A 72,089-nucleotide genomic window follows, 5' to 3' on the forward strand; every position below is an offset into this window, starting at 1 on the left:
AAAGAGATCAGCAGAAAACTCAGCAACAATATATCTTTTAGTCAAAAGTTTATTATTCCTGCCAACGTTTTGATATATTAAGAACAAGCTGATTATTCTGAGAGGAATTGGATAGACTTGCTGAATAACAGAGGATTTAATAAAATATTTAGTGTGAGGCAGTTCTGAGTTCTCTAAATTTAAGTCTGGTAGCATAGGCAATGTGGACTGTTACTATTACTGCCTTTCAAATGGGTTAATTACTTTCAGATAATGTGTACCAGACATTTTAAGTCCAATTTTCCTTACTTAATAGGTAATGTCAGTATCAGATATAAAAGTCTGTTTAATGTAGATAGTATTATTAATTTATTTATTTTGTGTTTGTAATTCATTTATATCGAGGCTAAGGAAATTTATAGAAGGCCTAAGTGATAGACGTATCAATAGCTGTCACCAGACGAGCGGAAACAGCAGAATTGAAATCACATCAAAGAGAAGTTCGGTTACAGAAACGTTAGAAAATGTGAAGGTAACTGTCGTAGCAGTGAATACCATAATAGTTGGTATGTTAGAGTGAGATTAACAGTTTGAAAAGGATAAGGAAAATAATTTGACTTCTCAAAGGGTGTTCTAAAGTAATTGAACCCTCCTGTGTGGACTTTGACACAAGGCAGATGATTATTGGATGTTCAAGATACAACTGCAGTAACTCAAGTGACAGCATAATTGAATTATACACGAATACTATTGACGGATTATACACGGTTATATTTTACACACTATATTCAAGGGTACAACACAGAATTATCTAGTTATTTTCAAATGACAGTGTTGATAAAAACTTTATTATACATAAAGAAACCCAAGACATCCATGGTAATTAACTTAAGTCGTCACTAAATCTACACATTTCCGAACACTTCCTTAAACCAAAACAGGCATTCCCTTAATGTTCCTGTCATTGTATTCTTATAAGCACTGATAAAGAGAGTGTGGTTTTGACATTTTCAGTGAGTTGTGCCATAAAAACACTTACTTGTAAAGTTGACTTGCCCATTAAACTATGCGAGACATACAGTACAAATTCATCGATTTCTTGGTAGTGTCGTAATTGTTTTTTAGCATCGTGTCCTGAATCCTGTAAAACGTAAATTTAGATGATTTTGTCAGTTTTGCTATGATGACGAATTAGAAATAAGACGTTTAAAATATTTGATTGATGTATATAACAAAGCTTCACAATGGAATGGCTGTACTTTGCCAACCACAAGTATCGAAACCCGAATTTTAGCCTGCAGACTTGCCTCTTAACTGCTGTGATGGCTTTAGTTCGAAAGGCTACTAACAACATGCAATCATAAAAATTTAGTCTTTATGTGCAGTCAAACACATTGTAAAACCACGTATATATAAATAAAATTTACAAAATTAAGTCATCGACCGTCAATATTTAATGAAATTTCTACGTGTTTACAAAACTTTGGTATTAAATTTATATCATAATTTTTGCCTCAATTAAGTTTTAGTGATTCGTACCACCAGAAATAAAGTACATTCTATTATGTAAAATAAATTTGTGTGTTTGTGTGTTTTTCATATAGCAAAGCCACAAAGGGCTATCTGCTCAGCCCACCGAGGGAAATCGAACCCCTGATTTTAGCGTTGTAAATCCGGAGACATACCGCTGTACTAGGGGGGCCAAAATAAATTTAATGGCACAGATTTTGAAATTATAATAAGTAGTAGTTTTTATTTTTTTAAACAACAAAGATATAATTAATATGCCATTTTCTTCCTGTATATTTCTGTTTGTTTTTTTAATTTCGCGAGGGCGTTATAATGTGAGATCAATTCCATTATTCGTTGATAAAAGATTAGCTCAAGAATTGGTGGTGATGACTAGTTGCCTTCTCCCTAGTCTTACACTGTTAAATTAAGGAAAGCTAGCCCAGATAGCCCTCGTGACTGAAAGGGCGAGCATGTTTGGTGTGATGGGAATTTGAACTTGCGATTCTCAAATTACGAGTCCAACGCCATAATTAGCTGGTCATGCCGGACCATGTGTGTTAGAAGGCGTGTAGTATAGAACATATAACTGGATGACTTTCTAATACCTTAATTAGTAATTAAAATGTTTTAGTTCTGAAGGATGAGACCCTGGTGTAGCTTTGCGCTAAATTCAAAAACAACAATTTAACACGTACATGGCTTAGCGTCACTCCTTAAGGCCTATTATTACGCTAAAATTATAGTGGACAACAGTAGAGGTAGCCCATTGTGAAGCCTTAAACTTAACAACAAAGTAACAGACAAACGTCAGTAAACGCTGCATATCACATTGGCCACACATGTGCACTGAACCATAATAAAATAATACAGTGGTTTTGAAATATTAAAGAAAATTGTTGAAAAAGTCTGAGGTAACACGAGAATAATCATTGTAAGTGATTATTCAAGTGAGGTCAAAAACAAAAACTCAACAGTCGGCGAAGGAGAACTTGTTTAGTGTTGGATAGGTGTAAAGTGTAACAAACGCATAATACAAGAAACAAAAATGTATTAAACCTTTTCCTCTAGAATTATGACAAAATGACCATAATAATTTAACTTTATATTTGTTCCATGATATTTGAATTTACTGTCTGTAGATCTTTTATGACAATCTGCTTACTGATTCAGTTATGATGGGGAAAAAGTATTCCAAAGCTGGTTTGTTTTCTCTAAATAGTTTGATAATGAGAACAGAAAATGTTAACGCTAAAACCCTGATTCTTAAATAAAACAGACAATCGCATAAATTTAATACTTCAGCTTTGCTTAAACCTGGTTTTATTTTCATAGATTTTGGAACTACAATCAATCTGAATGCTTTCTATGTACTAAATTTATGATGGATTAATAATAATAATTATGCGAGCTATTCACATATGCCATTGTTATTCCACTGAATTTTCTGCTGTTTTGTGAAATCCAGACTACTGAGATCGGGAAGGGTAATAGTCAGGATCTGTAAAATAATGAGGAAAAATTGTGTTAATACAAGCTAACAACTAGTGAACAGAAATATTTACTAAAGAAATGAAGTAACAAGGATTAACTATAAGCTACTGAAGACGTATAACAAAAAATATCTGCTGAGGACCTCTGTTATTGAAACGCTATTGAGGACTTGCAGTAGTAGATATTAGCTAGTTAAGACGTACTGTTACTCAACCATTGGCTTGTTAGAATAATATAGAAATATATATCGCATTTTGACTTATAAAAAGGCTTACCAATAACGTTTTCATCTTGCAGTTTGAAAATGTTATATATATTACAAACAAAACTTTCTGTTTAGCGTATATTTTTATGCCGATTTGTAACATTCGTTTACTACGAATACTGGTAAAAACAATATTACCTTTGTTTGCTCGTCAAAGATTGGTGTTGCTTCTAGATCTCCAATTTTCGCAAAATTTGCTGGACCTGCTCCGTGGACAACAATGTCCCGTAAAACAGGAATGGCTACTTTTGATGTGCTTTGGAAGATTTCAATGTTCAGCTCGCACTGTAATAATAATTATATTTTCTGAGAAAAATGTTGTTTTGTAGTTTAACAAATGGTCATTTGTTCCGTGTTATAAAGTATGTAAAGACATATTCTTAATTCTATGTTTTGTGTGTCATATCGAGTTGCACAAATGCCAAAGAAAGTCCTATTCTGTCAGAAATGATTAACAAAGATGAGTTAAATAAAAAATAAGCAAGCATATTCACACATTCATAACAAATAATTAATAATATATATCGTTAATTATAAAAACGTTTCGTCAACATGTACATCAATGTGTATGTATTTAATATTTGTAAGAGTCAGCCAAGAATTATGTAAAGATATATATATATATATTAATAAATACATCCAGTGATGTTAAAATATCATACACAGTTCACCAAACGAAGTGTAAGGATTTTGTATAGTTTGATTTTCCAAAGTATTAATGAAAAATATTGTCTGTTTCATTTCGAATGAAGATAAGGATTCGAATTTTATTGACGAGTAGGTTGACAATCGAACAATGTTTTCTTATTGCTGAGCTTTGTTTCAAAAATGAATGCTCCATCATTGCTGCTGAAAGAGCACACTGTCGAGAACTTGGTGTTAATATTGCTTCTTCTAAACATGCCATCAACGGGTATTTTTGGTTTCAACAAGATGGAACCACCTAACAAATTGTACACGCAACAATGCCAGTGTTGCGAGAACTGTTCCTAGCAGGGTCGTTTCTCGTAACGGAGACGTAAACTGGCCTCCACGATCTTCTGATTTGTAACCAACAGATAATAGAGAGTGTCATCCTTGGAGTACTTCAATCATGGTGGACATCTACCGGACATTGTCTTACATACTTAATTAATGGTTACAACAAATATTATTGAGCTGCAGTTTATAAGTTGTTGACAATTTTATTATATTCGGAAAGCAATCCCATGCCAAAATGTTTCAATGCTACTAAAATTCAAAGTACAGGAATATCGAGGTTAAAGAGCAAAAAGATCTAGAGGTTATCAACCGGATTAATAGGTTTGAAACTAATTAACACCACACACCAACAATTTTTTTTTTGCTTCTATTGCCATTTTAGAACATTTATACGTGATTTTTATGAAACTAATTTAGTAAGTATTTTATTTCATAAACATGTGAACTTATCAGTGTTAAAAATTATTGATTAAAAATGTCTTCCCTATAGCACTTATCAACAAAAGAATTTTTGAATATATATCAACAAGGTTCAAAACCTTAGTATACCTGATCTCAACGTTTCTAAATGTCCTGTCACCCTAGTGTTACCTTTCACCGATTTCCACGGTATTAAACTTAAAAGTAAAATAAAAAAATATCTATAATCAACTTATCTCAAAGTCAGCCTAACAAACAAATGGATACCCAATGTGTATTTATTTAAAGACAAAATTTCTGGTAAAAAACAAACAATTGTGTCCTTGCTGTAGGCAAGTCTATATTGGGTCAACAACTCGATCTTTAGCTACCAGAATAAAGGAGCATGCACATAACAGTCCCTTCAATAACTCTGGAATTTACAACCATCTGAGCAAAGGCTGTGGTGAAAAAAGATTGAAGTAGCAGAAACTCGTTAAAAAGCATGGTTATAACATATATAGTTACTTATTCATTATATGCAACTTCAACGAAATGCATTTCTTTCAGTTGTGTGGGTGTTCTTGAGAGGTGATCTCTAGAATTAGTGGATTTACTGAACTTGTGTGAAAAAGCAAAAAAATAAGCCTACGTAAATTTTAGGTGCATGTATAACGTAATGCCATAGAAGTGTATTCTGAGATGTCTGATAAAAATCTGTGCGCATTGGAGTGTGACGCTAAAAGTAGATTACATTAAAAATAACTTTCATTTGTATTCTATGACCCATTGCAATAAAATAACTTTTCTGTGTATTTTTTAGCTACGTTCAAGATAGCTCCATGCAGTAACTTTTACTGCGGCACTGAAGGGAAGCTACAGCCGCCAAAATTTGTTTTAACCACCCCAACTAGGAAGTTCAAACGCTATAGTGATTATATATTTCTGTAGGTGTGCTCTAAAGAAAAATAGAAAGAATGGACAATTGGAATATTGGTTCCAAGAAGTTACAGCCATAATTTCATAAAAATCCATACTTGTTCGTTTAAATTCTAATTTTGTATCATAGAGTCCTTGTAAATAGTATGTTATAAATAAGTTTCTACAGCATTGCTAATACTTTCTATTTTTTATTGATTGTATATACCATGAAATCATCCTTTACCATTTCGTTTAAGAAAAATTCTATGTGCAGATATATTACATAATCCTCGACTTCCTGCAATCTAAATAGAATTTGGATATTTTCAGATTTAAAGATTACAATAAATGTCTGTCTAAACACTGGATCATTAAGAGTTAAAAAAGTATAACTGATGTTACACTTTCCAATGTCTTATGCGCCCATAAGACAATCCGAAGTTTTTAGTTAACAATAAATTGATATTACTTACATTTATAAGATTATATTGAAAATGATGCCCGTCTCTGACGTCTGAAAAGGAAGTATTCACACGGGATAAACAACAATACAACATGATATGATAACTGATCTTGTATCAAAACAAAACAGTTTGCAAAGATATATATATACATTAACTAGAAAATCGCTAATGATTAGATTAAGGTACTACATCAGACGTAAGCAAAATATTAAGAGTGTGATGTGATATGTCATGAATTCGAAACTATTAAATTGTAGTGTCTTCGTCTGTCATATATTGAAAAGAGCAAATTTTAGCACCACCTATATGACCTCGCAGCTTGCTGTTAAGAACGAAGCGACATCATTGTAAAATTAGTTTGGGTTTCCATTTAGGCAAAAGCTTAAACAGCAGAGAGAGTTTGATTTGTTTAGAATTTCGATCAAAGCTACACGAAGGCTAACTGCGCTAGCCGTCCCATATTTAGCAGTGTAAGATTAGAGAGAAGGTAGCTAGTCATCACCACCTACCGCCAACTCTTGGCCTACTGTTTTATCAACGAATAGTGGGATTGACCGTATCATTATAACACCCACATGGTTGAGAGGGAGAGCATGTTTGGTGCAACGGGGATTCTAACCCGCGACCCTAAGATTACGAGTTGAGTGCCTTAATCACCTAGCGATGACAGGTTCAACAGAGAAGGAATTAACATGATAAGACAGTATAGGGGGTCGACTTAATCTGTAAGACAATTTCTGTATTAAGTCTACCAACTTGATATGTATATATAGTGCTAGCACTTACAGATAAATGAAGTACACAGTTAAGGACATTTTGAAATGTTCTTGCCTCGTACAATGTACAGAATTCACCGATACTGTAAGAAAATTCAGCTGTAATATTTTAATGTACAATAATGTCTTTTTTGACAAGGTTTTGGTACGTACTTTAACATTTCCCAATGTTTATGATCATGATACATGAATATTTCTCTTCCGATATATAAAAGTAAAGTGAAAAGTACATATTATAAGAGAAGCAAACAATTTACTGATTTTTGTTACTTCAATAAAAAAATGAGTATTTATTAAACTACATTAGCTAACACTTTGGAGAGGTTACAAGTTTTCGAGCAAGTCTGAAGGATGTTATAATTGTGGATCAAGTAGGGCTCAGTAACTAGCATGTCAATTCTGTGAGTTCAACTGTTCCTGGTTCCCATATCTTTGCCTCAAAAATTGTTTGCTTGTATATTCTTTTCATCATATTTTAGCCGGTTACTGTTTACATTTTATGTATGATAATAAACTGGACTGTTAATCTCCAATATGTTTGATATTTCTTGTTTTAATTTTTATATTTTGTTCTTAATTGTGTTCTTCTATTTAATAAGGTTTTCATTTTTCTCCAAATGTGTTATACATTGAATAAAGTGCTATAAGTAAGTGTCCGAATAACATCATCACTTTGGAAGACTATTTCAGTTAGTTTTCTTAGTTAATAGGTAATAAAAGTAGTTTTTATATTTCTAATGTATGAATCATAGTTAAATAGAACAGCACTAAACATACACTACTGGCCAAATTCTTAAGGCCAATGAACATAAAGAAAAAATATGCATTTTGCGTTGTTAGACTCAACCACTTATTTGAGTAGAGCTTCGAAAGATGAAAATAACAAAAGGAAAATAAAATAAAAATTTATATGCAAAAACGGCTCGTTTGGGCTGAGAAAACCAAACGAGCCGTTTTTGCATATAAATTTCTCAACAAGTGGGTTTCTCGTCATCACTGATTAAAATAAAAATTTTTAACATTTAATAGGGAAAATGTGAACACTATGAAATTAGGCTAAATACTAGCTGGTCAAAAGTTTAAGACCATACTAGTCCTAAACAGGGTAGGAAATGCTCTCAGTAGTGAGTTGCTCATTGGAATAACTTCAAACATTCGCTTATGGTCGATATAAGCGTTTGCAGAAGGCTGGCTGGAATGTTATTCCAAGTGGTGAAGAAGGCTTCATGAAGATCATGCACTGTTTGGAATTGACGTCCATTTCTATAGACTTCTCTTGCCATCCACCCCCAAACATTTTTAATGGGGCTCAGTTCGGGCGAACACGCTGGATGGTTCAAAAGAATCACGTTATTCGCCATGAAAAAGTCCTTTATCCTGCGGGCATTGTGGATTGCAACGTTGTTTTGCTGAAATATCCAGTCATTTTTACACAAGTGAGGGCCTTCAGTCAATAAGGATGCTCTCTCCAACATGCCATTGTAGTCAGTTGCTTTTTGACGCCCTTGTTTAACCTGAAGCTCCATTGTTCCATGGAAGGAGAAAGCACTCCAGATCATGATGGAACCTCCTCGACTGTGTCGTGTAGAAAATGTCTCCGGTGGGACATCCTTATCGTGCCAATAACGTTGAAAGCCATCTGGACCATCCAGGTTAAATTGTTTCTCATCAGAGAAGAAAATCTTCTTCCACTTTTCTACATCCCATGTTTGGTGCTTCTTAGCAAAGTTTAACCGAGCTGTTTCATGGTATGGAAGGAGGCGTGGCCTTTGAAGACGTTTACGGTTTTTAAAGCCTTTCTCTCGTAGATGCCGTCTTATTATTCATGAGCTGAATTTTGCGTCCGCAAGGGCATTAATTTGGTTCGATGATCGGCTAGTGTCTTGCCGGACAACCCGTCGAATCCTCCTACTCAACGCCGGCGAAATTTTCTTGTGTCGACCGTCAGGGTCTTTTAAGAAATTTGCAGCAGCAATTTTACTACGCCCAATCTCACCAGCGATGGCACGTTGAGAGAGACCTTGATTTTGCAGCTCGACAATTCTACCACATTCAAACTCTGTCAACATTTTAGCCTTTGCCACGTTTTTACCCGATGTGACACAGGAGATGTCAGTGGGAGATGTTAACAACGCTAAAGCTTGAACACAAATGACTAAATTTTACTACGTGTTTACCGATTAACACTTCGTTTCAGTATGGTCTTAAACTTTTAACCAACTAGTATTTAGGCTTATTTCATAGTGTTCACATTTTCCCTGTTAAATGCTAAAAGGTTTTTTATTTTTATTTTCCGTTTTTCCATTTTCATCTTTCGAAGTTCTACTCAAATAAGTGGTTGCGTTTAACAGTGCAAAATACATATTTTTCTTTATGTTCATTGGCCTTAAGATTTTGGCCAGCAGTCTTTATTTGCTCTAAATATTATATACCTATGAATGATGATAATTGGAGTTATATAATTTACAGAAGTATATTTAGATACATAAGAGATGAATACAAGATTTTTTTACCAACGCTGACTCCATCGTCCCAGAACAGGTTTCCAACTGCTCGCCCTTCCTTAAGGTAAATGAGGAGAGACATTTGGTTCTTGCGACTGAAACATAGTTCGAAATAAGATAAAAGTTGAATCATTAACAAACTGGTATCGAAAGAAAAATAATTCAAAATAAAACCTGAATCAAAAATAAGACACGGTTTCATACGATATAACAACTAAATTTAACTTTTTCTTGTAAAAAAAAGGGGCAAATTTACGGATTTAGAAATCTAGAATTTAGAATTCGATTCCCGGGTACACACAACAGATGGCTCAAAGTGGCTTTGCTCTAAAACAAAAGAGACCTGACTATCATAAAACATTGTCTCATTAATTTCTTAGCATATAGTATTCTTGTATATATTGTGCACTAACAAGCACTCGACTCGTAATCCGAGGGTATCGGGTTCGAATATTCGTCACACCAAACATGCTCGCCCTTTCAACTGTGGGGGCGTTATAATGTACGGTCAATCCCACTATTCGTTGATAAAAAGTAGCCCAAGAGTTGGCGGTGAGTGGTGGTGACTAGCTGCCTTCCCTTTTGTGTTACACTGCTAATAGATAGCCTTCGTGTAGCTTTGCGTGAAATTCAAATACAAACAAACAGCCATATCTTTAAAATACAATCCAGTCTCCCAGGTATTATAAAATAACTATTATTGCTATTATACGCTGTACGCTATCGACTTGTATATTGTATATAAAAATAAATAAAACCTATATAACTTCTTATGATATTTCGGAAATGAAACAAATAAACTTCAGAAGATCATCAGAGACATTAATATTTGTTTTTGTTTAATTTCGCGCCAAGTTACATGAGGACTACTTGCGTTAGCCGTCTTAATTTAGCACTGTAATACCAGATGGAAGGCAGCTATTCATCACAGCCAACATTTTGACTACTTTTTAACCGACGAGTAGTGAGATTGATTGTAACATTATAACGCTCCCACGGCTGAAAGAGCGAGGTTTTGTGTGACAGGAATTCGAACTTACGACCCCTAGATTACGAGCAGAGCGCCCCAACCACAGGGCCTTTAAATTGGCCTTTTGAAGACTGTTTAACTTTTCCGTAAGTGATATTGCGATATCCACTAATAAGTTTTAAATTTCAAAATAATGATCTTTAATTTTTCTTTTACTTTACAAAATGAAATCTTACCTCTCGACAGTGTTGAGGCCTGGATCTTGAACAGGTAGAATGAAACCACCTCTAACGTGTATTGGAGGGTCATCTAGATCCGTTATTTGGATTTTCTTGCCGACTTCGGTTTCTCTTTGCCCCTACATATCATACGAATTAATAAGCACAGACACACTTACTTATGTATATGCACATACATTTCTATATAAGTATATATAGTTCTAAATAATATACAATAGATACGCCGAGTGCAATTACGAACGCTTGACTTTGTGCTTGCAATGTGAGCATCCAGACACCACGATTGGCAATTTATCGCCCACAAATTTTACAATATATACTAATCCTTGCACTAGCGACATAAATTAATGAATTAATGTGCGTCTACGGAGCTGTGGAACGTACTATTTTTTGTTGTGAATACATCTTTATTTCTTGAAAACATGCCGCATCAGAGATAATTGGATAAAAATATCGATTAACAATAATAATAAAAACCTCTTCCGCCTCTTCATCTGGTTAATCTCGTTCTTAGAGTGAAACCTACATAGCACAACAAATGCCACTCGGTGTCATCTGTTGCTTTGAGTTCATTTTCTTTCTTTTTTTTTGCCATTGTGAAAACTGAAGCACTTTTTAGATCTGAAGTCATCCACTTAATATGTTAATATAGAAATATCTCAGTCTTTATATTCTTTCCCTCCAAATGTTTTGTTGAATAAAAATGATTTTTTAAATAATTGTACTGAGTTTTTGCAGCACAAAATATACGTAAAATCCATCAAAAATGCTTAAGAAAATAAAACAAAATTTTGCTTTAGTTCAAAAATTAGGCCATACTCATAAAAAAGAGAGAATTACGAACATTGCATAATTTTGTTTGGCTTCTGTGAACCTAAATTTACATTAATTTGGTTCTTACTTTACCTTAGAACCATCAATAAATTATACTGAATAAAATATGGTATGGTGAATTACTAGTTTAGGTTTGTTTGTTTTTGTTTTTTTGAATTTCGCACAAAGCTACTCGAGGGTAATCTGTGCTAGCTGTCCCTAATTTAGCAGTGTAAGACTAGAGAGAAGGCAGCTAGTCATCACCACCCACCGCCAACTCTTGGGCTACTCTTTTACCAACGAATAGTGGGATTGACCGTCACATTATAACGCCCCCACGGCTGAAAGGGCGAGCATGTTTGGCGCGACCGGGATGCGAACCTGCGACCCTCAGATTACGAGTCGCACGCCTTAACACGCTTTATTAGTTAAGATAAATGTTAATTCAGTTTTACAGGACATGAATAAAATAATGCAAGTGGATAACAGCAAGTTGTTTTATTTTACTGTGCTTGTGGATTATCACCTGCTGTTTGAGTTAAAGGGTAACTTTGGCTTTTTTTACGTTCAAGAATTTTTGGATGGATATGTGTAAACATATTAGACAAGAGATATAGTCAGATATCAGTGTAAGCGTGTTCGTGAAGTATATATGCAAAAACGGCTCGTTTGGGTTGAGAAAATATTTTACGTATAAGAGCGAACAACGTTTCGGCCTTTTCGGGCATCGTCAGGTTCACAAAGAAAGAGAGAGGTAACTGACCGGAAGCTGACCACATGTTTGGAAGGGGTTGTGTAACTGAGTGTCGGAATGTAGAGGGCGGTGTTAGATGATGTCATGAGACATAGAATAAGAAGGATGTACACACTTCATTCTTTTGGCATTGTAATCAAGTTGAAGGTTCAGATGAATATTAAAACAGCAAGGCGTATTTTTTAATTGAATTATGTCTTTGAAAATAGCATAGAAATGTCACAGCGACCCTCCTCCTAAGATATGTTTATTAATCATTCTAATTCTGTTGCATTTCTTGCAAATTGTTATAAATATTTACCTTATATGCGCACTGATAACTATGGTGGACACATTGAATGTCTGTAATGTAAAATTGACTTCACAAGCATGCAAATAAAACTCAATTATGAAACCAGGTTTGAATGTATTATATGTAATTTCGTTTTTCTTTTTTATCAGTAGATTTGCTAGGGAACACAAACAAATAAGAATTCTACAATGTCGAGAAACAGAGAGCAAAATACTATGTCATTTAAGCACAAATTAAATATGAAAGAAACAATTTGTAGTAGTTTCTATGGTTTCATCCTGTGGTTGATATCGTGCTACAAAAATACTCACTGTTTTGTAATTGTACCACACGTCATTTGGTAGATAGGCTTTAACTACGGTTTGACCCTAAACAAGTAAGAAGAATGAATGATGCAACTTATTCAATGAATACATTATAAGATACTTCATTATATTTTTCACATTCATGTTTAGTTAAGATTATTCTTCATTCATTAGGAAACCAAGTAAGTATGTTGAATCTTCAAAGTTTAAAATGACATTTTTTCAATGTCCATATTTCAACAATTTTTATTAATTTTTGTACAAGTATGTAACTTATAAGAACTGTTAAGTTTTACTAGTTGATATCATAGTTGATTTTCTTAAGTCTTTGTTTTGGAAGTCAGTTATAGTGTTAATTAAGAAGTTTGACAAATTAATTCTTATATATTGCATCGTTATAAATTAGACGTCTGGGACTAGGATCTGACCTCTTCAAGGACAGGTGATATGAGTACAGCAGGACCCCAAAGGAACTGTCGATCAATTCCAAAGGTATTTTTATCAGTGGGAAATCTGAAAACACACAAAATTTGTTTGGTGAGACACGTGAATACTTACAATATAAGTTACTTAAAAATAAGGTTAATTCCAAACCAGGATTAATATCTTATAATTGACCAAATTATTTGAAACATTTCAATTTTATGAGACTCTATACTCGTTTCTGACATAACTTATATAGTTTTATTTTTAAGAAATCTATTCTATAGAACAGTATCTTAATACTTCTAATGAAATGTACTAAGAATTGTTTTAACTGTTTTTTTTAGGTGTCGACATGTACATGGCAAGTTAGTAAAGAAGGGTTAAACACATGAATTAGCATAAAACGTCGACTTTACAGGAAACGAACTGTAAATTTAATTTTTACTTCAAGAGATGAAGGACAAAGTTACAAAACATCTCAAGAAGAAACAGTGTAACTGATAACATTTTGAGAAATCATCCACCTTGAAATCTAAACATCAAATGTTAGAATATTTGAACTTTTGAAGCGTCAGGTGTGATGCTGAGTATCGCTTTTAAAATGTTTCAATAATCTAATGCTCGAAATTTAGGTCTGACGGAGGACGGTTTCTCAAAATGTTACCTGTTAAACTGTTTCTTTTTGTGTACATTGTGTAACTTTGTCTTTTATCGTTTGTAATCACGTTTGTCGCTATCCCGAATTATTTATTTATTTTAGTGTTTTTTTAATGGTTAAAGTATTCCAACGATTAGATTTAATACTGTTACTTCGCTGAGCGTTTTTTAAGGTATTTAATATTCCGTGAATATAAAATTGTTGCACTTAAATCCTATTATTAATTTTATCAAGTAAAGTGCTTTAATATGTATGTACGTATAAATTAATCTTTGCACTTGCGTCTTGTGTAAAACATAGTTTAGAGTAGCGAGTATGATTTTTCAAATACTCACAAATAAACAGGTAAACCTAACAATCAAGCGTATGTAGTTGCTTGTGTATGTAGCTATCAAAATCAGAAGTTTAAACGAAAGAGCTTTATATAAAATAAAAATTCTAAATCAAGGTAAGCCATACTGAATTACTCATGTGAAACATCAAGTATTGTGGAAATTGCAACACCAATAATTTAATCAGTGAATACCCGTAAGAGTTTAAAAAGCATTATTACTTTAAGTTTATTATTAGTCTGTACAATCTATACAATTTACTGGGCCCGGCATGGCCAATTGGTTACGGCGCTCGACTCCCAATCTGAGGGTCGCGGTTTCGAATCTCTGTCACACCAAATATGCTCGCTATTTCAGCGATGGGGGCGTTATAATGTTACGCTCAATTACATTATTCGTCGGCAAAAGAGTAGCCCAAGTGTTGTCAGTAGATGGTAATGATTAGATGCCTTACAATGTTAAATTAGAGATGGCTAGCTCTTGTGTAGTTTTGCGCGAAATTCAAAACAAAACAAACAAACCAAACAATTTATCACACGCCTTTTCTTTTCTTTCCAGAAACACACGAATTTCAGTTTTACGCCATTTACTTTGTAGATGGAATAGATAAAATAAAATAAATATAAATCCTAAAGCACATCATATAAAAGTACAGTAATAACACCTAAATGTGCACAACTACTTGTAAATGACATGTGTTACGAGAGAGGAAGAAACAAGCAGTCCTGGAACACATCACGTAAAAGGAACAGTGATAAAATTAATATGTGCACATCTAACTCATAGTCGACCACACCAGAAAATAAATAAAGGAGGTATCTTGAGATACGTCACGTAAAATAATTGTGATAAAACCAAGATTTGAAATCTACCTATTTTTCTTTCTTGTTTAAATAAAAACATCGCTCTTACCAGGAACTAAGAAACGAGGTATTTCGAACACTTCACGCGAAAATACGCAGACAATTTCTTAACTGTTTTTAATTCAGTCTGTTTAGTCGCTGCGAAAGGTTTTTCCAAATAAAATTAAAATATATTATATTTCCGTATTTTTATTGTTCTGAAATCAGTTTATCTTGAATAAGAATTTTTAAGCGTTTTTTCATTTCAGTGGTTTTTGTTTTACTTTCTTGGATTTAAAAAAGTCCCTCTTTGATGTAGTTTTATCTCTTAGTGCAATATTAAGTTTAGTACATATACATTTTGTCCATCATTTAATCCGCTTGTATCCCCTCCAGTGGCACAGTGCATGTCTGCGGATTCACACCGCTAGAAACTGGGTTTCAATACCCGTGGTGGACAGAGCACAGATAGCCCTTTGTATAGCTTTGTGCTTAATTCCGAATAAACAACGACCCGGTATAGCCAGGTGGTTAAGAGACTTGATTCGTAATCCGAGAGTCGCGGAATCGACTACCCGTCACACTAAACATGCTCGTCTTTTGAGCCGTGGGGGCGTTATAATGTACGATCAATTCCACTATTCGTTGGTAAAAGAGTAGCCCAAGAGTTGGTGGTGGGTGGTGATGACTAGCTGCCTTCCCTCTAATCTTACACTGCTAAATTGGGGACTGCTGACGCAGATAGTCCTCGTGTAGCTTTGCGTGAAATTTAAAACAAACCAAATAAACAACTGTCCACTTGTAATTTGCTGTGAAATAAAACATGTACTTTACATTGAAACTTATACGTATTTTTTTTAGTAAAATATTATGTAACGTACTCGTGAAATACTGGCCTCACCACAGTGGATCCCACTAATGAATAAAAATAGAACAGAGTATAAAGGTATGGAAGAAGACGGTAACGTATTTCCAGTGCTCGCCGGGCAGGAATGACTACTTCATCTCCAAATGCACCAGGATCTTGTTCCTATGGGAAAACAGACATGGTTTGGTCATTAAAGGAAAACAAATACAACAACAATAAAACATTCTTGGTATGAATACAATCACTTTCCAACTTTGCCAATTCATCACAGGTGTGTCACCTGATAACTACGAATGTACATTAGTTACCGGGATTGTGAAAGATCTCCATCAATCAAAATTGGTTGAAAGGCTTTTTGTATTAAAATCGCACAAGAACATATAACGTTCAAAACACTTCTCACCAGCATAAACAGATGACATTCAAGTGTGAGATGTTTTCAATTTGCAATCATTCAAATGATATTGAGAAATGAAGGCTTAGTATTTGTGAAACATTAGTTAAGCATAATTTTAATACTTTCTCTTTATGGAAAATTTTAAACATATTATCACAAATAATTCATTTTGTGTAAAAACATCATTCTTAACAGGTTTTCTGAAATATAGGTTACTCATTATGTGGAACTTATACATCTATCACAAAAAACTTGTGATAATTCTAAAACAACAAAATAAAGAATTACTAATATAACAAGACAACCAATAAAGAAAAGTGTTAGAGAAACTGTTAGAGTTTTTCCAGAAAACTTTTGTATTATTTAACCACAGTAGATTTTAATACTGTGCGTTATTTGGGTAAGATCATATTTGTCAGAAATAAATGCCATTGACTAAAAAAGACAAGGATTCAGCTTATGTTTATCTTTTGTGAACCACTGGCTGTTCCAAATCGATGTATCAAAATTATTGATGATTGTTTCAGTGACTGTCGAAAAAAAAACCCAGCAGTTCTCGTACAAACTGGGACCTTTATCTTGGAAATGTAAAATATCTAACGGTTCAAAATGCTTAGCATGCTCTCTTTGCAGTTGTGAATGTTCTGGAATATCAAATTTTGCTCAGTTTGAGACGTTAGTAAATCATAAAGTATATTGGCAACATTAATAATACAACAAACGAATAGTGATAATGGAGAAGATCACGACAAAGAAAGTGAATGCATCTAAAAAAAGAACGCAAAAATGTATATGGCATCAGAGATAATGTCAAAATATACAGTTTTTTAATGTGAAAAATTACAAGCAGAAAACCACATGAAAGTGAATGAGTTAAATCTGTTGAGAAATCAATTCCAGTACTAAAGGAAACATGTTTTACTATCACATTCAATGATGCAGGCTGTTAATTACTTAATATGGAAACGGGTTCGATTCCCTAGGTGGACCTAGTAGATAGCCCGATGTGGCTTTGCTATAAGAAAACACACACGCTCACACAAACACACACACTATATGGAAAAAAAAATTATAACGATAGCAGAGAAACCAACAAAATTATATTCAGTAACATGTTAAAGAAAAATAAAATTAAAACTTCCACTGGATTTTATCCAGTGAAAGGTGTTATTAACTCTTTTGTATCCTTCACTACAAGTTTTCGTTGGTGTAAAATTGATATCAAAACCCAATAGACTACGTGATGTTTTAGTTTGATACAGTATATTGCAAACGTATTCCGAATGATTGTTTGTTTGTCTACGATAGCTGTCTCTCATTTAGCAGTGAAAGACTAGAGCTACTCTGTCACCAGCAGATTGATTACTACATTTAAACGCCCACACTGCTGAAAGGAGGAGAGCATGTTTGGTGGAACAGGGATAGCTTTGTCGCAGTGGTTTGGAGCTTCTTGGGCAATCAGAAAACTGAAAATTATGTGGAACTTGTTGACGCTCTGGTGAAGAACTACGGCAAAATGGGCTGCAGGATGTCCCTGAAAGTCCATATCCTTCACATTCATCTTGATAAATTCAAGGAAAACATGGAAGCATACTCAGAGGAGCAAGGCGAGCACTTTCACCAAGATATACTGGACTTTGAACGCCGCTATTAAGGGGCGTATAACGAAAACATTGTGAGAGACTATATTTGGGGGCTGATACGTGAAAGTGATTTACATTACGGCCGCAAATCTCGAAAACTACTCACTTCTAAACATTTTTGTTCATTTTTGTATAACTTAAGTATAAATACATGCAAATCTTGATTCAAATGTTGTTTTATTCAGAACTTATGTAAATGAAATTGTGTGAAAATTTTACCGTTTTCACATTGAAAATGGGTTAATTTCTAAATTTCATTATCCAGGACAGAAAAGCCATTTTCTGTACTTTTACAAGATAAGCAACTAAGAAATAACACATACTATGCAGAAACAAAATTCATGTTACATAGTGTTATTGCATTTTCATCTCGGATAGTTTTCGAAATTGCATTGAAAGATAGATTTTTGGTAATCCTACCTATAGTATAAAATTTAAAAGTTTAATTCATTGTGTTAATTTCCGATTGTTTGCAGATGGCTTCACGTTTATAACGCGAAAGCTCGGGATTTAATCCCCACTGCGAACGCAGCGAAAATACAGTGTTGTGTAACTTTGTGCTAAAAACGTTGAGTTAATAAGTCTTTACTATAGTTTGGAGTTAATAAGTAAAAGTTTAGTTCTCATTTTCTCTCTTATTTTACAGATATAGTTAGAACATTTTTTTTTTTTTCACAGATTAATACGTTGAACTTTTATCTACCCGATAATAACACAGTGGCATGTTTGCAGACTTACAACAATAGAAAGAAAGTTGCGATACCCGTAGTGGGCAGAGCACAGACAGCTGATTGTGTAGTTTTGTGCTTAAATACGGACAAAATTTTTCATCTTGAAAAATCAGCAATGAATGGGGATCATATAACCAATAAAGTACTTTGCATTTTTGTTTTAATCGGTTTACATCACAGTATATTGATTGATTTGAAACATATTGCGCTTAGTATTAGCGCAAACCTATAAAATCCATCTAATTTATTTCAAATGTCTTCCTGTGGGCGAACTGAAAGTTTATGTTATTACAACGATCAAATCCGGAGCTCGATACTCTACTATGAACATAGCTAAGATAAATCAAGTAAAGTTTGGTTTAAAAATACCATTATAGTTCTTGTACGCTAAGAGTATGTATGAATCATATATTTTATTCTAAAAAACTTTGGTAACTTGCCACTTTGAAACACTTTTTAAAATTATAAAATGTAATTGTTTTTCATATTTTAGACTCATCATTATGAAAAATAATGTTTGGTTAATTTTAAAGTGTTAAAACTGCGTTTTTTTTTCATAAAATTTCTTTTTGCATTAAAATCAATTAATAATTTGTTATATATATCAAAATTTAAATAAATTATTATGTGTTAAAATTATACAATTACTTTGAAACCAGTCATTAAATATAAAATTATTGTTTTATGCCCTTTTAACAATCATGTTCTTGTTCTGATTATAGTTTGATACAAAACATATTTTTCAATTGTTTCGGTTTATTGTAAAGCACGTTTTATTAGAGAATGACTAGGGGTAATAAAAGCAATGTCTTAAGTGTACTTCAGCATGTACATAAGATTGGAAATAGCAATAGAAGCTGTTGAATGTGATCCATCTGCTCATGTTAAATTGGGTCTTCTAATTAAATTATTTGGAATAAAGCCATATTTAAGAAAAGATAATACACCAAGCTATGTAATAACTTTATTGATTTTGTATTTGTAAATGCGAATAAATGCGGAAAATGCTGACAAAACAAGTCAACTTAACAATATCTTGCAAAATGTATTTATTGTTGTAACCCCTGAGCATTACAATAAATAAAAAGGTATTGTAACAAAACTTACTGGATTGTTTAATCCGTTGTGATTTCTAGCAAATGGATAGAATGCTCCCAGCTGATGCCATCGCTTACACATTTCTGGTGAGGGAACATCAAAGAATCCACAGATATCTGCTCCCACCTAACACAGAGTTAATCATTGTGACAATCAACAACTTGCTATGAAATATCATCTAGTGTATTGATTTATTTCTAAGAAAAAATATACGTATTTAAGTAAACACAGAGATTTGGAGGAAAAAAGAAGAATCATCATAATCCACGAATAGGTCCTTTTATGTAAGTTATATAAATATCATTACAAAAGGTTTAATAGTAAGAAATAATAGCAACAATTAAACACATTCAGGCTTGTTTTTGTCATATTATGATATTGACACAATAAAAGGCCTGGCATGGCCGAGCGCGATAAGGCATGCGCTCGGAATCTGAGGGTCCCGAGTTCGCATCCGAGTCGCGCTAAACATGCTCGTCCTCCCAGCCGTGGAGGTGTTATAATGTGACGGTCAATCCCACTTTTCGTTGGTAAAAGAGTAGCCCAAGAGTTGGCGGTGGGTGGTGATGACTAGCTGCCTTCCCTCTAGACTTACACTACTAAATTAGGGACGGCTAGCACAGATAGCCCTCGAGTAGCTTTGTGCGAATTTCAAAACAAACGAAACGAAATGACACAATAAAAAATAAGTTGCTGTTGTAAATTGCTGAAAACTTTTTGAGTCACCTGTCGTGAGAGTAAACAAAAAAGGAAAATACATTGTCAATATATTGAAATATAAGTCATGTGGTTAAAGACCTGTAAGTATGGTGACGGTGGCCATGGGTATCTTTAGCTATTTCGTGAACACTTTCTATCTTTCAATCTATATTTCACTGAGCTTTCGTCAAAAGAATTTTGAAAGACTAAACTTATTTCCCACGTTAACAAAATTATAGCTTATCTTTTTTTTACAATCAATGGTGTTAAAACACATAAAATGTTGAAGGTATGCGTGCTATGTTGGCAACTAGAAGAAAATACGGCAATAAATAAAGTGAACACTTACATTTGTATTATCAGTTAAAACAGTAATAGTTAAGTAACTAAAATCTCATTTAATTTCTTTTTAGTTTGAACATTTTTAACACGATAGCTTTTTGTTAGTTGACTGAAAAAAACAATCACTTTTGTTTAAGTTAGATTAGAATGTGTCATATTTAGTTTATAAAATATTAGAAATGGACAGTTTATAAAACTTACGTAAGGTATTCCAAACAGATTGAATTCCAGCATTCCTAACAAATATGGAAAGTGCAGTAAATAGTCGCACAATAAAATTATTCTTATGATAAAGTTAATTAAACAAAAATATAAATGAATAATTATAAGCGAAGCTTGTAGGACACCAACAACAACTAGAAAACCTTTATATCAAATTTTAATGCTTGATTGTATGTTAGAATTTCTCACTTAATTATAGTATTAGTGTCGGCCTATTCTTCACAGTACTACCTGGTAGCTGCAGTGGGCACAGCACAGATAGTCTATGACGTAGCTTTATGCTTGGCAACAAATAAATTTCTTACAATGACACTGCACGACAAAGATTTTGGTTCTTGAACAGTGTTGGGTGTTCCTTATAGATTTTTGGCTGCTGATCACGAAAATCACATCCAGATTTGACCATTAAGTACCGTTTCTTCGAAATCTTCAGTTTTGTCACGTTTTTTTTTAATATTTGTGTCCAAAAATTTTCGTTTCTGTAAGAGACCTATGAACAACGTTTCGTGCAGTCTGGGCATGTCCAGGCATGAAATCAGGCCAGGTTGGAAGCTGTTTTGTGAACGTATGCAGCCCTGGCATGCCTTGGCAGGCCGGAGTCAGCTTTACACTGTCTCAGCAGACTATAAAAGTGGCTTGCATACACAGATGCTGCTCATTAGATTAATATAGATCTTATAGTGTGTATGTATTGTTTCAAAATATAGCATTGCTTCAGTAGCACTGTAACAAGTAAGTTAGATGTTATAGACGTTTTACAAGACGATTGGTGTCGGTCAATATGTCTCATCAATGTCGTAACAGCCGCGATACATTCTGCTATATTTGTGGCGAGTATACGCTTATTCATCAGAGACGCTCAATGACTGCTCTTGTGAAGAAAGCATATCATCTGTACTTCGGCTGTAAAATTGGTGATCAAGACCAGGAATAGGCGCCTCACATTTGTTGTGCGACATGTGCTGTCTGTCTGAAAGCTTGGCTCAGAGGCACTCGAATGACAATGCAGTTTGCTGTCCCGATGATATGGCGAGAACAGAAAGACCATGTGAAGGACTGTTACTTCTGTATGACTAATGTATCTGGTTTCTCTGCCAAAAACAAGAAGTCAGTTGAATACCCTAATCTGCCTTCAGCAATGAGACCCGTGCCACATGACGACAGTCTTCCAATTCCGAAATCACCAGAGGAATGGACCTTAGACGAACCAGATGAAGAAACTGCAATGCAAGAAGCTGGCAGTGACATTGATCCGGATTTTGAATCGTGCTCCTCAGGCGATCCACATCTCATAACACAATCAGAATTAAACAATTTGGTCAGAAATTTGGATACGTCAAAAGCAAAAGCCGAATTGCTAGGTTCGAGACTGCAGGAATGTTGTTTGCTGTCACCAGGTACGAAAATTTCTTTTTTTCGAAGCCGCCAAGATGATATAACCAAATCCTTTGCACAAGTTAACAGTCTCTGTTTCTGTGTTGACATCAAAGGTTTGTTCTCTGCTTTGGGTTGTGACCATGACCCGCAAGAGTCGTGTTTCTTTATTGATTCATCAATGTTAAGCCTCAAAGTACTATTGTTTCATCTGTGAATGGGACAGTCGTGCCAAAGAGTCACATTATTCTAGACAGAGCTGGCCACTCCGTAAAAAGTTAGTTCCAGGACAGGAAAATGTGGCGCATGAACCGCTTGTCGACCCGGCAAAGATTTTTTTGCCTTCTCTTTGCATAAAATTGGGACTTATGAAGAATTATATGAAAGCAATGAACAAAGAATAACTGAGGCCAAGATCAAAAAGGGTATTTTTGTTGGCCCTCAGATCAGACATGTTATGAGTGACAAGCGGTTCGAAGATCTGTTAGTTGGGCCGGAAAAGATTGCCTGGAAAGCCTTCAAAGACGTTGTTGACAATTTTCTCAGCAATTACAGAGCCCCACATTACATTCAGCTGGTAGACAAACTTCTCAAACCATACAAAACAATGAAGTGCAACATGTCACTGAAGATTCATTTCCTCCACTCACACTTAGAATTCTTTCCCGCAAATCTCCGTGCTTTCAGTGACAAACACGGTGAAAGTTTTCACCAGGATATTGCTACAATGGAAAAACGATCTCAAGGCAACTGGAATCCATCAATGCTTGCTGACTACTGTTGGTCACTGCAACGTGATGCACCGGACATTGAATACAAACGAAAATCAGGAGCAAAACACTTTTATTTATGATGAACTTAATAGCGTATTAGAAACATAAACGCAATTAAATACGTTATTGCCGGTAAACAGTTAACTGTCTATTTCTCAGAGTTCCTACGTGATGAAGCAAAATCAAACCTATATTTGTGCATACCCACCAGGTACCCGTCACAATCACCAAAAACTTTTCAGGAAGCAAAACTTTTAAAAAAACTGTTATGCAGTGTAATTCTTTTGAAAGTTATCTTGAATACAATGTTTCATACGCAATCAAAGCTGGCTGAAAATAGTTTTTAAACTGATTATTTAAATTTTTATTTAAGTGGTACGATTTTAGTTAGTCTTATGTACTACATGTTATTTATTTTAGCTAAAAGTTAAATAATAGGCTATCTAGGCACTGTTTATCTTGGGAATCGAGCCCAAAATTATATTCTTTTAAATAAAGAATCTACAACTGAACCACTAGAAGACATTAATAAAATAAACACCCAAATGTATATGTCTACATTCTTTGTGGGTTTGTGTTTTTCTTATAGCAAAGCCACATTAAGCTATTTGCTCAGTCTAGTGAGAGGAATCGAACCTCTAATTTTAGTGTTGTAAATCCGTAGACATTCTGCTGTACTACCGGGGGGAATCGTGGGCTTATAAAAAAAATCAACTGTTTTATCAAATAGATTTTCGAATATTTCAGTACTAATGAACCACTTGCTCTCTGTCTGCTGTGCAGATAAAACCTGAAATTATAGTGTTATAACCGATCAACTTTATCTTTCAACTAGCTATGATATATAATGCCTCTCAGTGGCACAGCGTATATGAAGACTCACGCCGATAGAAATTGGGTTTCGATACCCGTGGTGGGCAGAGCATAGATAGCTCATTGTGTAGCTCTGTTAATTCTAAACAACCAACCAACCAATAACATATAATGATTTATCATAAATGACTAGAAGTTCAGTGTGAGTGGAAATAAACAACCAATTATTTTCATGCCAGGTATTACCTTTTGTTCAACAATCATAGGCATAAATATTATGTTAAAATTGAAAGTGCTCATTTATATTAATAGAAGAGTAATGTGTGTATGCAAGTGAGAAACTTTTAATGCTTTATTGAATTAAGAAAAACGTAAAAACGTAGGAGTAGGAAGGTTTGGACGATGTTACGATATGTCAAGGAGTTGGGATAGGAAGTAATATATACATTACAAAGGGAAAGCTAGTTGAGGAATGGATTTGTCATTCCTCAGAACTCCAGCTCCAACAGCAGTTTGTCCGTTAAATCTTTCTTTCGGATTGTTTTCCTTTATTTATAAACACCTTTTTAATATTTGCCCCAAATACCCAGGTTTGTGAAACATTGCTAAATCTGATGTTTGTTAGTAGATAAGTCGATGGATTTTCTCCTTATTTGATCACAGTATTTGGCTCAAAGTGTCTTTTGTACTAGAGGTGTTTGGTGAGTATCTCGTGCTGTGAAATAGGTTTAGCTACCCAAGGTTAAAGTGGGTATCTAATACAGTAAAATAGGTTTCACTAAATTAGGTTTAACTTCGCAGTCACAGAAGCACCACTCGACTATTTGATTCGTACAGAACTCTACTACTTACAGTTATGACAGAAAGTGTTCGTACCCCCTGTATCGTGAGTAGTTTTTTTCCTCATAACTTAAAGAGTATCGCGATTAGGATAATGAAATTTTAGTATATTATAAATATTATACTATCACACATCTACATAAATGTTTATGTAAACTGAACAAAAAATAAACTGTTTATAAACAAATAACCAAACATAGAAAGGGCAGAAAGTGTTCGTGCGTCTACTTTAATGGTCAGTTGTGTAGCCTTTCAGGTGAATTACTTGCCGCAATCTCTCCTCATAGCCCTCCATGATCGTTTGACAGTACTCGACTGGTATTTTCTTCTATTCTTCTTTACAGAAGGCCTCCAACTCTTGCAAGTTTTTCGGATGACGCTGATGAACCCTGGTCTTCAACTCATGCCAAACGTTTTCAGTTGGGTTGAGATCGGGTGACTGTGATGGCCACTCCAGAACGCTTATATGGTTCCTCTGCAACAAGGATTGCACATATTTCTATGTGTGCTTAGGGTCATTGTCGTGCTGGAAGATCCAACGACGCCCAAGCCGCAAGTTCCGAGCATCAGTTTTAATAAAAGTACCTAATATATCAACGTACTCTCCTTTTTCATGATTTTGTTGACGCGGTGAAGGCTGCCTACATCAGAAGAGCTGAAGGAACCCCATAGCATGATCAAGCCACCTCTGTGTTTAACTGTAGGGACGGTGTTCTTTGAAAGATTTCATTCCCCCCTTCTTACGGAAAATATAGCGAACATTATTGTGGCCGTAAAGCTCGATTTTAGTCTCGTCTGACCAAACAATACTCTTCCAATAGGTAAAGGGTTTATCTACATGCTTTCTTGCATACCTCAATCGTGCTTCTAAATGAACAGGCTTTAAATGTGGTGTTCTACGAGGTCGGCATGCTTTGAACCCAGAAGAGCATAACATGTTCGTAACTGTAGAGGTGCTTACTTCAACCCAGCTTCCCTTACCAGTTCCTGTATGTCATTACGTGTTAAACGAGGGTTCTTACTAACTTCTCTGAGAACCTTCCTCTTGGTTCTCTCTGGAATTTTGGTGGGGCGTCCGGAATGAGGGAGGTTTGCAGTTGATCCTGTAAGATTAAACTTGGCAATTATGCTTTGAACAGTAGATTTCGGCACATTAAGTTGTGTAGCAATATCGGAAAGAGACACACGAGACCTGTATTTTACAATAATTCGGTGTTTTAAATCATTGGACAGTTGTTTCCTGTTCGCCATGATGACCAAGCAGATAATGACGGAGACGGCGCTATATTATAGGAAGTAAATGTTTTGGTGGCTAAATTCCAAGTCTAGTTCTCGAATGGTATAATGTAATTTATTCGCCAAACTAAACAAATGTTTTACGGGAATATTAGTTTTTTCACACGTTCTGAACTGTATGAACACTTTCTGTTCCTCCTATTTTTGGTTATTTGTTTATAAACAGTGTATTTGTCGTTCAAGTTACATAACAATCTCTGTAGATGTGTGTTAGTATAATATTTATAATATACCCCACTTTTATTGTCCTAATTGTGATATATTTTAAGTTATGAGGAAAAAACTTCTCACGACGCATAGGTACGAACACTTTCTGTCGTAAATGTAACTAACTTCGTATATTAGTAGTCCAGGCAAGCCCATTTATTTATTTTAGCTACTTTAAATACACGGCCCGGCATGGCAGGCGGTTAATGCATTCGACTCGTAATCTGAGGGGCGCGGGTTCGAATCACTGTCATACCAAACATGCTCGTCCTTACAACAGTGTAGACGTTATAGTGTGACGGTCAATCACGATATTCGTTGTTAAAAGAGTAGCCCAAGAGTTGGTGGTGGATGTTGATGACTAGCTGCCTTCCCTCTAGTCTTACACTGCTATCTTAGGGATGGCTAGCGCAGATAGACCATGTGCAGCTTTGCGCGAAATTTAAAAACAAACAAACTTCAAATACACAGCACTGCCTTCACATTTTTAACTCTTGTGCATTCAAATACAAAATACTACAACCAAATATAAAAATGTTTCGTACTCAATACGCATGTTTCTCCACTGGTTATAGAGGAAAGTGACATAGAAAGTTTAAAACACAGGCTGAAATATAATACTACAATGTAAAAAAAAACAAACTTATGTCAGATTTCTTTTTATAATTCAAATCTATTTGTTTATAGTTAAACGGAACACTACACAAGTATATCGAATTCCGGTTTTTGCCATTGTAAGTACAAAGACTTGCCAGTGTGCCAATGGAGGTAGGAGAGGGCATAAGAATGTGTGATAAAGAGTGAGACCACACTGGGCTCTCTGCTTGTCATCCGCGGGGAATCGAACTCGGATTTTAGAGTCATAAGATTATAAACCTACTGCTGTTTCAATGAAGGACATAATTGAACTGAAAACTGGCAATGTAAGTTGATAATTTTATAAAAATACACCAGTCAGTATATGTAAATGTCATTACGCATTCATATAATTAAATAAGCTGTAAGGCTTCTATTATCTTTGTTAAAAAATTGTATTCAGTTTGCGTGTTAAATACGTGAAATATATCACGTACTTGTTTTATTACTGTTATGTCAAAAAATAAACAAACAACTATGATGCTTTTACGTATCTATACAAGCCTACAAGGGCTGCCTGTTTTAGCCGTCTCATATAATATTAAATTGATAGGCTAAAGGAAAGCCAACAACACCCGTAACTAACTCTTAAGCTATTTATTCTAAAGGAAAATTGTGACTTAACCATCATTCTTATAATGCATTCACAACCTCAAAGCTCAGAGCGCGATGTTGGATTTCATGAGATGAAACGTTATGTATTATCCAGTGACAGATAATATCTAATATTGAATAAAGCTTTTACTATAAAGCAATAAAGTTTTCAGTAATTTACCCCAAACAGCAGTTTTTAACTCGCTTTAAGCAGCTATGAACGTTGTTAGGGATTTCCTTTCAGTAATGAATTATTTATAAATATTAATGGAATTAACTGTAATTTGGGTGAGTTCATAAGACTAATTAGAAAATAGGTGGTGCAGTTCAATGGGGTTAAGCCAGATTGTAATCTGTGTAACAAATGGCGAGGAAATGTCCTAAATTAATACATTAAATCCAATCATGCAAGTCTATGACAAGCTTTTATATATGGGGTTTTAAAAAGAATAGACAAAGTTATTTTTGTCAGCATGAAGTTAGGCACTTGAGCTCCACAGTAGGAAGACTGCTGAATATGAAGACATCACACACACACACCCTTAGAGCATAAATGAATGGAGTTAATGGCTTACACCCCTTACGGAAAAACGTGCAACGTAAACTAAAGTTACATACGAAGGAAGCATCAATAATTAAATATAAAAAAAGAGAGTAGATATATCAGAAAATAAGAAAGCTGCGAATTTTCTTTACTACTGAACTGGGAACAAAAACAGATAAAAAGAATGGACAAAAATATAGATATTCGAATGCCTTTACATCTGGTAAGTCAGCAATAAGCATAATATAAAATAGACATTCCTAATTAAAAGTCCCCCAGTGGCTCAGCGGTATGTCTGGGGACTTACAACGCTGAAAACCGGCTTTCGATACCCTTGGTGGACAGAGCACAGATAGCCCATTGTATAGCTTTGTGTTTAATTCAAAACAACAACTTAATTAAAATTTGTTTCAAATATCGATGCAAAGTAATTAATATTCCAAAATGTTTCCTGATTCTCTCTCTTTTTCTATTTAAATATATTTTAGATTTTTAGCGTCCTTAACATTGTCTTATAAGCCTCAATACTGAAAGCTAGAATTTTTCTTTTCTTGAAAACATTGTTTTGGAGTCTTAAGAGAAAAGCTATGTAATAAGCTTATCTGTAATTTTTCTACTTCAGAGAACCAAACCATGAATTTTAGCATTAAAAGTCACTAAGCCTACCGCAGATCTACAAGGAGAAGTGAAAATGATAGAAAACGATATTGTTTGTTGTTGTTTTGAATAAAGCACGAAGCAACACAAAGGGCTATCTGTGCTCTGCCCATCACGGGTATCGAAACCCGGTTTTCAGCATTGTAAGTCCGCAGACATACCGCTGAGGCACTGGGGGCACTAGAAAACGAATGTTCTACTTGAGTTACGTTTCAGGGGTAATTTTATTATATATATATTTGAATATATATTGTGATACGATTTTTGCTTCTTTTCGGGTAGAATTCTTTGGCTTTGATTGGTCACTAACTACAAAAGCAGATGTTTTAACCATCCATCTTATGCTGAAAATAGTGCGATTATCACAATTAAACTGATAACATAACTTACTTTCGGAACGTGAACTTGTAGTCGCGAATCTCAGCATCTACACTTTTTGGCTGTGGGTGAATTGTAAGGATGTCAGCTGTGTTCAACTACTCGATTAGAACACCCCAAGAGTTGCCACTAGATATTGTTTAGTTGCTGTTTACTCTCTAGTTTGTATGTTTAAAACGCCCGGCATGGCCAGGTGGTTAAGGCACTTGACTCGTAAAGTGAGGGTCACGGGTTCGAATCCTCGTTACACCAAACATGGTTGCCCTTTCAGTCGTGAGGGCGTTTTAATGTAACAGTCAATTCCTCTATTCGTTGGTAAAAGAGTAGTCCAAGAGTTGACGATGGGTGGTTATGACGAGCTACCTTCCCTCTAGTCTTACCTGTAAAATTAGGGATGGCTAGCGCAGATAGCCCTCGAAGATGCTTTGTACGAAACTTAAAACAAACTGTTTAAAACTGGCAGCAACGGGTAGAGATAGTTCTTGTGTAGCTTTGTGCGAATATCCGCAAAAACAAAAGTAAAAACAAAATTACCTCTGCAAGTTCTAAAAATTTGGCAACTTGTGTTAGAAGTAAATGCGATGACTCAACTATGATGTATTTATATATAAAGCAAAAAAAAAATCTCTGTATATTATAACCAGGAAAAGATAAATGTAATAATGCAACCGAAAGTTTTTGTGACTGTATTACCTAAAGGGCATAATACAAAAATATCATCAGTGTTCATTTCATGTAAAATTAAAAAGTTAAACATGTAATCGTAACAGGGTATGATGAATATTACTACAAACGAGGCTTTATTTATTTATTTAACATTAGAAAACTTTATCTACTATTATGAAGTTAGATGTAAGGAATATCGGTTGGGGTTGCGAAAGGGGAGCAAGCAACTGGTCTTTGATGAGTTCTTAAGGGACCATAGCACTATGAATCGTTTAGAAATAACTAAAGAGACAGCCTTTCTTCATTAGTGGTATAGACTATAAAGAACTCTGTATGATTATGACCAGAACAGGTTGACATGTTCAGGAACAAAAAAATCGAAGTGGGTTTTATTAAGATATATAAGAGAAAATGCCAGGAGATGTGTGAGAGAACGACTGAATAAACCACAAAAATTGAAAGTATAAAGAAACACTGCCAGTAAGAAAGCGCAGTTCTAAACCTATGTATTGTTGATTATAATGGTTGATTATAATTTATTATGTGTATTAAAATGAATCAACTCCCAATAAGAATAACTGCAACCTTAATTAAGTTAAAGAGTTTGTTTGTTTATAGTTAAGCACAAAGCTACATAATGTGCCCTGTCTACTACGGGTATCGAAACCCGGTTTCTAGCTATGTAAGTCTGCAGACATAATGCTATGCCACTGAAGTTAAAGGAAAAGAAGTGTGAAAGTATAGCGTTGTCGTAATAAAGTGATGTCAAGACGATCTACAATACATCACAAGTTGGATCTGACATTTCTATATATTACAGTTAACGTCTTACGCATTACGTAACCCTGCCTGGCATGGGCATGTGGTTAACGCATTCGACTCGTAATCTGAAGGTCGCGGGTTTGAATCTCCGTCACCACCAAACGTGCCCGCCCTTTCAGTCGTGGAAGAGTTATAATGATTCGCTCAATCTCACTATTCGTTGGTAAAAGTGTAGCCCAAGAGCTGGCGGTGGGTGGTGTTAATTATAATTATAATTAGGAATTTATCATCCAATCAGCAGCAGGAGGAGTGTAACCATCCAAACACAGGTGAGGATTTATGTAGCTAGTCCAACTACAACCAACACATCTCCCAGGAACTGGTATCTGGCAGAAAAAAGGAACCTCGGCCAGAGGGACAAACTGCAACATATATATCGCAATTGCGCTACATCTAACACCTGGTGGCATCTGGAATTAAACATCAGCTCCATATAGGAGGGGCCACCACACAATCTACATACATCAGCACAATGCCACTGTCCTACTCTTAACTGTGTGGGATTATACACTCTCAGGATGACAGGCCTCCATCCCTCTACCTTCCCTCTAGTCTTGCACTGCTAAATTAGAGACGGCTAGCGTAGATAGCCCTCATGTAGCTTTGCGCGAAATTCGAAAACAAGTAAAGAAACATTATGTAACAAACAATGATTTAAACTCTTTGTTAAACCTTACCTATTATAGAACGATGAAGATCAACCCACCGACTGAAGTTGTCTCCCAGCCAATGACCAGCCCACTGGCCGAAACTTGGGTAAGTGTTGCGAGTAATAACAATACTTCTTTGTCCTGTTGCTCTCTGGGCAGCCCTTTTTGAGAAGTAATATTATGGTATACATCTTTTTAGTGAAGGCTCTTATTTGAAATATTTACATCAAATAATGTTTATAGTTTAAAACATATTTGCTAAATTGGAATATGCAACCGAATTTTGTAAAAGATAAAACATTTTCACTAATGTATGTGAATATATACATTTTAAAAATAATTATTTTATTACGGGAACCCAGTTTTGTATTTCAGCGTGAATGTGACAGGTTGTTAATACGTTAAAATAAAAACTAAGGAATCAACAATACATGTTATTAATATTTACAATAACAGTGACTGTCTACTGCATCAGTTGTATACCGAAGCCATATCTAAGCTCTAACCCTATTAAAATATAGTGAAACATGGTATTCTCTCCTTCTCGAGGTGTGATGTTTTAATAGTTTAGAGAGTATAGTGTGTGTTTGTGTGTTCAATGATTTTCCTGAATGCCACTTACAATATAAATATATATGAAATCAAATACCTTTTTTCAATTTTAATGTGATTCGAAACATATTTGGGATAAGAGGAAATGTGTGTTTTTCTTATAACAAAGCCACATCGGGCTATCTGTTGTGCCCACCGAGGGGAATCGAACCCCTGATTTTAGCGTTGTAAATCAGTAGACTTACCGCTGTACTTGTGGGAAACAGTAGGAAATGTTAAAAAGTATTAGAGATACCCAGAAATTAACATTTCATATTTCTGTTGCCTTTAGCTTCCACGAAACAAAAGTGAGCTTATTATGGGCTTTTTATACGTCTACAGTGTAGCAACTTATTATTTTGCTTGTATAATTTTGCCAAAAGTTACACTATAAATAAAATTATAGTTTAATATAAAGATAGTTGTTTTACTTGAATGGCAACACAATACCATAACTGTGAACATCAAACTAAAAAATATAAGGAAGAACATTTTCTTTTCACAATTCATCATATCGCTTAATAACAAGGAACCATAGTATATATTCAAATATATATATATATATATGTATAATACACTATATTTGTTCTATGACTAAACTGATATAACACACGATCTTATTTCTCAAAACTTTGGTTTTGTCTTGTATTAATAATATAGTTCAGTCTTAAGTGCAAAAATATCTTGTAACATTTATTTTAATTCATCGGTATACAAATGTTGTCCTTCTTTTTTGTTCTTGTGTGTTTCCAGTAGGAAAGAAAATTAAGTTTCTGGTATTCAAACGTCAGTCACTCGATAACGGATGAACTGAAGCCATCTTTTGTATTTAATTTTCTTGTACTAGAATTTATAATACGTTCAATTTTTAATTTTACTTACTTCAATGTTGCTATAGACTGACCCCAAGCATATATACTGTGGACGTCATAATGCCGATACAATTCATTGTCACCTTGTTTACCTACCAGGCACACAGTCTTGTCAGACAATCGAACATTTTTACCGTAAACGTAGGCAGCATCTGGTGTTAAAGAAAATTATGTAAATATTTACTAGTTTAACAGTATCATGTAAGAGCCTCATAACTTTTATGACATTTTTCATTTTGGAATAATACTGATTTAGTGGAGTTAAAGAGATACCACTAGTTTGTATTCATATACAATTAATGTCAAGTATAAAAACTTATATTGGAAAAACGTATTACTATTTTTTATTTTTAAATTTTCAATGCTGATTGTAGGAAAGAAATCATTGTTTAAAAATGGCAGACAACTTCAGGAAAATGGTTAATACTTGTAGCTGATGTGTTTTTCAAAGACTAATAACTTAGAGAAGTCCTGCATACTTAAAAAAATTACTGTCTGTAAATTTACAGGTACACTATGTTCGACCACATATATAGGTGAATCCAGTTGTTTAACACAAGATCGTTTGAAAGAACATGTTCATACTACTGGAAGTTTTGACAACAAAGAAGTTACCGCTAAACATTAGTGAAAAGAACACGTTACAATCAACAGGACATCTTATACAGTCAACATTTTAGGAGCTTGTGACAATTTTCTCCACAGAAAATATAAGAAATCACTTTTGATTCAATCCAGACGTCTTTCTATTAACAGGTACAACGCCTGTACCCTTTAATAGATAATTATTAATTTTGTCGTTGGCTATACTCGTATTACGTATAATTTTCCATCATTTTGTTTACGGTTACTGTCATTTAAAATCAGTTTGGTAACCTCTGACGTTCATCGACCCTTGATGAAGGCGTAAACCGAAACGTCAAGCACAAGAAATTAAACTTTTTTCTCAAGTTGTTTGTAGTTTTTACATATTGGAAGAAATTATCAAAAATGGTTGTTTGTTGTTTTTTTTTCTCAACGCTACAAGAGGGCTATCGGTGCTCGCCGTCATTAATTTTGCAGTGTAAGAGTAGAGGGAAGACAGCTAGTCATCACCACCTACTCTCAAGTCTTGAATACTCTTTTACCAACGAACAGTGTGATTGATTGTCATATTATAACCATCCCATGGATGAAATTGCGAGCTTGTTTGGTGCGAATGGGATTCGAATCCGCGACTCTCATAATAGGAGTAGAGCACCCTAACTACCCGGCCATGCTGGGCCATCCTAAATGGATTCAAGTGGTTATATATACACAACTCACTTTTTAGGTAAATAGGTAAACCTATTTTGTATTACATTTTGCTATAATACTTACACTATTATGATTTTGTAGGGAAATGTTTGAAAATAATACTGTAAATCATGCTCATAATAACAGACCATTATTCTGCGCTTTCCCCCATTCTTTCCCAGTGCCTCAATTGTAAGTATGAGGGACTATAACGCTAAAATTCAAGTTTTGAGACCTATAGAGGTGCAGCACTGTGTGTCATTATACGTAAGAACAACCAAATAAACAAAAAAAAAACAACAACAAAACATTGTTATGATTAAAGGAAATGTGATTGTTTCAGCTCAGTAGTTTTACTTAGTATCTAGTACAAAAATTACGATACCTTTCAATTTTGGTGCAAATACTTTCAGACAACCATAAATGTATCTAGATCCCAAAATAAACGGATATCTTATAAAAATGTCCTAAAGTATAACAATATGAATGTTGTACATAATATTGAACGTTCTCATATCTTATATATTTGGTATATCTTCGGGTCCTGCAAGAATAGTAAGAATGTAATACTCGAAGTTAATTACGAATTTTCATGTATATTTTGTCTTACCGTATTTTATTTAGATAGCAACTCGTGGACAAGAAACCATAAGTTTATGTTTTATAAGATTGAGTGTCAAAACGTCGTATCTTTATGTTCTAATTATATAAAATTTGTATTAAATCAAGAGATAATAAAAATAGCCGAATTACATGAAACAGAAAACCTTTTAATGCTTACTTGTTTTGGTGCAAAGCTATACAATTTTTACTTGCGCTCTGTTCATTACGGAAGGGAAAAAAATATTTATATTTCAGAAAATAAATTAATAAAAATATATTCTTATTTAAGTCACGTTTCTATGCGATAGATGGCAGTAAAGTATCAACTGATGTCAAGGAAAGTTGTTGGAAAAGGCTCATTACAACTTAGTTTCTTAGTAAGCAGTCAGTCTGCATTGAAGACAGTGGCATCTCCCTAATGTTTAATGATATAACATATATTTGCATTACTTGTACATTATACATCTGTAATTTTTCCCCTCAACAAAACATGAATAGGCCAGGTGGTTAGTGCGATCGACTCGTAATCTGAGGGTCGCGGGTTCGAATACCTATAACACTAAATATGCTCGCCTTTTCAGCCGTGGAAGCGTTATAATGTGTTGTTAAATCCTACAGTTCGTTGGTAAAAGAGTATTTTAAGAGTTGGCGGTGGGTAGTGGTGACTAACTGTTTTCTCTCTAATTTTACACTGTGAAATTAGGGACAGCTAGCGCAGTTAGCCCTGGCGTAGCTTTGCGCAAAATTGAAAAGCAAACAGACAAACAAAACATTAATTTAAGTGAAGAAACGATTACATAGAGAACATTGGTATTCTTTAATTCGCTACAGTAGACTAGTTTCTCTGAATTCACAGCTCGTCACTCAGTGCTGTTTGAAAGAGCGAAGCAAGTGATTAAAATATGCAGGTGGAATACAAGCACTATGTTTTGTTTTGAGGTAGACTCAGTTACTCATTATTAATAACCTAAAATCCTTTAGTTGTTTGGATAACACGTGAAATACCGTCACAATTAATTATTCATTATTATTGTGTGGCATTATGTCACACGTTAATCAAATACCAAAAGCATATTAGTTTGTGAACAGTGAGTAAAGAACTAAATTTTGAAATGAAATACTTGTACATTTAAGATCAAATCTACGTTCAGTAACAAAAATATTTAAATTATTATACTATCGAACCTAATAAAGGTGTTGATTTGTTTGTGTGTATTAAAAATTGGGGTTTTATTCCTTTTTAATGAAAGTTTTCATGTGTATATAGAAACATCACTTGTTGAAAAATAATTTCAGTTTTTATTTTAATATCTTCGAGATAGTTAAGGAGCACATTTATAAAAATAATATGTTGTCAGAAATGCACATTGAGTAATAGACATTCAAACAATCAAACAAACATATTTAAATATACCATAAACCAGACAATAGAGGGGGAAAAAAACACCTGAAAATTTCCTGGAAATGTTTAAAAGGAATATTTTAGAGAGTCTAAGTTAACGTATAAAAATAACTTATGAAAATTCCCAATTAAAATCTAAAAGAAAATTATCAAATCTTACAAGTCTTATACGGCGGATCGTCATATTTATTTACGGGACAGTGAAGGCTCCAACAAACTCCAGGGTTCTCTTTATCATGGCAATACCAAGGAATGTCATGGTTGGTTCCGAAGTTAGCTGGTTCATTCATATCCTAAGAAAGAGTTAGCAAAATGCACTGATAATGCAAAAGAAAACATTGGACAAAAATACACAAAACACAATGCAAAAACAAGTCACACACAAACACAAAACTCCAAGCACTTTTTAAAGACAAGCCTTTTCAATTCACCTTTGAAGAAGGAAGATCTAAGTACTCGAGGTAGGTTTAGAATGCAATTTTTAAATCATGGTTTTTCAAACTGTGCTTCGTGGAGTCCTTGGGCTCTGCCATAGTTTCTTGGGTTACGCGAGGACATTTTAGAATGTTAATATTTTTTCCAAAAATTATAAAATTTAATCAGAATACTCTGTACAAAAAAGTAAAATATATCTTTAATATAACACCTTTATCGCGTGTTGGACCTTTTAATGTTTTATTCTGCCTAACGCCAGACAGTTTTATTCAGCTTAGGGGAAGTTCTCGCGGTGAAAGTGTTAATACAAGCTCAATTAATTTTGACAGTAGTACCACTGGTTGCTAGTAGATATGGCACAATCTCAAGATCGCATGCGTCATTGGTGATGCAAGATAGCCTAGTAATTTTCGTATGAAACATCGGTGAACCATAGGTAGTGATCGTTTTAATTTCAAAGTATAATTATATTTACGACAATTATAATGGATAATTGTTAGGTTAGATTAGGTTCGTTGTTGTTTAATTAAACACACTTGATATCAGTGATGTCGAGAAACAGACTTCCTAGGCTTAGGCCTAATACGAATTCATCGGCGTTATCGTCGTGTGCAAGCACTTCAACGCAGGATGATGCAAGAAGTACCGAAACAAGAAAGAAAAGAAAGTATGATGAAAGTTTTATTGAATGTGGTTTTACATGGACAGGTAATGATAATAGACCTAGTGGGTTGTGTGTTGAATGTGGATCAGTGTTGAGTAACAGTAGTTTGCATCCAGCAAAGTTAAAACGGCATCTAGAAACCAAACACTTTAAATTAAAAAATCCATCTTCCGAGTATTTCTAGATAAAGTGTTTGCTATTAAATGAAAACTACATTTCTATTAGGACAACAGAGATGCTCTTATTGCTTCATATTCTGTTAGTTACCGCACTGCAAAAGCTGTGAAGCTCATACAGTTGCAGAAAATCTGATAAGTTATGCGCAAAAGATCTGGTACAGTGCACAATTGATGAATAATTTCTTATAAACATTAACTCTGTGTCCTTTTCTGACAACTCGGTTTCTCGAAGAATCAAGAATATGTCAACAAATTGTTTAACGGAGTTAATAAGGCGAGTAAAAGTGAGTCCAACATTTTTCGCTTCAGATAGATGAATCAACAGACGTCGTATTTTATGCAATGTTGTTCGTGTTGGTTCGCTATATTCACGAAGCTAGTTTCGAAGAAAACATGCTAATTTGCAAACCTTTCCCTACTCAAACGACAGGCGAAGAAATATTTAAACTGATAGATTTATTTATGGAAGAACATAAGATCCAATGGCAGCTTTGCTTAAGTATTTGCACCGATGGGGCTATAGCTATGATTGGAAAATTATCAGGCGCAGTGGCACGTATAAACAAGAAAAACCCAGACATCGAGAGTATCCACTGTTATCTTCATCGTCATGCGCTTGCAATGAAATGAATGCGAGAAGACTTAAAACAGGTATTGGTGATGTAATAAAAATAGTTAATTTTACAAAATCAAGACCACTCAATGAGAGGATCTTCAGTTTATTCTGTCAGTATATGGGAAGTTTCCACAAAAATTGGCCCGGCATGGCCAAGCGTGTTAAGGCATGCGACTCGTAATCTGAGGGCCGCGGGTTCGCATCCCCGTCACGCCAAACATGCTCGCCCTTTCAGCCGTGGGGGCGTTATAATGTGCGGTCAATCCCAATATTCGTTCGTAAAAGAGTAGCCCAAGAGTTGGCAGTGGGTGGTGATGACTAGCTGCCTTTCATCTAGTCTTACACTGCTAAATTAGGGATGGCTAGCACAGATAGCCCTCAAGTAGCTTTGTTCGGAATTGACAAACAAACAAACAATCCACAAAAATTTGCTGTTTCATACTGAAGTCCGATGGCTTTCTCAGAGGAAGGTGCTTCCTCAGTTTTATGAACTGCGTGAGGAGATAGGTATCTTTTTATCTGAATGCCATTTTGAAATTGCAAACAAATTAAAGAAAAAATGCTGTATAGAGAAAGTGGTTTATCTTTCGGACGTATTTGCCTATCTAAATGAAGTGAATGCTGCAATGTACGGAACCAGAGTAACGTACTTCAAAGCTCAGAGTGAAATGGAAGGATTCAATATCAGCTGAAACTTTGGAGTTAATATATACTTATGGAAGAACATGACTGCTTTGAAAATCTCAGTGGTTCTTTTACTTATGAATGAAATTTCCTTAAGTGAAGACTCGTGTACACCTACTGGGAAGTACTTCCTTCTTCATTTAGAAAAAAATTACTGTGGATTAAAATTCCCGTTGTTGATTCTGCAAATACTAACAATTTGCCTTTGAAAGAGAAAGAACAGCAATATGAACTGATTACACCCTAAAAACAAAATTTCAGCAAGAATAAATTACACAATTTTCAATTCGAATGACCATGGAATACCCTGAAATAAGTAACAGAACTTTGAAAATTTTGATGCGTTTTCCAGTAAAAAATCTTCGTGAGCAAACATTTTCACTGTATACAGCTACAAAGACCAAATTTAGAAACAGGCTAAATATTGAAGATGATTTGCGCTTGCAGGTAACAACCATAACTCCAAATATTGAACTACTTTGTGAACAAAAGCAAGCCCATCCGAGCCACTAATAAATAAATAAGTACATTGTGCTTTTACTGATAATATTTTTCCAAGCAAAAAGTTTTGAACAAGTAAGTGGAAGTGAATATTTTTCTTTAAATATTGATGTTTTAATTAAATTTATGTTCTAAATGTTTGAAGTAAACTTTATCTGGTGCTAGTGATTGATTGTTTCTATTTTTAGTGTATTTTTTTATTAAAGCTCCGGAATGTTTCTCTTTCTGATGTGAAGCACCGCAGGTCTAAAAATTTCGGAAACCCCTGGTTTAAATTGTACTTGAAATGTTTCTCGGTGGAAGATTTTAAACACTTATTTAAAAAAGCGACAATTTCTAAAGGTGTTAACTTTCTCCACAATTAACTATTCGAACCATTTTCACCATTAACAGATGACACAATATATTATTTTAATATTTAAATTAAAATCTTCTTCCGTCTATGGAACAAATATGTTATGAGAAATGTAACTTACAATCCAAATTCCATCGAATTTTAATCCATTGTTGTAGTATTTGACAATTTGATCTGTCCACCACTCTTGAGTTTCTTTCTTGAAAAAGTCGGGAAACGCTACTGGACCAGGAGGCCATACCTACAAAAATGTGAACGGAAACACAAAATTTGTTTGTTATTTCAAAGTGTTTTTCATGTTTGAAATTAGCAATTTTCAAGTTTAAGTATTCACAACATACCAATAAAACAACTAAAAAATGTTAATAACAATACTAATAATTGACTATAATATTGTAATTTACAAAAAGTACTTTAGGCGTGTTAATTTATACTTTTTTACATGGTTAATGAGCGTAGATGCTTTCAAAATAAAGTTTAGTGATTGTTATAGCTTATATATTTTTGCATGTCTTCTTCTGTAAATGTAAAATGTATATAGCATTTGTATAAGTAATATTAAACATTTGTTAAAATACCTGTTACCCATGAAGAAGATTTGGTTAAAGAAGAGATGAAGTCGTACAAAAAGAAGAAAAATTAAAAACAACGCTTACTTTTCCAAACATTATCCCAGTACTTTTATCTACTATTGGTGGATAATCTCGGTCTTCTTCAGGAATGTCTTCTGGCCAGGTTATGTAGACATTTCGAGACAGACCCTCTAAATAAGGTTCGTACGAAGAATCGTTTGCTGCGATAGCAGGATCCTGTTAGATAGTGAAAGATTGTTGAGTAATCATATCAACAATTGTTAATAGACTTCAGGAGTTTCTCACAATCAATTAGTTAATTGTTTTCACAATTTACATGTTAAAATATTTACTTCTACTGTTTTAAAATCTAATGAATTTGAAACTACTCGATCATCTTGTAAGGGTAACTATCTCATTGTAAAGTGAAAATCTCGCGTAATTTCTCTGATTTCCTCTCTAATAAATGATGAACTGTCCAAGATGATATTCTATGTTTTGCCACAATCAACGAACGTAAAGGACAGTATAACGTTTCTCATCACCGATAATTTCTTATTCAGCTATGGGCAATTTTTTTGTCATACAACGTATAACGTCTAGGTTTAGAAGTTATTGGTTTATGTGTTTGTTAGTCCTTAATTTCCAAATTATCGTCAAGATTCGTTGACTTATAATTTTCACGTTCTCACTTAAATCCAAAATAAAACAAAACAGATAATTTGAATAGGTTAATACTGAAATATATAACACGTTTTTACAAATTACGGTTATTGGAATATAGAATTAATTTATATCAAAAGTAGACATAATATCTCTTAAAACCAAGTCAAAATATATCACTTTTTTTTAAATTACATTAACACAAACTTAGAATTGATTTGTATCAAACGTAGACCAATGTGCGATTTCTTAACACCTTGTGAGAAATGCAATATTACAATGGTAATTACAAATACTAAAAGTGAGAGAAACTCACAAGAATAATAATAAAATGCATTCCTTTTTCTTTTTCTCTTTCCATATACTTATCTAGGTCAGGAAAGTTATTTTCATCCCACGTGAAGTCTTTTTCGTTGTCCATGTGATCGATATCTGCATGTTGTACATCCTTTAAAATCACAGATATTAGATTAATTATTAAGTAAATGTAAATAGCATTTGTTATACCTGCTATTGTGCAGCTATAAAATGCGAAGAACTAAAGAGTGGCCAATGACACTTTTTCTTCACCTGTCTAGTCGTATTGGCTTTTATCATAGTGACCATAAAGCACGTTCACACTAACTGTATGTTTGAGCATGTTTTAGTTACTTTAACAAATTTCTTTTAGCATAAATACAACATATGTACAAAATACATAAAACAATAACAGAGAATTCAATGCTAATTCTTTACAATAGATTAGTAATGATATCGTAGCTATCTTTTATAATAGATTGGATACCGTAGCGTCAATAAATTTCATAATATACAACGAAATAATACATTAGGTTTACGTAATGTGCTTCACCAAGTAATTTAACAATTTTCGGAAATTTATCTTTATAAATTTTGATGTGGAATCAATAACAATTTACCAGAGGAATGTTATTCTTCCTTGTCCTTTCAACTGCTGCCATCATTGAGCCAATATTGTTGTAACCATATCTTGAAATCTGAAATCCCAAGGCCCAGTAAGGCGGCATCACAGGACGTCCAATTAACTGCAAATAAAAAATGCAACAAATCGGTTGCTAGAATGAAGAAAAGAACAACAAAACAAAAGCAAAAGGTATTTAAAACTTATAAAAGTGATTCAGTGGTTTAGATATATCTTATAGAAATTTTCTAAATTATTTATAATTATTCGGATGTCCAATAAAACAAATGATAGTTTTTATTGGATTTATAACTGTGTTTTACTTCTGGGTTTCTATAATAATATTAAACTTACCTCTGCTTTTTCTTTTAAGGTATTCATGAGAAATGAAAATATAAAAAAAACGTGTTTCAAGTTCACAGTGGCGACGTTTTTAATTAACACGTATGCTCTTTTTTTACTTACTCATTTATTGTATTTTGATTTCTTGTAAAGTAATATTTCTTATATGTATGTTCCAATATAAAAACATAATGAAAAATCAAATATTAAGTAAATCTAACACTAAAATTAATATTTGTTTTAATATGATATAATGAAATTAGTTTTCGACGAATCTCTTTGTTAATAGATTTATTAAATCATTTAAATCATGAACATCTTACTTCCTACACACACGCACACACAGATATTACTTTTATTTTAAGTCAGATTATTCCGGTTATTCTTCCTTTGGGAACATTTAGCTACATATACAGTAATTCAACATTTTTAAGGCTCTCCCTTAAAACATTAGGTTATACTGTGGCTGAAAGGTGAATTTTTTGTTCCGTTCTGACGGCATTCTTGACTTTTGAATTGCACGGCAATGTTTATTTCTTTAAACAGGCACATAAGAAATAAAAATTAATTTCATTGACATCTAAAACAAAAGCACACAGAAGTATTTTCGAATTATAAATTAATATTTAAATGGCTCTTATTTGAGGAACTATAATTTTTATTTGTTTAAGCTCAACTTGCAAAATAGTCTATCTGTGTTGTGTCCTTCGCAAAAATGGAACTCCAGTTACAAACGAAAAGTGTATAAGGTTATAAAATATCCGAGTTCCTCTGTTATGGAGCGACAAAAGACATATATTTTCAACAACGTTATGTGTTACTGGTACAGAAACATCAATTAAAATGTGCGTTTTAACTTTTCACAACTTTTTATAACAATCTTTCTTGGTCCGGCATGGCGAGATCGTTAAAGCGCTGGATTTGTACTCTGAGGGTCGTGGGGTTGATTCCCTATCGCACCAAACATAGTCGCCCTTTCAGTCGTTGGAGGTTATAATGTTACGGTTAATCCCATTATTCGGTGGTTAAAGAGTTGGTGGTGGGTGGTGATGACTAGCTGCCTTCCCTCTAGTTTTACAGTGCTAAATTAGGGACAGCTAGCGCAGATATCCTTCGTGTAACTTTGCGCGAAATCTAAAAACAACCTATCCAAATTACTATGATGTAAAGAACAAAGTAACCGTAAATTTTACCATAGTTTCATTAAGTATGTGATTTTATTAATATATAATTCTTTTTTAATTACCCTTTGAACAATGAAAGGCTTTACTTTAAGTCGCTTGTTTGTTTGTAATTTAGCCCAAAGCTACACAGACATAACTTTGTGATACTGGGAGACTTGTGTCGCTTCATTCCTACATTTAAAAGATTTTATAAATTAGTTTGTAAGATATATTATTTTTTAAATTCTATTATTAACGTTTCATTGCCAAGTTATACATTGAGCTATCAGCACTTCAACTACCGTGGAATAGTATTTTGGATATTGGTGTCATAAGTCCAGAAATTTACCGCAAACTACTTCCAATTTTTCCAAATACACAAACACAAACAAATAATGGAACTGATGAAGTTTGTATTTCAAATCTCTGATTTAATGTGTGCTTTAAAATATTCGCAACTACAAAACTCAGAGATGAAATGAGCAATAACAAAAAACTCTGGCATAATTCTTTTTTACGTTTAATTATATTTTACACTTGAATTAGTTAAATTTTGAATTCTTACACCAAAACAAATTTATTACATTATCTTCCTTGGTGAATATGTCTGTAAGATCTTTTACTATATACACAATAGATAAGTGAAAGTTATGTTGGTACTATACACTTTATTCTCACAGAAGTGTATTGAAACCATGTAGATAAAGTTTTTTTTTTTTAATTTTAAGGCATTTATTTTAGGTGATACACCTCATAGAGTAAAAATATTTCCCAGATACTTTTAAATGAGAAAGCATCTTATATGATTAGGTTACGTAAGGAAGGTAAAAACTGTAAGAAAAAGGATGAAGTTAATGTTCAATCCTGTGGAAAAAAATAAAATTATACAAATAAATGTGGTGACAACCAAATCGCAGTAAAAACATCAAATATAATCATAACGAAAAGTGTATAATCATTATGGTAATCAGAAACGTGGAAATAACTCTATGTATAAATATTTTAATATAAATCTGTTGATCGAAAATTCGTAAAATCGTAGGATATTCTTATTTCCTATCAGTAGGCATCAATGTAAAACAATGGCAAAAAGGAACATTACAAAGTGAAATATCTAAATAAAAGAAAAAAATTAAGTCTCGTATTTTTATGTGTTTCCAACTTCTTCATAAATGATTTTTATACACTTGTATATACTCATACACACAAGGATTCAATATTAATTTCTAAGAAACCATGGCCTAAAACTATTCACTGTTTAACTAACTAAAGTTAATCGATTGCTACTGATAGATATTGTGTTACTTTAAATCATTATTATGTGCGTTATTTATAGTAGAACATTAGTATCCACATTTCAGATTTGCCAACGAAACGTTATTTATTAAATAATACTTAATAGTATTATTTCCTTAATAGTTTTCCTAATAGCTCCAAACTGCGTTGCCAATTAATAAAACCATGCTAGAGCAAATTCATACTAAAGATTAGATTGTTCATAGTAATTTTCTTTGTATGCAGCTTTGAGAATTTATGTTTTGCAATTTACTCACGCTAGTGTAATGAAAAATAACGTCCTCCGGAGTTTCACCCAAAAAGATGAAGAAATCTAAAATGCCACCAATTGTTCTGTATGAAAGAGCTGGTGCAGGTAGAAGAGTGTAGTCTGTAAAAGAAATTAGATTATTAGTAACATGACAATCAACTTTATTATTAGAACTTACATAACGATTTCATTTGTAAAAAAACAGAACACCAGAGAAATTCTGGACAATAATTATAAAACAAATGTTCAAAACTGTTGGTTTGATTTGTTTTGAATTTCCCGCAAAGCTACACAAGGGCTACACAAGTTAGCAGTGTAAGACTAGAGTGTAGGCAGCTAGTCATCACCACCCACCGCCAACTCTTGGGCTACTTTCTTACCAACGAATAGCTGAAAGGGTGAGGATGTTTGGTGTGACGGGGACTCAAACCCACGACTCTCGGATTACGAGTCGAGTGCCTTAACCACCTGACCATGCAGAGCCGAAACTGTTGGAATAGTAGGGTATTGATTCATTATAATTTTGTTGGGGAAATGGGGTTACATGTGAGTTGTTTATTAAAATAATTAATATTCATTAATGAAATATGCAGAAAATTTCTCAGTTAAAAAAATTGAAATTAAGTATTAGTGATGGTCATTACAATAATTATTAGATTTGATTCAAGCTGCTATTGTAATCATTGTACGAAATTGCATTACAAGATTTAGACATATATATCTGTAAATACTTTTCTTTCTAAAGAGACGGAAAAATGTCTCTTCTTTAGATGAAGAAAATAAGCTTATGTAAATGATATTTTTACTAAATAGGATAAGTTAGACATAAGATTGTAAAGAAAGTTTCAAGAATAAACACCTATATTTTTTTCACTCGTAATGATTTATTGAGTACAATTTAATCACATTCAATGACCTTCGTAAGTTTGACAAAGCATGATATAAGAAGAGTTTATATACTCTGTTGTTATTGATATTTTTAAGAAAGCAATAACCAAAAAAATGAGCTAACAAGATATAAATTCTTACCCATGGCATTGCTATTTAAAAGTAGAACACCGTGAGATTTCCCATTGTTTTCTAAGCACGTGTAAAAAGGATGAACACCGTACAGGTTTCTATTACCCTGTAATAAGATAAAGAATAAACCTACTATTTCAGTTATAAATAAAATTCTACGAAAACAACTAAAAGGTGGAAATGACTTTTTTAAAATAAAATAATATACATTTAAAGAAAATTTTAAGTAATCACGTTATTTCGTTGACAGCGAAAAGCAAATAATGTATATTTCTTAAATTGTTGTCATTTTTAAAATAATTATTACATGATAAATTATATGTAACAATGAAAACCTATACAGTTTTTAAATATACTTTTCACGTTTCTTATAAACCAAAGCCATGGGTGTAACGCGGCTGGTTTTAATAAAAATAACATATTTAACATTTCCCTGACAAAGAATTGAGTGTTTAAACTTTATATCGTTTTAGATAATATAAATTTCCAGAAAATATGTGTAAATTAAGTTATTTATCCTGTATTACCTTTTAGTTTTAGTTTATAATCAGACGCTCAGAGCTTCGAATGGTTATTTCTTTGTTAATAAAATTTTGTTTGCTTACTATTAAGCACAAAGCTACACGAAACACTATTTGTGCACTGTCTACCACGCGTATTGAAACCCGGTTTCCAGCATTGTAAATCCGCAGACATGCCGCTGTGCCACAAGAGGTAAACACAAAGCTAGTTTATCTGCGCTCTGCTCAACGAGAGTATTGTTGTTATTGTTTATTATTAAGCATAAAGCTACACATAGGGCTGTCTGTGCTTTGCCCACCAGGGGTGTTGAATCCCGGTTTCTATCAGTATAAGCCAGTAGACATACCGCTATACCACTGGAAAGTAAGATAGTGTATGTGTATTGTTTCTTATAGGAATGCCACATTTGGATATCTGCTCTGTTTATCAGGGGAATAGGACCCCTGATTTTAGCATCGTAAATCCTAAGACTTACCGCTGCCCCACCAGGTACAGGAAAGAAAGTATGGAAAAACGATTTTTAATATCACAAGCTTTAAGATTTCTCGCTTAGCCCACGGGAGAGCGCTTTAAACAGAAAGACACAAACAATAAATTGAAATGTAGGCTGAAGTTGTAGTTTATAGCATATATAAAGAAAAGAAAATGTAGGATCGGATTTTTATTTTAGAGCAATGCCACAATGGTTTATCTATTTTCACCACCCTGCAAACTCGAACTTTGGATTTTAACATTGTAAATCCATAGACTTATCGAAAATGCTGAGATACTCTGTAAAATTATCACCCGAGCTAGCAAAATGTATAGAATAATTACAAATAGCTATATCTATTTTAGAATCAACTTTAGTACCATGTAAATATAGTGTACATGGTGGATGAGTAACCTTGGAAAGCAATTAGTTATTCATGCTTATTAGTTAATATTCCTCGATTACTTTTACAGTTTATTATTACGTAATAAACCGCACCTACAGGATGAATCTTAACTTGCTATCCGCTGAATCTTGATAGATATTCTGACTTTATCTATGTTTACCACTCTTCACAAAATACTCATACTACTGACAAGTAGTTACAATATAGAACGTTAAAAGATTATTCTTAATGCGGTTAGTCTGAAAAAACAACAACTATTTAAGTGTGCAACTATTGTGTGCTATTTTATATCTTTTTATAGTATTAAAATTTAAAATCCAACATACGTTAGATGGAGGTTCATCTCTTGAAAATAGAGGCCATGTTCTATATTGCATATTGTGTCTAAAGCTCTCATGCACATTCTCTCCAAAACCATAAATATTCTCCGTGGGCAGATAGGTAGCAATCTGTAGAAACTGGTCAGCAAATGTAAGCCCTCCTATGCTTGTATCCCAACTGTAGAAGAAGACAGATTCAAGAATTAATATATTAAATCCGGAATTTATTATTTCAACTTTGATCAATATATATAAAATTACTTTTCACATTGTTAGCAGAAGATCGATAGTTATATAACCAGTATTATTTATTTTTCACACCATCTTAATATTTTATAAATTAATTAATAATAAACTAAGTTACTGAATATGAACGTAGAAAATGTACATTAAAACTGAAGACCTTCGTTTTTGCATTTAATTAAATTTTATATATCGAACATAACAAAATCCAGTTAAAATGATATACATTGTAATAATATAACTTTATCCAATCAAGAATAACGAGTATTTTTACATGGCAGATGGATACGTCTGTTTACCCGTCCGAAGTGGCATCGCGTCCTGAATTTATTATAAATGTTAATTTCGAGAACATAATATTAATGTTTTCATCAAGAACCACGATAAGACGATATTACTAAAACACGAGAAGTTAAATGCTCACCACAATAAAAATCACGCACTAAATCGAATAGAAACAATACTTGGATCCAAAAGTTTGATCAGATAGATTTAAGAGATGTTTCTTGTAGATGTAGGGGTATCAAAGAACAAAAATCAGTGTTCATTATATGAAAGAAATTTTCATTGATGATGGCTGGTAATATTATATTTCATGTTATTCCTGCCTTGACAGTAACAGATGGAAAAACATCTCTTAAATTTATTGTATGAATAATGAATCAGGATATTACATATCTTGAAAAGGAATTAGATCCCTAGCACATAGTTTTTAAAATGTATTTATGAAACTTCAGGATGTCTTGCTTTTGTATAATATGTAATCTTGAATGTTCGTTCCATTGTATTTTTTGAAACAATTGAATATTATTAATTGTCTTTTTTATATAGCTATTACGTATGTTTGAAAATCTAAAGTTTTCTTATTTCTTATTTCTGAATTAATCAGAATATATTTATCTAATACTGAAATATAATACTTACAGTGTGGTGTTATCAAAACTTCGACGTATAGTAAAGCTGAATTGTTCTCCTATCGTTTCATTGAAATCAATTGTATACGCTAACGTGCTAATCTCTGGTAAATCGTTTAGTAATTTAAACTTCTCCTGTACTGGTACTTGAAATCTCTTATTTTCTATGTCCCTTAGCTGGAAAAACAAAAATAAAGCCAATAAAATATAATTTCCTGAATCCATTGTCAGTTTTCAATCTATCTATTAAAAAGTCATCGGGAAAACGTTCTCTTTGAAATACATATTATAATATTTGTTTCAGTAAAATGACATCTCTAAACCGTATAGTAGAAATATAACTTTTTTCTTACGAATTTGTTTATTTGGGTAATTTTCTTACAACCAAACTATATTAACTAAAAAGGTTGAGAAAGCCATACGAAAACGATTTGGGTGCATTACTACGTCCAGTCATGCTGTATATAACGACCATGTATCTTTTCAATAGCCTGTAAACGAAGTTTTCATGGAAATATGTTCGGTCTTAATGTTTTCATGTCTAGGGTACACACACATTTATTCGCCACTGCTTTCCATAATGTTCCTTCTGAGACAGCGGTAATTCTCTGGATTTACAAAGCTAAAATCAGGGGTTCGGGTCCCCTCGGTGAACGCAGCAGATAGCTCGATGTGGCTTTGATGTAAGAAAAACAAAATTTCCATAATGTGTCTAGTATTAGAGTACCACAATTCCTTACCGTCTATTTCAACAGTCCAATCGCATAGAAGTCTCTGTTCGATGACTTGACGGGCGTGTCTCGTATGGAATAGTATGAATACTTGTTTTATTCTCCAGTTACTTAAGGTAAGCGACTAAATAAGTATGTCATGGAAGCACTTTGTGCTCACTTCACTTGCATCGCTTATTCAGAACGGAAATCTTTCTTGATTATATTGAATATTGTTGCCTGAGAGACGTTGATGACTTTCACTACTTGCTATTCTTTTCATGCATTTAATCTGTTACTACATGTCAAACACCACTTTTCGTAGCTGTTGCCCCAGGCTGATCCATATCCTTTTGTTTTTCAATGTCATTAAGTACAAGGGACATCCGAGTCTCGGGAAACGTGAATCGCCAAACTGATTCTGTTTTTATGGTCTATGTATAATAATATTTTATGTTGGAAAGGTCTGTTGCATTCGCTTCCAAGAAGCGGTCAAATTTTGGTTTCGTCACACAAACAAACAATCTGAAAATATAGTTTTGATACAAGCCATCTCCTCGCGAATTTATATTAGCTGTGGTTGTCATGTTATTTGTTGATTTATATTTTGGAATTCGTTTTAATATACTTTATACAAGACTGCGTAAACCATTTTAATTATTTTCGAGTTAATATAAACGTAAAAAGGTTTCTCAAATCTAAAAAATATAAATTAAAGCTCAGAAAATGATTGTGTTTAGAAACGATACATTTACTAAGAACATTTTTTAAACTTATTACCACATCATCTCAAACAACAAACCTTAAATCGCAATATTTCGTTTGATATATAGGTAACTTCAAAAGTTATTCTGTTGTAGTCTTCACCATACAGGGATTTATCGACAGCAATTCTTTCTAACTCAACAGAAAAACTGCGGCCATATTCTATCTTTGCAGAAGCTACTTTGTATCCATAACCCTTTTTTGGCAAAAAACAGTGAGGAACTCCACTACTGACGCTTGGATCCCAAACACAGCCTTTTGTTAAACATTTCTCTTCTCCATATTCTACACCTGCCATAAGAAGTTGTTGTTTTTATTTCATATACTTCCTCGTGATTTATTAACATAGAAGAGAATCGTTTATTAATTAATGTGAGGAAACATTAATCATTTAATATTTATTGTGTATTTTTAATACTAATTGCAAGTTAAATGCAAATTATATATTTAATATTTCAGGTAGAAACAAAATTTTATTATAAATATTAAAAACGCCGGTAACTGTATGCGAAAACTTGGTCATTGTTAATGTTATTTTTTTGTAGTTCGAATATTTTGTATTACCTTGTTTGTGAGATATTAACGCTGATGATAGAGTTTAAGGAAATTCCGAAATGTTCGTATTAAATATGTGTTTTGATATCACCGTGTTTTTAATATACATATTTAATATGTATATAAAAGTAATTAAAGAACACAAATGAGCTAATACAGACTATTGTATCTAGAATATTTAATTATAAAACACCAGTTTAAAGTTTTTCAAATGTTTGTATCAATGTTTTTATTAAATCAAGATATTTCAGTATAATAAGAATTTGATAAGGAAATATGTGTTTAAATATATATCACACGCAAAGTGAAATCTTATCACCTGCACAAAATTAATTGTGAACTCCAGATGTTGGATTCACGTGTTAAACATCTACTTATTGCTGGTAAAATATACACGTGTTTACCAACTTAACATTATGTCCGCTTTTGAAAGAACAAGAATAATAAAATGTTTTAGTAATATACCTTTTCTTTATTTGTGATATTCTGAAAATTATTTTTCTATAGGTCGGTCGTAGTATAGTTATAACTTTTTCATATTTTTTAGCTAGCTTAATATCGCTTTAATGTGTTTTAATTTTAAATTAACTATTATTTTCTTTTAAATTTATCCCAGAAAAAACTCAACTTTCCCACGGATCTCTGTTGACGTTCATTGTATTAAAATACATACAAAACTTAAAAACATTTATTTATATCCAAAGTTTCTTAAATATATTCCATAAAATTGTATCTTGTAATTTAGTTTATATCATGCACCTATACTTTACAAAATAAACTAATTAATATCTAGTTACAACTAGAAAAAAACCCAAAACAACAACAAACAAATTTGTGCTAAAAATGCAACGTGAAACCTTCCTCATCTGATTATGCTGCTTTGGATTGACACTAATCTATATCATACAAACACTTTATTCTATCTTACTGTTTTGAAAGCTTTTTTAACCAGATTTTTATTACATCTCAAATGAATTGATAGCCAGAACTACTTGCGTTTGGAAAAGTTTAAGCATTCCATATAGTCAAGCAATTTTAACCTTAAGATCCCCATTGTTCGTGGAGCTGATAAACCAGCAGGGACTAGAAGCAAAAGTTTAGAAAAAGAACACCATTGTTCAACATTTGTTCAATTGCTAGAAGCTATGTGTTGTATTCATGACTTTGACTGCATATTTTGAACTTTTTTTTTTCGATGAAACCGGCGTACTAACCCGAGGGAGTACGTTAATCTAGTAAGTGTGTTTCTTCAAAGGAAACTAAACTGTGAATGCCCATTTTTCGAAGCTTCTAATATCAAATATTATTTCAAATTGTGTCTATATATTTCTGTATATACACATTATGTTCTTCCCGAAAATTATAACTGAATAAAGATGATTTTTTGTGCAAAAATTGCAGTTGCTATTCACGTTTCGTAAGGTCTTTAGAGTTAAGCCTAAATATTAGTATGAATATTTTTAAAAATCAATTAAAAGCTCATTGAAAATGGGTGTAGATTTCAGAAATCTCAAAGTAATTCCCAACTTAGTTAAAACTCCACATCTCTGAAATACGTGTGAAATAAAAACTAAACTACTGATTTGCAAAAAAGCTGGTTTTCTCAAAGGTACAGAAAATACCTAGAGAAATTTTTATCGAATATTTGTACAAGGATTACCTGCTTTAACATCCTTAATTTTGAGCTGATAGACTAGAAAGAATGTAGCTAGTCACCAACTCCATAGTTATCTCTTGAACTATGCTTATCAAATAGTAGTATTTTACTGCCACACTTATAATGCTCTGTGTATCCATGCATCAATGTACAAATTTAGATTTCTTTTTTGATAATAGGACAGGAAACGTGAGCTCTCGGGTCCATAGTTCTTGCACACTAACTACTAACTTATTCTAGAGTCACTCAGAGAGTGAAAAATAAAATATAAAGTGTCAAGACAAGTAAAAATAGGTTTAAGAGTTAATTTGTTTGTTTACTAACAATTTTATATACTTTTGTTTTTCACACCATAACATACTATTTTTTTTCAGTATGCCTAAGGTGTAAATAATATCGCTATTATGGATAAACAATACCTAGTAGCAGGAAAATTATAAATGTTACTAATTAAATGTTGTTCATTTAGAACAATGTTTTTATGGCCATGTGTTTACGAAAATTTTATGGTTAACCAATGTACTTTTGACTGAATTGAGACTTTAGTGCAGTTGTTAAATTTTAGAATGTGACGATTGTTTTGGGAAAGGCGGTTTTATAAAAATCGCTTTTTATTTATTTTCAAAGGCGCCACAATATATACTCTCTAGTACTGTTAAAAATACCAGACATTATTACAGAATAACTCATTCTTGGATTTATCAGGTTGTGTCGAGGCAGCGTAGAAAGTTTAACTGCAAACCCTCTCAAGATCAAAAAGTTTCCTTGTGGCACAGCGGTATACCTGCATACTCGTTATACTATTAGCCAGGTTTCGACACTCGTGGTTGTCAGTGATAACCCATTGTATAGCTTTGTGCTTTAATACAACCAACCAATAACCAATCAAAATAGAAGAAAAAAACATTACTTGTTACTTGTGAATGGATTGTTTGTTAATAAGCACAAAGCTACACAATGAGCTATCTGTGTTCTTCTCGCCACAAGTATCGAAATCTGAATTTTAGCAAAATTCTTAAACTTAACGCTAAGCCCTGAAGGAAAGGTGGAGTACTTATTATGTAATTGAGAAAAAAACGTTTAATGGTTGGCGTCATATTCATTCACCATTGCCGAAATTCCTTCTTTACGATAAACTAAAAGCACAATATATACAAGATACCTAGGTTTAGAACAGTTTCATACTGGTTTTTTAAAGAAATTATTTAAATGTTGAACTCCACCTTTCTACCCGTAGAATATCAACTGAGAAATACCTCCAAAATCCTTAATTAAACATAAAAAGTTTCGATCAATATAACTATTAACACAGTGTTCATATCTTAATAGTCATATTATAATGGAGCTTTGCTTATATGATACTGGAAGAATTATTTTATTTCGCGATGTGCAACCCCCATCTTCGCGAAATTTTTATCCTATGTGTATGTATATTAGCATTAGGGGTCACGATTTTCCCGTATCGCCTCCATTTCCTGTAACGAAGAACCTTATTTTTCACCATTTTCAGGATGCAGATATGACGTCATGAATACGTCACACATGTATATGATGCACTGTAGCCACGGGCAATTGGCTAGTATAATATAATAATAAAAATACGCATCTTTGTACGTGAGATTTTTGCAGAAAATAACTCATAATATATACGTATTAAACTTTTACTGTTTTTCACAGGTTTAGGAAATGAAACAAAGGTTCTTCTGCTAATTAAATGCTTAAATAAGTTAGCACGATAGTTCTTACAATTAATAAACTGATGTGTAGAAAAACGTGAAAATGCATTCTTTATTAAGCAGCCCTAATTGTTAAAAATAATTGATCGTCGTTATCTTACCACTTGCAATAATGTATTGGGGAAAATACTTGTCAACTTACACAATCTCCCATGCATCCATTCTGTGAACCATAATGCACAACAAGTTTAAAACACATACTCTTGCTTACCACCAGGTAGACAATCGATCCGATCTAATGAAGAATCAGCTTCTAACCGAGCCCTATTTACTGTCAAAGAAAGGATCCACGTAATCAAAAGGCCAGAGGTAAGACTAGGATGAAGTTTCGGCATCATGTTTTGCAAGATATTCAACAATAAACAGCAGAAAAAGAAAAATCAAAATTGTTTTAAAATTTAACATTTCTGTATGTCATCAAAATCATGAATCGATACATTATTCATGTTTTATAACATACGTATAATTTCTATATATATAATTTATTACGTGAATATTAAAAGTTTCTTCTCGATTATTATGTGAAACGTAAAGCATTCATTTTACACATTTAAGTTTCATTTCCTTTCCAAGAAATCAAAGACAAACTTATGATTTTAACTAAAATTTGTTAGCGCTTTCATAAAAAAGTAGTTCGAAATTTTTATCTTAAAATACTTAGCAACTACAGAGTGTTATTATGAAACAAAACGAGTTGTATGTACGTAGTTATACAAATACAAATGCGTAATGTATTCCTTGTTGGGCAAAAGTCTCTGGTTTTAGAGAGATTATAAAGGAGAATAAATACATCGTGAAGTTTAATACTTACTGACTCTCAGTGCTCTGTATCTTGGAATATACTATTGTGACATAGATACTGTCTAAATGCTTATCTTTACGCTTGTGTTATTTGAGCCATTTCGTAACATTTTAGGTCTATCAACAGCATGCCCAGTTACCAGTTTAATCAGATAACGTCAAATTAAGATTGTTACAGAATTAGTTTGATAACTACAACATTTGTTTTGGCTCTCATACATTGTGTCTATAATGTGAAAATCCCTTCATGTTGTATATCAAGAAAATAAGAAAAGAATAAGCAATGCTCATTGTGATTAGGAAAATAGCACAGAATTTTATATTTCTACAGTATTAATATTTGATTCGAAATTCATTTTTTATTCTGAGTATGTGCCAGGTTTTCAATTTTTTTTAGGTAAGAAGTAATCAAGAAAACCGTTAAGTTAATATTGTTTCCAGTTACTTTGTGTCTGTAATTCTTAAGATTAGGTGATACTTACTACTGACCCTAAAGAACATAGCTACACGCAATTTTGTGTAAGACTAAGATAATATTGTAATTCCTAGAGATCACAATACAACCAACGTGGGATAAGGATGACTAGTCATGTAACACTGAAGTAGTTCTAAGTGAATGCGATATTTTGTTTTAAAAATAACTTCTCATTTATTTAGTCTCACTCCAACACTCTCTCGAATCTGATTTATCGTGACAAGGTATAGTAAAGACAAATGTTGGAAACAGTAGTTTCTTTTAAGAGTTTTATAGAAACAGTGTTCTTAGTGTATTACCTTTTGTATTCAGTCCAACTATTTTTAGACTTATATATATATATAGTAAGCACAGCACTGTTTTCGCAGTAAGCATAACATAGATAATCAATTATGTTGCTTTGTGCATAACTGTAAATAAAGAAACACGTACTTTATAACTCATACATATTTTGTGCAGGTACTAATAACCCACTAATATGATTAAATACAGAAACATTTTTTCTTTCTCATCTCTATATTAGAAAACTTACTTTTTAAGTAGTACTTATAATGTAATAATAATGATGGTAATTACATGGGTGTTAGGCTTCGAATTCTTTTACAGTAGGTGTCTCTGACTTTTTGCCTATAAATTTGATGATAAACGAATACCACGCAATCTTCCTTTTACAACAGTATCGATATATAATTTACTTCGGCTGGCTCGTGAGTATGCACAGTTCCATCCTGAGCTTCTGATACTCATTTGCTTTTCTTTGTGAGGCCTACTTCCGATAACCGGCTGCTTTTCATTCTCTTATTAAAAAAAAAAACAACTAAATAATCATGAAATATTAACTCATAAAATAAATTAAATAATACTACCTACACCAAAATTCGTTCATACGTAAAACTCTACAAGAAACGAAAGCATTCCTTTTATAGAATTAGTAAACGTCGTTATCCAAGTACATTTCATTGTTTTCAACATAATTAAAAATTGATACATTTTTTCTATGACTGAGTTTAAACAATAATCCATTTTTTATTGAGATTTTAGCTGGATTTGGTTTTTACAGCACTAAATATCTTTCATGTTTAAAAAGAAATGGCCCGGCATGACCAGGTGGTTAGGGCGCGCGACTCGCAGTATGAGGGTTTCTGGTTCGAATCCCCGTCGCATCAAATATACTCGTCTTTACAGCCGTGGAGCATTATAATGTGACGGTCATTGAAAAAAAAGTAGCCTAAGAGTTAACAATGAATAGTGATGACTAGCTGCCTTTCCTCTTGTCTTAAAGTGCTAAATTAAGGACAACTTGCGCAGATAGCCTTCGTGAAGCATTGCGCGGAATGAAAAACAAGCAATTTAAAGTAAAATCTAAAAGCAATGGTACAACGGTGAGTATGCGGACTTACACTGCCAGAAACCGACTTTCGATACCCGTGATGAGCAAAACACAGAGAGTCCATTGTGTAACTTTGTGCTTAAATCCGAACAAATAAATTAAATATAGAAAGTTACAAGGAAAACTTTAGATTATGTAATCTCCTAAAATAATATATTTAAATATATATATATGTATTGTTGTTTTTGAATTAAGCACAAAGCTACACAATGGGCTATCTGTGCTTTGCCCACCACGGGTATCGAAACCCGGTTTTTAGCGTTGTAAGTCCGCAGAAAATACCGCTGAGCCACTGGGGGTCGTATATATATAAATGTATATAAGTTCAGCTGAGAATTACTGTCAATCAGTAGTGGAAATATAATAAAATTTGTAATAATTGTAATTAAAAGAAACTTAAAGTGTGTCTTGGAGTAAGGAAGCTGTTCTCTCTAATTTTTTTTTTTAAAGCATTCCTGCAAAAATTCTAAAAACCGTCGAGTTGACTTGATGATATTCCCGCAGAAGATGATGGTAAGTTATTTGGAATATCTTAACCGTAATGCCTTATTTATCGAAATATAAATAGTTTGATTAAACTTTTAGTTTCATGTATAATATTTCGTAAAACCGAAAAAAATAATGAAACCGATAACATATCAAAATTCAAAATCAAGAGGTATTCTTTTAAACCTAACGTTTATTTTCCCTTACAGTTCAGTTAATTTTGACAGTTAGAGGACTATGACTTGATTCGAAGATTTGTGTGTACTGTTGAAATATTTAAAAGTGTTTCAACCTGTAGGTTATTCTTTCTGGTGTAGGAAAATGCAATACGTCATAAAGTTATTCCTACATATTACTAAACGCAATGGAGGAATAATTTAATGAATAAAAAAGAAAGAAATCAAGTATAATATTAAGCAAGTATTCTTTTGATTTTCGTGTGGAGAAATTTTCACAAAATGAGAGATGTTTTATGAAACTTAAATGGTGTAGGATTTGAAATGTCAACTTAAGATAGATAAATAACGAAAACAACCTATTTTTTGAAAAATGTATAATATTTATTTTTCAGCTTCCTGAAGTACTGAAAATCACAAAATATTTGTTAATATTAGGGCGTAAAATACAAAGGCTAGTGAAACACAAACTTGCATAGGCCTGAGTACAATGATGCACCAAATTAGACCGCAGTTAAAATTTATATCACATACTTGTTATATATTATTTCAAAAATATATATTTTGCCAGCCATACGCTACTGCTCAAAAAACGTTTGAAATGATCCTGAAACTCATTAGCTAGGTGTGATCAACAACATATCTCAAATCCTTATATACTCTCTATTACGGACTTATGACAAGAGTCGTGTAAAACTAGCAATTTAAAAGTAGTTTTCTAAGTAGTAAACAGAAGGAGTATAGATTTTAAGTGTTATTTTTGTTCACCCACGAAATCGATAATAAACTGAGACAGAAAGTTATATAAACGTGAATAAAACATAACCAGCCTAGGTAATGTATCATTCCATTTTTAGACCTATACAATTTTTACGAACTTTGAAATCTTAAATAATTATGAATATTTGGATTTCATTTAGTTAGCTTTAATAAATAAACTTGCTACGTTAGTGATCTGCCAAAAAAGAACTTTCTCCGAAAGGTCTTAACAACTAAAAATAAAATTGTTTTAATGCTAGAAATAATAAATACAGAACAATTCGAACATTTTGCTATAACAAGGCAATTGAGAAATAAAATTATTTTGATATCATAAGTTTTGCGTAAAGTTTGTATATGAACCCGTACGTAGCAAAAGGTACTGATAGCAGTAGCACATCCTAATGCTTAGAATACCTAATTATTTATCTTGCCATACGATATAATCATTTACAGTACAAAGTGTACTGACAGGGATAACACCATATCTTCAAAATCAACTGTTAATGGAAAATACTTTACTCCAGGGAAAAACCGGATCTCAGACCTGAGAAAAACTGCATCTGGTTCTCTTTGTATAATCACTTAATATTTACAGGGAAGCACTTCTTGTTACTTTTTAAATCATTGTACTGGTACATTTAAAAAATGTCTATGGTTTTTCCTAGAATGGTTTTAATATTTTACAGTATTAAAAACTTATTCCATTTGAAAAGCTTCTCGGTCGCGCTGGGATAAGCGTGAGGACTTACAGCGCGTTAGATATACCCGACTCTCAGTTTCAATTTAATGCGAGTGTTATGATTTAGAGAGTTTTATGTTTAGTTATTTTTAGAAGAAATATTTTATAGTAGGTTTGTTTACATAGCTGTTTACGAACCATATGTTGTGTAGAACAGTTTTCGTGAATTGGCGATTGTTATATTATTGCGTCATGCAACTGGAACCTTCTGAGTTTTTCTTGTTGTTTTAATTAAGTATTAATGGATCATAATATAGGGTAGAGTGTGAAATGTCCTAGACTTCTTCGGGGTAAAAAAATAAGCTGAACATCTGGTTCGAGAGATAAGATTGTAAATTTTAGCCATAAAGAGCGTACAGTAGCAATTTTTACAGCGAAATTATCACAGATTATATTGTAATAGATTATAATATAAAAGAATAACTTGTCTTGTCAAAGACAATTATTTAACGCTCTGGATATAACTGTGATAACCAGCAGTATGACGAACATTTGCACATACCTTATTTTAACATATCATTTTAAAACAAGTGAACTGTATTATTGTTTGTTTGTTGTTGAAATCTATCGCCAACAAGTCAGAGACACCTACTTTAAATTACCTGACCCATAGATAAAACTTGACGTAGCACTGAAAATTGGATTTCGATATTATCGATGGGTACAATACCGCTCGTGCATTGTGTAGCTTTGTTCTTAATGACAAACAAATCATTTCAGAAACACTCGGCCTAGCATAATCTGATAGTTCGGTTACTCGACTCCAAATATAATCTCTGTACCACCAAAGATGCTCACCATTTTAGTCATAGGAGTGTTATAATGTGGCGATCAATCCCATTATTCTTTATAAAAGAGTTAGCGATAGGTGGTGTTGACTAGCTGCTTTCCATCTAGTCTTTCACCACTAAATTATGGAAACATAGAACAGGTAGCCTTCGTGTAGCTTTGCGCAAACTTCCAAACAAACCGAATAAAAAACCCTCAAAATACTTAGGACGATTATAATTATATTTAAAATTTCTAGACTTTAATCTAGAACTTTTAATGTTTAAAATACTTTTCTGTAGGTCTAAACTTTACTTATGAACTGAAAGTGAACCGTGGAAGATAAAAGAAATTTTAAACTAGTAACATTTACGTAGATTCGGTATATTAGTCTACTGGTAAAGTACTATTAAATACATCCATGTGTTTATGTAAAAATTAGAAAAGGCCCTCACCCTTATTTTCACTGACATTACAAATAAAAAATTGATCAATTTGGGTTATCAAGGAACTCCAGACACATCAAAATGGCAGTCCGTTACAAGCAAAATTTGACATCGAGTAAAAAGTGAGAATCATAGGCATTACAACAAATAAAAAGTATTCGATGTGCACAAGACAACAATAAACCAAAGAACCAAAAAAAAAGAATGTTCAACTGCAAAAACAAAATGAATCGAATGTAGAAAATCTGCTTCTATCACGTATTCAAGAAAGGAAGAACAACTGTAGAGAACTGTATAAATGGTACATATATATCTGGGGAAAATGTTAATACGTGGTTAAATTCAACAAAGCATACGTACGCATACCTTAATAGCTGCAGCAAGTCTCTTGCTATTCTTTACGCAAGTGCAAAAATTTAGCACAAACATTTAATGAACCTCTTCAAAGGAATTTATGATCACCATTGGATACTGCACCATCGGTAAGCTATAGATCAATAGAGAGAAAACAAATGTCCAGCTAAGCTTTGAATATTGTAAAAACCAATATTGTGGACACTTTGTAACATATAGAAATACAATGGCTTTGTATGGACTCCAGGCAAACAGTATATGGGTTCACCAAGATAAGATTTTCAGTTGCAGTCATATCTCCGGTTGAATCATCTCGTATATCAGGCAATTGGAAGATATATTCGTCTTATTCTATACAAAAACATACTGGTCAAGTCGTCGGATGTAGCAAGTATTGATTTTTTGTGATAAGACTGTTGATACAGGTACTGCAAGAAGCCTAAAGGGAAGGGTAATGTGCTTTGGACATGACAGCACTACGACAGTGCTTTTCTGTAACAAATACTACACTGCAGAGCTATAATATTATAGTACAGTAGTCATATAAAGAAAAAGAGTAATCTTTTTTACTTCCATTTATTCATGGCTGATCATCGAATTATACTCTCTCACTGTTGTTAAACATAGCTATTAATATTTACAAAGATTTTTTTAAGATATGTTCTTACCTATTTATAAGATATCTTGCCAATTTATTTATTTCGTTTAAATAGATGGATATGTAACGTGAAATACGTTTACGACTTTCTAGTTTTAAATTACGAAATAATGAGAAAATGAAATCTAGAAAATTTGAGGTTAAATTTGCTGAGATATCAAACCTGAAATGTACATCATAGAATATGTTTAACCAACTAAACGATTGTGCATATAACCCGCGAAGGTTTGTAACTATGATAAATGCGAAGGAACTGTGCTAAATAATTTTATTTCAAGTTATAATTATCATATAAAAAGAAATGTTGAATTTGTTTCTGTACTATCCGAGCTCCAGAAACCAGCCTTAAACCAAGTTAGAGTCTAATGGTACTCGAAATGTCGGCCATCTTGTGCCATGATCATTGAACGAAATCTGTAAGAAGATAAAGCACGATTGCTATGTCATGATTATCGTGTATCTTGTATGAGACCCAGGTGGCTAAGACAGCCCCTTTAGCCAGATAATTCTAATCAAGCTAATCGCAGCTGTCAAATGGCTATGTTGGAGAGAAACAAGATATACTTCTGCTGTTCAAACACTTATACATATATAATACACCAATTACTAATAATTAATTTAGGTGAGTTATATCATTCCAGTTTTGGTTTATGTGGCTGCTAAGCCTACTAATTATAATTTGCAATTTTCCTCGTTTTCATCATAAACTTTTCTATGTTTATTTCCAATATTTGTTACATTTCTTATATTTTCTTTCACAGTTGACTTTACTCGAAAATCACCAAATTCATGAGAAAAACCGTATATTTTCTCATAAATTCATCCTGAATGGATATACATTTTCTTATGTATTTTTTTACATAGTTTGTGTTCTGCTATCAGTTGTGTTAAATGTTCATGAGAAATGTAAAACAGCGTAGCTAAACGTAGAGCGGAAACATTTCACAAACATTTTTTACTTGCGTTGTATGTTCTTTTTCGATATTTCACGTAAAGCTACTCGAGAACACGCTAGATACCGAAGCTCGATATCCATGGTGAACAGAACACATATAACTCATTGTGTAGATTTGTGCTTAATTACAAACAAATAAACATACACGAGGGTTATCTGCACTAACAGTCCTTACTTTAACAGTGTACTACTAGCGGAAAGACAGCTAGTCATCACCACCCCACCACTGATTCTTGCGCTACTTTTCTTTATCAATATATATTGGGATTGACCATTACCTTATAACGTTCCCACAGCTGGAAGGGCAAGCATGTTTGGCGGGACCGGGATTCGAGCCTGTGCAAATTGAATACGTTTTTAGTCTAACCATTCTCAACATGAAGGCGAAGTTGCACTGAAACATCTAACCTTTCTAATTTTGAACACTGATCCGGTAAGAAGCAAAATCATGATATCTGGAAGTTAAAGTATTCCTAAAATGTATTGAAGATAATCATTGTAAGCTGTACATCATTTTAATTTAATTTTGCTTTACTAATGGATTTACCTTGACAGTTAAAAGTTATTCCATTTAATCTCTTGTTCATATTCATAAATTTTAAAAGTTGTTTTTTATGACTGATATATTCGCTGATATTATGCCTGTTTTGTGAACCAGATTGAAAAATACTGACTTTAATACAAAATTAAAACCTACCGTGTTCATTTGTGTGTTCACTGGAAACAATATGAAATGCTTGGATGTAGTTCCTTTTCCAGTGTTACGTTTGAAGGTCATGATGTCAGATGGCTAACAAACTTTTTGAAATACTTGCATTAAATGTAGTCTTTTGTTTGAAATAATACATATTAAAACGTTAGAGGGCACAAATTCAATTATTTAACGTGCGACCGTGGCTCATATATGTCCCCTTTAATGCACAGCAGCATGTCTACGGACTTATAACGCTAGAAACCGGGTTTCGATATCCGTGGTACACAGAGCACAGATAACCCATTGTGTAGCTTTGTGCTTAACTACAAACAAACAGATAGACTCATATCAAAAAAAAAAAATATACAACTGGAACATGCAAACCTCTGAATGTATGTGTGCGATTTAGCAGACAGTTGAGTATCAAACCATTCTTCGGAGAGCAAGGCTCAAATTCTTTTTTAAATTGATAGAAATAGGAAGCGTGCAATATAGTGTCTATGACTGAGCTATAATGAAATATCCATAACTAACAGTAAAGTCTTTCTGGTTACCATTATTATATGAAATTTTGAAAGCTAATGTCCGCCTGTGCTCGTGCTTGAACAATTCTATTGGTCAAATTTGACAAAAAATAAAATTTTAATGTTATTTCAATTTCTTTCTTTCTCTAGTCGATCACAATCTCTTGACGATCAGTGAATTTTGCCATGTACTAACTTGTTGTCAAAATTGTTCTACCTATCTATTTATCTATAGAAATGTAACTAATTATTAGAGTGTCAGGACTACAAATCTGAAGATTCATGTTTCGTGATTTTTTGACACAAAAGGAACATAAATCCGTAGCTGAATTATAAGAGTGACGGTCAAATCCGAATATTAAATTAGACAGGTGTCGCCCAAGAATTGACTAGTTGCTTTGTCTATAGTATATCGCTTCAAAATTAGGAGCCTTTATTTGAAATTACATATGTAAAAAAACGGCTGGTATGGTAAGAGAAACCACTATGTAGAGGAGCGAACAACATTTCGACCTTCTTCGGTTATCGTGAGGTTCACAAAGAAAGAGGAAACTGATTGATAGCTGACCACATGTTTGAAGGCGATGTGTAATTGAATGTAGGAATGTAGAGGGCGTACTACGATGTTGGATTTATTAATATAGGTATGAAGGTGTTCCTTTGTATTGGTTTATTTTAGGCTTGAGTTGTTGTATAAGTAAGACTTCTTTAATTTTGCGTTTGTTTCTTCATTTAGTATTTGGGTGTTTTTTATGGTTATGTTGTGTTTATTTGATCTGCAGTGTTTGAAAACGTGTAAAGGCGGCTTTTTGTGTTCATTGAATCTGGTTTCCGTTTTTATACTTGTTTTTCCAATATAGAAGTCGTGGCAGTTATCACATTGTATTTTATAAATGATGTTGGTGTTGTGTTTGTCAGGGTAGTTTTTACATAGTATAGACCTAAGTTTTGTGCCTGGTTTTTGAATACGTTTGGTATTAACTGGAATATCATATTTTGTTATTAGTTTATGCCATTGACTAATCTCATAATTAACAGATCAGACCGACAATTAAACATAGACAAAGAACTCAACTTTGACTAGAAAGAAGACAACTTCAATAATTCTATTGACATCCAACAGCCAAACTTCCCAGGAAAAATTAAAAATTAATATTTTCCAGAAGCACCTAAAAACAACATCTTAAATGATTCTTTCAAAGAATGTTCTCATAAAACCTTTAACATAATTTCACAAAACAGAAAACTAAAAAAAACAACCTTACAAAATGATACATTAATTCCATTAAAAACGTAAAACAAGACAAAAACATAAAAATTCTAAAAGCAGATAAAGGAAACGCTATAATCATAACGAACACAAATGAATACACCCGAAAAATGAAGAATGTCCTATCAGACACAAAAAATTTTAAACCAATACACACAAATCCAACACACACGAAAAACAACTAAACAAAATATTACTAAAAATGAGAAAATCCAACACAATTTCATAAACACTTTATTCCTATCTACGTAAAACCGACTCACGCACACCGCAAATATACGGCATCCCTAACCCTCATAAACCAGATTGTCCACTACGACCAATAATGCCTAAATATGAATCATTTAATTACTATCTTGTTAAATACATAGCATTGACATTCTCCAAATATGTAAGATCAGTGAGCTCATTCATCAAAGACTCTTTTAATTTCAAGTCTAACCTTAATCAACTTAATCATAAAGCCTTAATGGCCAGTTTCGATGTCATATCTCTCTTTACAGAACTCCCAACGACTGAAGCCTGTAAAATAGCCTTAGAACTCTATATCCGAGACCCAAACCCATCAATAAACATTCCCAGCAACCAGTTAGTAACCCTCATAGAATTCACCACGATGAAATCAAACTTCATGTTCAACAACCACAACTATATACAAACAAATGGCCTAAGCATGGGGGAATCCAGTATCATCAGTTCTAGCCAATAGTTTTATGACACAAGTTGAAACACAAGCAAGTAACACAGCATTACATCCACCACTATAATGGTACAGATATGTAGACGATACGATTGCGGGATTTACATCTACACAACACACACTTAATTTTTTTAAATCACATTAACTCTATACATCCCAACATTAACTTCACATGTAAACAGGAAAAAAGCAATCAAATATCATTTCTTAACCTCAAAATTGCAAGAACCAATGCACAATTTAAAAAAGAAATCAACCGAAAAATCACCCATACTGGACCAAACATTTCTTGGGACTCAGCACATGAAACAAAACAAAAACTCAACATACTAAGAAATCAAATAAACACATCCATAAAACTATGCTCACCAGATAAAATTAACGACGAATTAGACAAAATAAAACAATACTTCATCAACATCAACAAGTTTCCTCCACAAACTGCAGAAAACATAAAACGCACACACCTAGACAAAAGCAAAATCAACTAACAAAGGTAAATATATCTCATGAATTAAAAAATCACGAAACCATATATTGCTCCATACCATATATAAAAATAACCAACATTTGGGAAAAGCTAATAACAAATTATGACATTCCAGTTAATACTAAAGTTATTCAAAACACAAAACTAAGGTCTATACTGTGTAAAAAGTAGCTTGACAAACATAACACCAACATTATTTATAAAATACAATGTGATAACTGCCACGAGTTCTATATTGGAGAAACAAGTATAAAAACGGAAACCAGATTCAAAGAACACAAAAAGTCGCCTTTACACGTCTTCGAACACTGCAAATTAAATAAACACAACATAAACATAAAAAACACCCAAATACTAAATAAAGAAGCAAACATAAACAACGCAGAATTAAAGAAGCCTTACTCATACAACAACTGAGGCCCAAAATAAACCAATACAAAGGAACACATTTATGCCTATATTAATAAATATAAAGGCCCGGCATGGCCAAGCGTGTTAAGGCGTGCGACTCGTAATCTGAGGGTCACGGGTTCGCATCCCTATCGCGCCAAACATGCTCGCCCTCCCAGCCGTGGGGGCGTTATAATGTGTTGGTCAATTCCACTATTCGTTGGCAAAAGAGTAGCCTAAGAGTTGGCGGTGGGTGGTGATGACTAGCTGCCTTTCCTCTAGTCTTAAACTGCTAAATTAGGGACGGCTAGCACAGATAGCCCTCGACTAGCTTTGTGCGAAATTCCAAAACAAACAAACAAATTAATAAATATAATTCAACATCGAATTACCCTCTCTACTTTTCTACACTCAATTACACAACCGCCTTAAAACATGTGGTTAGCTATCGGTCAGTTACCTCTTTCTTTCTTTGTGAACCTGACGATGACCGAAGAAGGTCGAAACGTTGTTCGCTCTTCTACATAGTGCTTTCTCTAACCATACCAGGCGTTTTTTTACATATATAACTTTCTATAGAAGTGGGTTTTTTCGTCATCACGGATTTTTATGCAAAAATATACCTTCTTTGGCCTTAGGTAAAACTTTCTTGTAATTTTCTTGTCTATTTTGCAGCAAATTCATTGGAAAAAAGAAATAACAAAAAGTATCAAAATCAAGTTTGAGCTCGATATATCCTGATTTAACTTTTCATAAATTCCAGTTAAGAAAAAAAAACAAACTAACAGAGATAAATACCTGTTATATAATATTAATTATGACAAAACAAATAACATATGAAACTCCAGGTTTTTATATCAAATTCATCTTATGTATTTGGGTATGGATATCAGGCAAGAGTTGTGTAAAATATTTTTTCTAATAGAATTCAAAGAATTATTGATCTTCTAGATTAGATGTATTGGTATCCTAACTTCTCTGTGAAAAGCTATTTTTAAACAACATAAGAAACACGTTTCCGATATGTAAATTGTCTAAACTACAGGTGGTGGAAAAAATTATTGCATCCTCTAATGTCTTCAAGCTTTTTTTTTCGAAACCGTCATCTGTTTCGAGGCCCTAATGCATCCAGGTGCAAATATTTGTCATGGATGATGTAAGATTTTCAAATTAGTTCACCAACAGCTTTATATGCTGCCTGAATATTATACCAGACATGTTTGGTCTTGAAATAGAAATTGCTACTGAGAGTTACTTTGTAAAAAAATCATATTTTCCATTCAATCAATGCAGAAGACGTGAAATAAAGATGAATTTTCACTTAACGTATATTCAAAACCTATCGTGGATGGTATTTAATTGTTCAGACGAAAAACTATTTCTGAGGATCAAGACAGGCACAGCTCACATTTAAAACCATATCGAAAACAGCTGGAAGATAATGGGTAACCAGGTACCAGAGAAGAAACTGAAAAGTACCCTAGAGCTGCTTGCATTTAGTTAGCCCTTCGTGCACTCTATCCCACAAGCTTGTAAGTATGGTCAATTATACCAATGGCATTATCGTTCATACTAGGTTTTATTAGTTAGAGAACATTTTCATATTTGCAAAATATTTTTCATCATCTGCTGTAATACATTTTTCACGGTTGGATTCTCTATGAAGGTGTAAATATTTGTTTCAATGACTAGGTTTATTACCTGTATCTACCGCAGAAAATTGAACTCCGGATTTTAGCGTTGTGAGTTCGGAGACTTACATCTGTCAAATCAGGGAGCATATAATCTTAAGGATCATAAATATTTATTCTCTCGTTTCTAATTTTCAAATCGTAAAAATAAATAATAAATCAATTCCTCGTCTTGTTATAAAAGTAGAATTAGTCAAAATCATAGCATTAAAAACAACTGCTACGCATTTATAACAAGTGAAATTTTATGTATTGTATTTGCATCTAAATATGTGTAGATTATTTTAGTTTTTTCATTATTAACGTTTGATGGCTCTGCAATATTTTACTTTCTAGGAATTTAAAATGTATTTAATGAAGGTCCAAACTCAGGTTACTCTAGTTCCATATAATAAAAATTATTGTCGGACGATGATATCGAGTTACTCTAGTCCTATATAATAAAAAATATTGTTGGTCGGTGAAAACAGATTATTCTCGTTCTATATTATAAAAATTATTGTTGGAGGATGATATCAGGTTACTCCAGTTCTATATAATAAAAATATTGTTGGACGGTAAAAACAGATTATTCTCGTTCTATATTATAAAAATTATTGTTGGACGATGATATCAGGTTTCTCTAGTTCTATATAGTAAAAATTGTTGTTAGAAGATGATAATGTCAAGATTTCGATTTCATTCCTAACTCATTGATAGGTATTGTTTCGGAAACTTAGACAATTAGGCAGTATCTTTACTTGAAAGTTTGATTTTTTCGTTTAGAATATTATAGCATTAAAAATAAGAATGATTATAGCTTTCACAGATAACATTTCTTAACACATCTTCACAATTTTCTACGACAGAGAGAATTCCTGTTTCAGTTCTTTTTAAGTATACCTTAAAAATTTGTTCGTGCTAGGATTGTGTGATAACATTCTTGAACGTATGACACTGAACACGTAGAGATTTTATTGGACTTGGACGTGAACAAATAAATATGATCCTTGTAGGAACCAGTGAAACACGTTGTGTAGGTGGTAGATAGTTTTAATTTCAGCACAAACAAGCTAACACTGTCCAAATGTCTTATGTTTCAAAACTAGTACCATTTCGAAAATAGTTTCTCCATTTCTAATCAAAGTTTTTTTTTCTATTTTCTTAAAGCTCTTCGCTAAAGAAGACGAGAAAAATGTATAATATAAGAAAAAAGAATTTTCAAGCTGTGGTAGTAAGAACAACGTTACTCTATTGTCCAATGACTAGTATTAAACATACGGCACAACTATCTCTTGTGCAACGTTTATAGAGCTTGTCAAACCATACATATCTTTGATATTTGATAGCACTGAAACAACGTTCTGAATAATACTAAATGTACCTATCGTAAGAGTTTATAATAATGATACGTTTTCTACTATAAAGTACGGTGGTGATCTTGCCCTGCATATATATCGAAGTTATTTGTACTCAAATTGTTATTGTTCATATTATGCATCGAGTACTATTATAGTTGATGCCCACAAGTGATCACAGTGGTATCTCTCGGGACTTATACTGTTAGAAACCAGTTTTCGATATTCATTGTGGGAAGAGCACAGATAGCCCATTTTACAGTTTTGTGTTTAACTACAAATAAATAAACTGCATTTGGTATCATGTGGTAATAAGACAATTAAAAAGCAGTTACGGACTGTATACGTATGTATATTAGTACTAGACAGTAAAGTAAACTAAAACAAAATCAAAACGAAGGATTGCGTTAAGTACAGCAAATGCAAGCTTATTACTAACGTTAGTTTGTTATAAACAAAAACAACCTAAACAAAAATACAAAAACGCTGCACTAATCGAAAGGGTTCCCAGGGTACGGGTTATAATGTGGGATATAAAACATAACCCAGGTTTTGGAGGTGACTGCGGATGTAGGACCCACATTGTGGTGCGAATACACCGTCTATCAGCCTGACCGTTCGACAGTCTGACTTGAAGAATAATCAAATAATAATATAATCAAAGGAATAGAAATAGATATTAGAAGAGCGAGATGTGTTTGTTCCAGCCCGTGACTTCCTACATCCGTAACGACCTGCAGACAGTCATTGTGGGAAGGTGACTGCTCTCTAAGGAAAAGAAGAAAATAATTTAAAACTAAATTCGAAAGGAAACCTCTGACAAGTAAATATGTAAGAATTAAAAAGAAGCAATGCCAATTAGAAAGTTTAAAACATTTAGAGGAAACTACTATAGGTATCTATTTTTTGTCATCTCTGCCAGGTAATAATACTTTCGAAATAAATAAGTCAGGTTGTCTTGAAACATGCTAGTGTGGTACTTATATCTAACTTATATATAATGCATGTCTCAGATTTCATTTTGTTCGCAACCATTTAACATTATTTGTGTTTTATTCCAGCATAAGGGCCGGCATGATCAAGTGGTTAGGGAGCTTAACTCGTAATTTGAGCGTCGCGAGTTCGAATCCCCGTCGTTTCAAATATACTTTCACTTTCAGCCGTTGGAGCATTGTAATATGACAGTTAATCCACTATTCATTGATAAAAGCGTAGCCCAAGAGTTGGTGATGACTAGTTGCCATCCCTCTAGCCTTATACTAATAAATTAGGGACACCTAACGCAGTAGCTCTCGTGTAGCTTTGTGCGGAATTGAAAAAACAAACAATTAATAAATGATTTCTATAACGAGTATCAGGGAGATGAGTGAAGCGTAAAGAAAAGGTTTATGGATGAATTGTTGCACGGGTGTAGATCATAGATCTGAAGTTTTTATTCTGAGCACACTGCACATCTATGGTTTCCATTCCCATGACATTGATGTATGATCTATTTTGATTCTTTGGCCGATATTAAAAATTTCAAAAAACATATCGTTCATATACTTATTTTTCTGCGTAAAATGTATTTCCTTTAAAACACTTTTCAAATACTGATCTACTCAAAAATGATTTAAAAGTAAGATTTACATTTCTCTTAAGAAATCCTAATTAATAACATTTGTGTAATCAGTAATTCTTAAGATTAATGCTCAATACAGCTTATGCATATTTTCACATAATATATGGAGAAGCTGTATATTAAAAATACATTTTTATTTAGATATGTCGTAGCTGACACTAAAGCGTAAAACCCATGGTCGTTTTTTCATAATAAAGGTTTTTAGTAGTATATTTTTTACTTAAGACCATAACTAATTATTGGCAACAACTTCTAATTCTGGACACTAAACACAAATGTTAAGTTTAGCAACAGTTGTGTTATTTTCCGTATTTCAAACTATTTTGCGTGCTAAATAATTTTTACTGTGCGAATAAACTAGCTTTTAGAATTTTTAAAATTTTTAGAATTTAATATCTAATGATATAATTTAATAACAGTCAATTACTTCCGAAAAATGTGTTTCGAATAATGATTTATTATTTTATGTATCGTACTCCTAATTAAAAATTAAGACATTGTTAAGATTTGCGTGCTTGTACTGCACTTTTCACCAACAAACCAGCTTTATATTTTAATTGTATTACAAAACGTCATTCCTTTAGAAGTCTAATTTAGTTCTGTACATATATTGTTACATTAATTTGTGTAAATAAATCGTAACTTTATATTACCTTTAGATTTACGATAAAAAGTTGGAGAACATTTTCGTACTGAACAGTGTTAAGATCTTTAGTACTAAAGTGATATCTTGTTAACAGAACTTTAGAAAATCCACTCTTAAGATCAAATAACCTTTTCATTTATTAATAATTTAATATTTCGTATGAACGCTTTTATGACTGATAAAGTGCTATTTTCATACCACTTTTGTATGATAAAAAAGAAGAGATAATTTCTTATTTTGCAAGTGAAGCAATTTATATGATGCATTATGATTCGTTCCCAATTTTAACCTATTGGTTGACAGATAATCAAACCTACTTACTCTTCGGATACAAATCTAAAACTTATCATATTTATTTTACTTGAAGATCTTCATAGAAGTTTTAATTGTATTTCTTTATCTTAATGGTAAGCTTAACATTAAGGATATATGAATATTTGCCTTTTAGTTAACAACCTTTATATCGTAATCAGATGCAATCAAATCTCGTTATTCAAACTAAGTCGTTCAACTGGAAGATAAACATTAATGTGACGCCAATTCCACTATTCGTCGATAAAAGAGTAACCCAAGAGTTGACGGTGGGTGGTGATGACTAGCTTCTTTTCCTCTTGTCTTACACTGCTAACTTAAGAACAGCTAGTTCAGATTGCCCTCTTCACGAAATTCAAACAAAACAGAATTTCAGAATAAATCGTCTTCTTTAAACTAATTGCTTTGCTGCAATATTTGAAACATTCTGGAATTACTTTAAGATATATATATATATATTAAATACCTATATATATAACAATTATTTCTTTTCGTTCATCTTATAGATATGATATGCTGTGTGGGGATC

General features: G+C 33.1%; 1 protein-coding gene across 1 annotated transcript; it reads right to left on the reverse strand.

The window, feature by feature from the left end:
• Positions 1–2,794: 2,794 nt before the first annotated feature.
• LOC143237616 (putative maltase-glucoamylase 2) lies at positions 2,795–54,745 on the reverse strand. The gene is made up of 24 exons (XM_076477065.1): positions 54,687–54,745; positions 54,087–54,238; positions 49,965–50,218; positions 48,463–48,629; positions 47,302–47,473; positions 45,585–45,681; positions 44,563–44,675; positions 41,503–41,628; positions 40,902–41,033; positions 40,007–40,159; positions 39,472–39,591; positions 36,077–36,209; positions 32,647–32,788; positions 31,201–31,334; positions 20,903–20,937; positions 19,670–19,786; positions 15,805–15,953; positions 13,094–13,178; positions 12,672–12,728; positions 10,499–10,620; positions 9,302–9,387; positions 6,022–6,062; positions 3,386–3,532; positions 2,795–2,989 (listed from the first exon to the last, which is right to left on the reverse strand). Exons 2-24 carry the CDS (start codon positions 54,211–54,213, stop codon positions 2,900–2,902), a joined length of 2,799 nt encoding a protein of 932 aa, XP_076333180.1. The 5' UTR covers positions 54,214–54,238; positions 54,687–54,745; the 3' UTR covers positions 2,795–2,899.
• Positions 54,746–72,089: the final 17,344 nt, after the last annotated feature.

The sequence above is a fragment of the Tachypleus tridentatus genome, chromosome 13, assembly GCF_004210375.1.
Source record: "Tachypleus tridentatus isolate NWPU-2018 chromosome 13, ASM421037v1, whole genome shotgun sequence".
NCBI lineage: Eukaryota > Metazoa > Arthropoda > Merostomata > Xiphosura > Limulidae > Tachypleus > Tachypleus tridentatus.

Coding starts and splice junctions, on each gene's coding strand:
- LOC143237616 (XM_076477065.1), bottom strand. CDS start 54,213: ATGATGCCGAAACTTCATCCTAGTCTTACCTCTGGCCTTTTGATTACG. Junction 50,219..54,086: donor GATCGATTGTCTACCTGGTG/GTAAGCAAGAGT, acceptor TTCTTATGGCAG/GTGTAGAATATGGAGAAGAG. Junction 6,063..9,301: donor GGACGATGGAGTCAGCGTTG/GTAAAAAAATCT, acceptor CTTCCTTTTCAG/ACGTCAGAGACGGGCATCAT.